Here is a 60,948-nt window from a genome sequence, read left to right as displayed (position 1 = left end):
ATTCATTAACTGGCATTTTGAGGAAAAACAGGGAGCCCTCTGCTACATCAGGCAGCACTTCTTTTAGCTTATATAAATTTGGGTAGCTCTTTATGGTCTGTTTTTGGCTACAGGAGGTTGACACATACGGATTTTGGAGAAGCAAAGTACTGGGATCAATGTGTGTGAGACAATACACTCACTCAAAACAAGCCAAAAAAGGCTCCAAGCTTTCAGGCCCTCTTTATCCATTTAAACAAAAACATTTTTTAAAAAAAAGTTACCTTGCCAGTTCCAAAAGCAACAGATTCCCATCTTATTCTAAGAATGTTCAGAACAAAATAATTTACACATGCAATTTGGTTTGGCAATCTTTATATCCACAATACATAATCATGCACAAAAATCAAGTGATGCATATATATATTTACAAAGTGAATTGCACTTAACTGAACACATTAACCATGAGTAAAAGTAAGTGAAAGGAACCTCTTCTCAGTTGCATAAAGGTCCAGTGTTACAGCCCACAAAGCCGGATCGACTACACTCTACCAAAAAGAAGAGGATAGTGTAAATAACTGTAATGAAGCAGCCTTGGAGATCACAATATTTTTCTAGAAATAGCCCACTGCTCATCATTCTGAACTACAAAATTCTACATTACAGTCCTGTTAAGGTTCTCTTCTAGAAACCATGAGAGTCCAAGCTCAGCCCTTACGGGCTGTAGATCAGTTCAGGACAATTTCAGCCTTCACTCCAAATTGCCTCTTTAAAAAGAGCAGGTCCTTAGTGTGGGTTCCTTTATTGTTAGGAAGGGGGGAAAAAAGGCCTCAGTAGGTGCCTATGAAACACTGAATTAGGTCTGTATTTGTCTACTGAGATCAAAATGTCTAAGGAAAGTATTCTTCCTTTATGCTCAGAATGGAGACTCTCCTATCACAGAGAACAGACGGACACACTTTCACACCACTGACAGATCAAGGCCATGACTGCATTCTGTGCCCACAGGGCTAGCCCACAAATCAAAATATTACTGGCCAAACAGAGAAGCAGATTCTCAAAGCAAGCTGGCTTCTTTCAATGAGTGACCTGTTCAAATAGCAAAGGCACAGACCTGTCCTCAAAATCAAGATGGCAGCCTAACAATTCCAATTGAAAGGGCAGTTGTCTTGCAGTGTGAAGATCTCTCTTGATTCATATTTCCCACTTTGATCTTTTTTAAAATGGACAAATATACTCAGTCTTTTCCCACAGGCTGGGGGTTCTGTAGAGGGAGGTGACTATACGTGGTGCCCCGATATAGCTCTGATGAGCTGTGGGGGGAGGAAAGAGGAAATCATATTCCTTTCCCCTTTGCAAACACTTCTACAGCAGACACACAGAGTCCTTTTAACAAAGGGATTCAACAATTACAGCAGACAGCCATTGTGAAGTTTTGCAATAACAATTTTAGTGATTTAAAACTTTCCACTGGACCACAGTTGCTTGCTTTGCACATCAGAGGTGAACTCCAGAAAGACAGGCTGAATATCTTTCACTGAACTCAGTCATGTAGGCAGTTACTGAGACTTCCCCATCTGAGACAGAAACGACTGAGATTTAACAATAGAGACCCCTGCTCAGAATAGGATGAGCCAATGTAATGAGGTTCTACTGTGCATGTGTTCAGTAACGAACACCCAATGTTTGTCAGTTTTGGTCTTTTGCCTCCTCTCCAAAACAGCTTCAATAGACAGTGATTAGCTAGTTATTTAACTAGTAAAAGATGCTGCTATCATGGCCCCATCCAAGGCAGAAATAAATTTAAAGTCAGCAGGGAGCTTCAAAGTGGAGACAACGACCAGACCATCCACACCAGATGGTGGAAGACATTTTTAAAGTTAGCTTTAACTAACTTTAGAAAGCTAACACCGTTTGTTTGCAGTGTCTGGGTGAAGCAGGAGCTTGGGGAACAAGCTTTGTGAAGATTTAACTTTAACTCCCACAGAACCGGTTTGCTTCCTTGAGCAGACAGACAGCTTTCTGTAAAAAAAAGTTTTAATTTAGGAGACAAATTTTGCTTTCAGTGACATGCAAATGCCCCCATTGGAGACAAGTAACTAAGGGCAGAAGTGTACCCCTTCTTGTTTTTCCTTGCACTACAACTTTGGGATATGGAGCTAATGAGGTTATGCCAGGGACTCCTATGAAATTATGCTGCAGCTAAGATGAGCTCAATTTTTTCATGTCAAGAAAGTGCACACTACTGCACAGATTATTGGAAGATTTGTTCTAGCTACTCCAGGTCTGACTATCAGAAAGTTTCCTTTGAATTCCTTCGTCCAGCTCCCCTCTGCATGGGCTCCAACAGCAGGCACCTGTAATGCTTTCTAATCACTCTACCTTTCAGAAGCGTATGGGATTGGCATGGGGGAAGAATCAAGGTATTTTAGATTACAAGGTAACCCCATTAAGGTTTCCTATCTGTGCATGGGAAGACATTTAAGAGTGAATAAGACTTAAGACTACAGTAAGTGCCCTTTCTCTAGTGCTAATGGCCTCTGGCATACCTTAGGCAAAATCATCTCATCCTCACAGGAGGGGGAAGAGTTTTGTGCTCTGCTGACTTTGCAAACAATTGCAGAACAGGCTCTGGGAAACAGTCCAGACCTAGTCTAACGAAGCAACCAACCACTGCAGACAAAAACTTCATGTCACGTATGGGCTGGAGTGCAGCCAGAAAACTAAGGGTAGGTCGACACTGCCCATGTTACAGCATGGCCGCGGCAGCGCTGTGACGCGGGCAGTGTAGTCCCACTTTATCACCAGGGGAGAGCACAACTAAGCAGCTCATGATGCCAGGACCTCTTAGGGCAGGTGGAAGTAGCATAGGATCTCTTCTGTAAGCAAGAGAGTCGGTTGTACCTGAGCCCTGGACAAGCATGGTTTATTAGGGCTTTGAGCCAAATCCTAGAGCTCTGCACGAATCCCAGGAGTAAAATGTTTCTATTCCAGAGCCTAGGAATGTAACCAATTATGACACCTACTGCTTCTCTCAACTCTTCTCAAACTAGCCAGAAAAACCCTCACCAGCTAACAAGAGGAGAGGAAGGTGAAGTTCATCTTTAGAAACAAAGGCTTTGCAGGGTAATCACAGTATTAGTAAATTACCCTGAACTAAGGCCTCTTAACAGCACAATTCTTCCTCATGCCATCGTAAGTACTCAGGGACTGCTCCCTACTCCTTTACGTAAAGCGTTCTGTTGATAGAGCTCTTAAAAAAAAAAAAAAAAGAGAGAGAGAGAATCCAGCTCCAAGAGCGGCTGCCTGGAATATTTTCAAACCTTTGTGAGAATATTTAAATATATTATGCATGATGTGCTTCCCCCGCCAGCCTCCAAATACTAACTGCAAGTCACACAATGGCTCAGACACACCAGAAGGGTTCCAGTTCAGGCTTGCTAGGAATCCTGTTCTCAGAAGGTTATTAGTGATAGTGTCATGTGCTGAGAGTGCTTCCAGCACTGGGAGTTTGCTGGGACAGCACCATCAATTCCCAGGAGGGATAAATACCTTCACCATGAGATGGGGATCATTCACCTAGAGCATAATCCCACAGCCTGAAATGAACCCTAGCCAGTGACTGCAGTGAATGTGCTAGAAAACAGGTTAAATTTAAAGAATTTATGTTAAACTATAAAGTACTGAGACCATGTGATTGCTTCGTTTAAAACTCTGGCCTTCTATTTGTAAAATTCAATGCATTTGGCTGGACATCTTATAAAGAAAAGCCATCAGAGTTAACTGCCCTTAATTTTATTACATAACCAGATACAAAACAGTTGAGACTGGAATGTCAACTCCACCCCCACCCCCCAACCCCAAGCACACAATGTAGTTTCAGATTCACTTTGTAACATAAAAAGCTCAACAACTCACTGACATGCAAGGTAGGATTTGTCAAGTGAGGCATGGACTCAGAATTTGGAAGCAAGTTGCTTTAGCTAGCCTCCCAAGAACAGCTGTTGCTCCCAACGCCTCATTTTGATCATTTCACCTGGGATTCTCTTTCAACACAACACTGGTTACTGCAAAGACGTAACAGTATTAGAGCTGGTGAACCCTTCCCCACCGAGGATTTTCACAAGCTTGCAAGCGACTGACAAGTTTTGATAAAATTATTCCCATTCAACAAGTTTTAGAGTTGTTAGCCCTGCTGATGACAGATAATCAGTCATAGGATGCGAGTTACAGTCATTTGGAAATTACAACCTGCAATTCAGAAAACAGGCTAAGAGTGAAGTAGCAGGACTGTGTGTATTATGTGGAATTTTATACAGTTTAGTAGAGGTCAAAAAAAATTAAGCACAAGGTCAACAGTGACAGATAATGGAAAGAAAATCCAAGATGCTACAGTTCTGCATAAGTTTTACAAAATGTATAAAGTATTGCGTTTCTCTACAACAACCAAAAAACCTTACAAGTGCAGGTATGTACATGACATGAAAATATTGCTTTACTCTCACTCAAATGGATTTAAGGATAGACCTAGTGAGAAAGCAGCATGCAAAAAAATTCTGGGACTAGAGAGGATTTCTCCTCCAGACACTGATCTACAGTATAAAATGAACCTAGTTCTATAGCTTGCAAAAAGATCTTAAAATTAATATGCTGGCACTTACTGTACATTAATGTTAATTAACAAAGCCAAGAATAAATATTAAGCCACTCCATACTGCCTGCAGAGAGCTGAACAGGCATCCATCATGGCAAATAATGCATTGCAGACATACTTCATTGATCCCAAATAAAACAGATTAAGAGAAGAGAAGATTTCCCAGGCAGGAAACAGTAAACTGCACAGCCAGACTAACTCTGCATTCAGGGGAATTACATAATAAGTAAGGTTTTATCAACACCACTTATGTGTGCAGCCCCTAAAAACCTCACTGAGATGCTTCATCTGGACAGAAACAGAATGTTTGGTAGAATAGATATTTTCTTTTAATTTCTCCCCCATGTTTACAGAAACATATGGGGCTTTGAAAAAGTCTGACTAAGAGATAAAATGAAAATCTAAATGTAGTTATTTCTTCAGCCGTTCTAACCAAGTCCCCATGCCTCCTCTCCCACACAAAAATAAAAATATACATTTGAGGAGAGTGCTTCACAGGATAACATCCAGCAGCAGATGTTCCACAACAAATATGTCTACCAGATCAGTGCCTACATTTCAAGCCCAAAAGTCATCACATTCAAAAGGGAATTTCAGAGGCAGGAGAATGTTAGCCCTACAATTAAAGCTCTAAGATGAAAGACGGGGTTTGGGGAGGGGTGTGGAGAAGAGGAACACAGGGAGTCATTGAATCACAAGAATATTTGAAAGAAGCCCACACAAGTTTCTAACTGAAGCACAGATGACGTGAGGGGCACAGACAGCATCTACAGGTCACAGGTTCTGACAGCACTGGAGTTTGTTGGATTTCTGTCCATCGGTGGTTGGCGGGACACTGATATCAACTACATTGTTGCCAGGAGACTCATCGTGTGCAGATCGATCTGCAATCTGCTTCTGTGACACGATGCGGTAGATTTCTGTAGATGAGAACAGACTCATTAGTGAGAGCCTAGACTTAAAACACATTTGCTCCAACAAGGTATTTGCACATTCCACAGAAAAGACACTGTAGAATGTAGTACTGAAGAGTTTCAAGGGTAATCTAGTTTGACCAGCCCTGGTACTTACCCACAGCAGACCCTTTTGGCTCAAAAGGAGGCTGTTTGCCTTGCCATAACAAGGTTTATACAGTGTTATCTAGCTAATCTCAAATCTCTTCTAGTTTAGTCAAATTCTGGTTTTGCTTAATCTAATGCAGGGCAGAATATTAATACCCACTGACACCTCTGAAAGCCATTATTTTTGAAGAGTACTTTGCATTTGTCCTTATTGAATTTCATGCTATGTAGTTCAGACCATTTCTCCAGATCATTTTGAATTATAATCTTGTCCTCCCAGCACTTGCAAGGCCTCCCACCTTGGTATCGTTCACAAACTTTATATATGTACTCTCTAAGCCAGAGGTTCTCGAACTGTGGTCTGCAGGCCACCAGTGGTCCACGAGCTCCATTCAGGTGGTCTGCGGATAGTTCCCTTTAAGGTCCGTGCCTGTTAATTAAGGGGTTTTTTTATATAGCACTTTTATCCAAAGAGCTTTACAAATAGTTCGCTAACGGTTCAAAATACATTTGGAAAGATCATTAAGTGGTCCGCTGAGACCCTCAGCAATTTCAAGTGGTCCGTGAAAAAAAAAAAAAAAAAAAGTTTGAGAACCATTGCTCTATGCAGTTATCTAAATCACTGAAAAGTGATTGAACAGAACCAGACCCAGAACTGATCCCTGCGTCGTAACAAATCATTCAAGTAAAAAGGCCTTTTAAAATCAAATTTCATTTCACTCCTTGTGCCAGTTGCCTACCATGGTGGGCAGACAAAGAAGGGGTGTCTGCTTGGAAGTCAGTGTTCACTGCCCACCATTCTGTTCAGAGGGCCAGCAACCTCCAAGTAACAGCCGCAGCACAGAGGAAGTGCCTCCAGGCTGCTGACTGTCTGCTAGATGGCTCTGGCTGCTTCCTCTGTGCTGGCTGCTGTTGTTGCCATCTGCAACCCACTCTCACTCCACTTGGGCAGCAGACAGCACCCTGAGCAGTGGGATTCAGGCAGCAGCAGCCGTTTGGAGCACGCAGCCAGAGCCAGCAAGTGGACAGTCAGCAGTGATCATGGCCCAGCCACAGGGACAGAGGTGCTGACTGGAGATGCAGAAAAGGACAGAGCTGGGAGAACAAGAGCAAAGGGTTGGGGAAGCCAAGCAGAGGGTCTGGGAGCAGGGCAGCAGGAGTGTTCTCACCTTGATGCAGAGGAAGACTGGCATTGTGTGCCCTCCTCCTTGCTGGGAGGGGATCCACGTTTGGTGTCTGTTTCAGATGGGTCCCCCAGACATAAAAGGATCTTGAGAGGCTAATTCTCTCCCAGGACAAAGACAGCCTGCAGGATGTTTTGTGTGTTCCTTTGTTTTGTTGTATGTAGCCTATCCTCCACTCCCCCATAAAGAAAGCAGTGATGACCATAAACTACAGGGAGCTCAAGCCCTAACAGATAGTTCCCTATCCACAAGAGAAGGCAGGGCTGAGACAGCAAGAGCAAGGGCAAGGCTAAGCTGGAGGCTGCCCCACTCCTCCTTTTAAATGGGTCTCTGCAGCCCTGTATGACAGCATGTACAGTGCTAGTGTGGATGGATTTTCTTTTTTCTTTCATGTTTGAATTAAAAAACATTGAAAGATTCAATTAAATTCAGATTAAATTTAAAGACAGTGGTGTATGTATGCATTGGCACACTCAGTGTCTTTCTATCATCTTCTATATAAAATGGTGAGCCCAAGAAAACATCACATGCCCGAGTTCAAGCAAAATCCAAATCCAGCCCTTAGTGTCCCAATTTAAAATAAAATAATAAAAAACACAACAAGAACCTCTCTGTTCATCAGTATCCATCAGCAGCAATTGCAAGGGCACAAATCCCTTCCAGGTCATCTTGGCATTACAAACCAGCAAAAAGGCTTCGGAAGTTAACTGCTGTCCTTAACAGTCTGTCTCCACTGTACCCATCATCACGTAAGACTCAAGTCTTCTATCCAGCTGGTAGGTGCCTTTCCTATCAAGCAAAGCCAGCAAGGAGTACTTGTGGCACCTTATAGACTAACACATTTGCCCAAATAAATTCGTTAGTCTCTAAGGTGCCACAAGTACTCCTTGTTGTTTTTGCTGATATAGACTAACATGGCTACCACTTTGAAACCTTTCCTACAGAGGTTCTCATTAGCTTTTCCCCATGTAAAACCCTTTAGTGTGTCGTACTGCAGACATGCAAGCCAAAAAGCAAAGCCATACCTGTGAGGATGTTCTTGAAGGCTTCTTCTACATTTGTGGAATCCAGGGCAGAAGTTTCAATAAAAGATAAGTTATTTTTTTCTGTAAAAAGGAACAGATCATTCAGTTAAAGACTTTAGCAGCACTTTTGAATTACAGCCCTTAGCTTCGACTTCTTGGTTTAGACGGCCCGGACCCCAGTCTTGTTTTCTGTGAGAGAGGGGAGACTCCACTACTTGCTCAAATGGATTTGGCACCTCGTTTTATTTAGCTATAGTCCTATTAGCAGTAGCAATCCGCCAAGTCGGAGCACATCTCCCTCCTTTTAATCGCTCTTCTGCCAAGCAACAGGGTCCCCTGCCCTGCCCTGCCCGCTATTATTCCTCTGCAGTCGCCAACAGCCGTTTGACACGACCAGTGTGATGCAGCTCCCAGCAACACAGAAGTGCCTCTGAGCAATAGCACAGGCACAGGTCACGTAGATGAGTAACTGCAGGATTCACCCTCCCTCCACTCCCAGAGGGACTGACTTGGAAAAAGCAGGACTTCTGTGATCCCACATCCAATAATTCCCTGGAGACAGCACACTAGAAAGGGCAGGAAACAATGAAACAAGAGTGCCCAGGGATGGCAGGTTTGTATAATTTTTGGTAGTACCCAGAATGGGTCCAAGTGACCCTCCCCCCCGCCCCCGCTACCTGCCTAAGGCTCTGGGAGGGAGTTTGGGTGTGGGAAGGGTGTAGGAGGGGGTTTAGGGTGCAGGCTCTGGGCTGGGACAGAAGGTTGGGATGCAGGGCTGCAGATGAGTTTGGGGTACAGCAGGCAGGCTGTCCCTGGGCTGGGAGGGCCAGAGAGGACTCACCTGCAGGGGGAAAAGGGGGGCTGCCATGTGCCTCCTCCTCCTGCAGGCGCAGCAGCCGCCTGAGCCTGCCTCCAGCACCGCTCCCTTGTAGCTGGCAGCGGCAGGCGAGGGAGCACAGCACGGAGTGGCGGGGCAGCTGCCTGCTGCCCGGGGCAGCTGCCTGCTGCCCGGGGTGGGCAGGTACGCTTGGGGAGGCATGTAGGGGCAGCAGGCGGGGCTGGGGGAGAGACCCGGCCCCTAACATTGGTGGAGCCGGCCCCTGAATTTGTTGGAGCCCAGGCACCACGGACCCACACAACTCGCCACCCCTGGGACTGCCTTCCCTCCACAGAGGTCATGTACTACTGCCACCATCAATGTTTAAATGCTACACATACGATGCTGCAGTACTGCCTGCCAAAATGTGAGACCTTAGATTCGAAGTCTGCATTGCAGACCCCGCCCCATCATTAACTATGATCGAACAGCTGAGGTAGAAGCTGCAGCCTCTCATTCCATATCGCTTTCAGTAGCGCATGCAGGGGAAAGACCCATTTTGTCTCTTGAGATTTGTGACTTGTTCAGTTACATTGTGTTAGCCAACACCAAGGCAGGGAGGGTTTTAAACCATTTCCACAGCCAAAGGTAAAGCTCTGTTCAACCCAAATGTTTCACTCTTTAGTGAATGTAATACTCAGAGAAAGTTTAGTTTTTTGGTGTTTTATGTTCTTCTTTATTCATCCCCCAAGATCCTCTGACACTGGTTTTTACATCAGCAACATTTTTCATCCTGATCTTTGTTACTCTTCCCAGACGGACAAGAGTCTTCAGATATCAGGCAGCCCAGGGACAGGATCATCACTGGTTTGCAAGACATCTTCCTAGCTCTGGGTCTCAAAAGAGTTTAATCAAACACTGTTGTTCAACCTTTAAGAGCACTTTTTCCATTGGCTTTTTTTTTAAAATATCACATCACCCCTTAAGTCAGAACTTCCAAATGGAAGGCTGCCCCTTGTCTGAGATGGAGTACTTGAGTCTGCTGCACACCATGTGCTGAAGTTAAAACACTGCTTAACAGATAAAACACACACAGTCCACAAACCTGCAAAAGCCCGGGCCTCATCAGTGGGCACAGCTCTCAGATGGCGCAGGTCACTTTTATTTCCCACCAGCATGATGACAATGTTGTTGTCTGCATGATCCCGGAGCTCCTTTAACCAGCGCTCGACATTCTCGTAGGTGAGATGTTTGGCAATGTCATAGACAAGGAGGGCCCCAACAGCACCACGGTAATAGCTGAAACCATAAAGAATACACTGCGTTAAACGGAATTCAGCTCAGGGATCTACAGAGAAACATTTCAGTTAGTTTTTCTATTTTAATGTTTATTTTCAAAAAAGGGCACTAAGGGTTTGTTTTCTTCTTTAAAAAGAGAAAAGCGAGTTTCAACTTTAAAAATGGGATTTTCAGAAAACTGAAATGTATTTAACAAAACGCTGAAGATCTGGAGACTGTTTTAAGCAGGACATATTAGCAGCATAAAGGGAAACTCACTATCGTTTCAAAGAATAAGAAACAGGAGACTTCTGTTCAAAAAAGTTTTGCTGAGTTTATGTAATAGAGCTTTCCACATACGTACAGAGAAGGTGGAAGTTGCCATACAAACTGTAAGAAGCTAATTAATTAATATGAGCTATTATCCGCAGGAGAAATTAGCCTCTTACAGTTTGTATGGCAACTTCCACCTTCTCTGTACGTATATATCCTCTTACTATATGTTCCATTCTATGCATCCGATGAAGTGAGCTGTAGCCCACAAAAAACTTATGCTCTAATAAATGTGTTAGTCTCTAAGGTGCCACAAGTCCTCCTGTTCTTTTTGCAGATACAGACGAACAGGGCTGCTACTCTGAAACCATTCTTTTTATAGTGTGTTTGTACTCTGAAAAGCGACTGTAAAAGTAGCATTGTAGTGGTTTTCTACTGCAGTGGTTCTCAGCCAGGGACACGCATACCTCTCATCTAGAGATTTGCATGGTTTTACAACAGGCTACATAAAAAGCATTAGCGAAGTCCGTGCAAATTAAAATTTCATACACAAACAAAATGAGAAAGTAGCAATTTTTCAATAAGTATGCTGTGACACTTTTGTATTTTTAGGTCTGATTTTGTAAGCAAGTAGTTTTTAAGAGAGGTGAAACTTGGAGTATGCAAGACGAATCAGACTCCTGAAAGGGGTACAGTAGTCTGGAAAGGTTGAGAACCACTGCTCTATTGAGCCTCACTGAATGCAGATTAATCCTGGGAGTAGAAAGTAAAACTGGTTTCTTTCCTTCTCATGCATCTCCACCAACAGCAGAAGTGGAGCAGAAGAGAGCTGGTGCCAGGCAATACTCACGCTGAGGTTATGGCACGATATCGTTCCTGCCCTGCAGTGTCCCAGATCTGGGCTTTTATCGTCTTCCCATCCACTTGGATGCTCCTGGTGGCAAATTCCACCCCAATGGTGCTCTTACTCTCAAGATTGAACTCATTGCGAGTGAAGCGTGACAGAAGATTACTCTTCCCTACCCCAGAGTCTCCAATCAACACAACTGGAAGAAATCAAAATTAATCCTTTATCTTGAGATTTGTAGAAGGAATTAATGATAATATTTTATGACTTGGGAAATTTGAACTCATTGCATATGAAATGTGACAGAAGATTACTCTTCCCTACTCCAGAGTCCCCAGTCAACAAAATTTTATCAGGCCACTCACTGCCTGCCCAGATGCGGAGTACAAAACCCCTAAAATAAACAATTATTTGCAGTCCCTTCGGTACAGGTTTCATTCTAAGAAGTTTTTGATCTGTAGGCATAAGCAAGAGCTTCACATAAAGTTAGGCAGAAAGAAAACAGATAGTCACTTACCACTATGAGCAAGATCTGAAAGAAACCCACATTTCATAGTGTAAAACTTGTAATTCAACCAACAGCCAGTTTCTGGTAGGTTACATCATTGTTGATAAATGACCATTTGAAAGTCTCTACCTGAACATGGCAAGGTTCCAACTAAACCTTGTAGAGAAATGGTATAAACCAGGGGTTCTCAACCTGTGGCCCAATCAGCACACAGCTGCAGTCCATGGGACAACCTCAGGGCCATACAGGTCATATTGGCTATGGCCCACATAAAACAAAACACTTACCACAGTGGTAAATAGGTAGTGAACCACTGGTATAAACAGCACTGATGAGATCTTGACTACAAACAAATTATCAATTTTACAAAAATACTTGCAATTAGATGAAAATTAAATGAATGCCAGATCCCAATGCCATTTCCTAACTCTGGGACCAGCCACACTTAACATTCATTACATGTATTTGGATATAAACCCAGTCCTGGCTTGCACCTGTGCTCACACTCTAAGGAGATAAACAGGTCGCTCCTTTACTCTTTGGTCAGTTGCTGAGCTCCCAATACAATCCTCTCTCCCCCAAAACCAACAACAACTTATTTTCTCAGCCAGATCTATCAAACAAGTTTATTTAACAGAACATTGCAGGGACTTAGACATTTTAGGCAGTTGCCTACAATCTCTTTGAGAGATCTTACCATATTAAGTTTATGTATCATTATGGAACAGGGATTATATAGAATTCCATGGGGGAGGGTAACCACATCCCTTTAGGAACTATGAACAGCAGGAGGTAATTAGGCAAATTCCCTCATGTTTTAACACCTCCAGAGTGAGGTACCATGCCCTGGGGAGGCTCCCTTTTATTAGTTCAAACTGGATTCTCCAGAGGCCAACAGACAAAGGAATGACTAAAGAGCCTGATTTTAAACTGACTCAGTCTTTGTTCTGATCCAGCAAAATGAACAGGATCAGACTTGTCCAAGGGGAAAGCCCCAATCCTTAGGGTATGGTTGAAAGGACTGACACCAGCTGGAGCTCTTGGGGAGATGATCTCTGTTAAGCTTATTGGTATCCATTTAAGCTTGTTTATTTTTTTAATGTTCTAATGCGGTTACCTTAAGAATAAATGTACCTGCTTAGAGCTGTGTGGTAACTTTACTGTGGCAATTACACTATTTATAGCCTGAGGAGGTAGCAAAGTGCAGAAACAGGCCTGTTTAGGCAGTCAGCCTTCCTGGAGCAACTCAGTGCGGGGAAGGAACTATGAAGCCTGGAAAAACCCTGGTCAAGAGGGACAAAGACAAAAGGTGTCCATCCAAGAGAGGTAATGACGGAGGAGCCTAGAGTTGAGCTCTTGTGGGACCATGAGGGGGAATTATAGGTACCAGGACTGAGGGATAGCTCAGTGGTTTGAGCATTGGCCTGCTAAACCCAGGGTTGTGAGTTCAATCCTTAAGGGGGCCATTTAGGGATCTGTGGCAAAAAATTGGGGATTGGTCCTGCTTTGAGCAGGGGGTTAGACTAGATGACCTCCTGAGGTCCCTTCTAACCCTGATATTCTATGATTGATTCTATTTTTTTTTTTTTTTTAAATTCCTACTTTAGGGAGTGCACAAGTTAGCAAGCAATAAATAAATGGAAACTCATGGTCAAATCAACAAAAGCCACCCTCACCAATCACAGCAAAAAATATGAGCATCATGCATCCCTTTTCCAAAAGAGGTTACTGAAGTTGAAGAAGGTTCAAAAAGGACAGACAGACGCTATGTGGGACATCCCGTTATTGCAATAACAAGAGTGAATTATAGTGGGTGGGTCCTAGGTTGCCTCACAGACTTCCTCTTCACTAAATGTGGTATTTCTGCCTGATAGCCAGGAGCATACACCATTTCCACACACATTTAAGCAATTATATTGCTTAACATACATTTAAGATTTCTAACAATACAAAAATGGAAAAATTAGGAAACGGGATTTTTTATTTATTAGATTAATTTCTCTACTCATGATCTGTGTCAAGCTGCATTTAGATGGTAATTTAAATTCAATTTAAAAAGCTTTTCATTAGTTAAGTAAATATTTCTGGATACATAAGAAGTTTGAGAACATATTTTGTACTTAATTTATTAAAGGACGTATTATCTGTAGTCAGTGAATTGAACTGATTGTTTCTGGTCCCTGTACCCTTGAAGATTTTAGAACTAAAAATTTTATTTCAAAGTCTTAGACCTCTTTAATTCAGAGACTGGAGGTGGAAAATAAGCTTTCCTGCTTTTACAGCTTTGAATGAACTAGCTGAATGAACTGAAAGAAAGAAAATATTCTTCTGCATGTGCAAACAGAGGCTACTGCTGTGAAAAACTGGTTTACCACTTCAAACTCTAGTCCCAGGTGCTTAACTGTGACTTCCACCAGTTCGGGGATTTGACTTCCTTTAAAAACTTCAGTAGTAAACATGTACTGCTTGAATTATTTCTTATTTAACATATACTATAGGAGGTTTTAGACTTAGCACAGGCTGTTATTTCAAGTTTAAAATTAAACAGATTTGTAAAAAGAAAAAATTTAAATAAATCCAATTTAAACAAATCTAGTTTATTTAAATCAGATTTTAAGCCACCCTAGATAACAGACCCTCCACAAGGAGTGGTGGTTCAGATATTTCTGAAGGCCTGATCTACACAACAGAGAGTTAGTCGACATAAGGCAGCTTACGTTGATCTAGCTCTAGTTGTCTACACTACAATGGCGCTCCTGCCAATACAAGTCGCCCACTACATCAACTTAACTCCACATCCATGCACTTAGGTTGATGTAGTTAGGATGACGCAGTGTCAGCATAGACACTGCGTTACTTACATTCATAGAATCATAGAATATCAGGGTTGGAAGGGACCTCAGGAGGTCACCTAGTCCAAACCCCTGCTCAAAGCAGGACCGATCCCCAATTAAATCATCCCAGCCAGGGCTCTGTCAAGCCTGACCTTAAAAACTTCTAAGGAAGGAGATTCCACCACCTTCCTAGGTAACGCGTTCCTGTGTTTCACCACCCTCCTTGTGAAAAAGCTTTTCCCAATATCCAACCTAAATCTCCCCCACTGCAACTTGAGACCATTACTCCTTGTTCTGTCATCAGCTACCACTGAGAACAGTCTAGATCTTTGGAACCCCCTTTCAGGTAGTTGAAAGCAGCTATCAAATCCCCCCTCATTCTTCTCTTCCATAGACTAAACATCCCCAGTTCCCTCAGCCTCTCCTCATAACTCATGTGTTCCAGTCCCCTAATTATTTTGGTTGCCCTCTGCTTGACTCTCTCCAGTTTTTCCACATCCTTCTTGTAGTGTGGGGCCCAAAACTGGACACAGTACTCCAGATGAGGCCTCACCAGCGTCGAATAGAGGGGGACGATCATGTCCCTTGATCTGCTGGCAATGCCCCTAATTATACATCCCAAAATGCCACTGGCCTTCTTGGCAACAAGGGCATGCTGTTGACTCATATCCAGCTTCTCATCCACTGTAATCCCTAGGTCCTTTTGTGCAGAACTGCTGCCGAGCCATTCGGTCCCTAGTCTGTAGCAGCGCATTGGATTCTTCCGTCCTAAGTGCAGGACTCTGCACTTGTCCTTGTTGAACTTCATCAGATTTCTTTTGGCCCAATCCTCCAATTTATCTAGGTCCCTCTGTATCCTATCCCTACCCTCCAGCGTATTTACTTCTCCTCCCAGTTTAGTGTCATCTGCAAACTTGCAGAGGGTGCAATCCACACCATCCTCCAGATCATTTATGAAGATATTGAACAAAACCGGCCCCAGGACTGACCCTTGGGGCACTCCACTTGATACCAGCTGCCAACTAGACACCGAGCCATTGATCACTATGCCCATTGGCTGACATTGGCATATGGCATATACATTGCCCATTGGCTGACAGCCTGGGGCCCCCTGCCATCTCCCCACAGCCCAGAGTCCTGCTGCCACCTCCTGATGAGGAACTGGGGAGGAATTGGCAGGGTGGAGAGCCCAGGTGATGGCCAGGCTTGGGCTCTCCTTCCCCCAATCCCTTACTGGGAGGTGGGCAGGCTTGTGCTCTTCCCCTCCTGCTTTCCACTCTGGACCGTCAGCCCCAGTGTCGGGGCTCCAGGCTGTCATTGCTCCACACGGTCAGTTTCCTCAGTACAAGCACTCCTGAGGACGACGTTCACCACCAACAGAAGGAGCTAGCGTGGCTCTGAAAAACTGCAGTAATTACTGCAATGGCTGTATGTTGACTTAACTTAGGTTGATTTAATTTTGCAGTGTAGACAAAGCCTGAAGTGGGAAGGACAGGAGGACGAATGCTTTTCCACTTACCTGGACAAAAAGTTACTAGTCTTTGCTCTTACACCAAGAAAGGATTAAGCTAGCAAGAAGTGCCCTCTCCATCTTCTAGAGAAGGCTTATCCCACCAGTAGTCTGGTAAAGAAGTTTGTTGATCCTAAGAGCCTCATTCAAATATTGTTCATAACCCTGCTTTGCACCGCAGAAGCCAAAAAATGAAAAAGGTATTCCAAGATGATATACGTGTATTTAACGTTGTAATACTATAGGTATTTGTCATTTGAGAAATAGAATGTGATCATATAATTATGATAGCCTTTACACATGCAAAAAGGGGCAGAGTTAAAGCTGTGTCCAATCTTAGCTTTGGCATCTCCTAATCCAAGTGCTCAATTGTGACATTAACATTCTATTAGTGTATGTGTGGAATTACAGTTAAGTTCGTGACTAGTTCTTCACTGCAAGTTATTAGGGGCAATACAGGAGTAACTGGGTGAAATTATATGATCTATGTTATATGTGAAATCAGACTATGAAATGATCTAATGGTCTCTTACCTTAAAATTTAAACAAATCAGTGACTGAAAAGCCCTATTTTGAACCCCTTTCCCTGGTTCCTAGCCCACAAAAAACACTGCCAAAACTCAGCACTAATCCACCTGACATTTGCCAAGTACTCCTCTGCCAACTGAGATATTGGAAATTTTAAGGAGGAAGGAGGGAAACAAGACTATACATATACATTTTTAGAATGCCACTTAAAAGTGGTTTTTGCCTAAAAATTCAAAGTTTTATTTAGTTGACGTGAACAAGAACTGATATACTGACTATTTTTTGAAAGCCTGGATAAAAAAACAAAACCAAAAAACCCATAAAGAAAGTTGCACTAATCAGTTTCAAAGCAATTTAAGTGACTTTGTGTATGTAATATCCCCAATAGCTGGGATGCAGAGTAAGAACCAAGGGGTGAGGGAAGTCTTGATAAAGTTATAAAAGCTTTTAAAATGTGTTTAGTTGTGATTATTTTTACTTCATAAACCACAGTAGTCAGACACTGAGTCAGCTTCATGGGGCCCTTGAAGTTTAGTAACTACACAATGGCCAACCTCCCACTGATTCCAAGGGGAGTTACACTCCGGATTGTGGGGGATAAGCAGTCTTAACTTTCCACAGACCATAAATGGAATTTGCCCTATCCCTAGAATGAGATTAACACCCTGATCTAGACATACATGTCAACATTTTTGGTTATCAGATTCATAGACAAATGGAGAAGGGGGTGGGGGAGGAAGGGGTCATTGCATGCAACCCCTGTGACAAGCAAATTCAGGGACCTCCTAAAATCTTAAGTAGTTCCCTAGTCTTGCCATAAATCCTGCTAAGGGGGAGTGGCATTTCACCTGTATCAGGATATTGCGTGTTTTGAATGACATTTTGGTTAGAAATTTGCAGATATCAAGTTTGTTTCTCCAGTCATTACACCCAATTAAATTAAAAATTTCAGTAAGTATTAGTTAGTATTTATACAACTTTTCATCCAAAGGTCTCCAAGTACTTTACAAACATCAATCCTCATAATAACCTTGTGAGTTAAGCAAGAGGAAGCAGCAAGACAAAGGTTGAAGTGACTTACTCAAAGGTCAGACATCATGTCAAAGTCAGACATGAGTTTAGAATTCAAGAGGTTCCTAGCATCAGGAACAATTCAGTAGACAATCAGCAGAGCTTCCCGGTGGAGTTAAATGAAAAAAATGGTTTTGGATGTGGTGTGAAGCTTTTTTTTTTTTTTTTTTTTTAAATAAATGAAACATGAAATAAATAGGGCAAAACTCAGATTGTAAAAACTCTTTAGAGTAGGGACAGTCTGTCCTGTGTTTCTACAGGGCCTCGCACAACGGGAACCTAGTCTATGACGGGAGTTCTAGGTGTTGCAATAAATAAAATTATACATCACTTTCAAATGCTCCTACGTTGGAATACACCAAACCACAACAACATTAATGGGCTCTAAAGGTACTAAAAAAGTTGCACTGATCTAACGAGATAGATTTTTAATTTCGTTAAACCAGTGCAAATCCCTAATGTAAGTGCACTTAAAATCAGTTTAACCCAATCTTAAGTCAACCAAACTTGCATCTTCAACTACACTGCTGCTTACCTCTTTCCTGTACTTCCTTTTCTCTAACTACACTGTGCCATCAGTTTATTTTGTGTGTTTACAGAGCACCAATTACTACAAGTACCAAACATAGTACAGTAAGTTGGCAAAAGAAAGAAGGGGGACAAATGGTAAACTAGTTGCTGAAATAGTCTGTTCCCAGGTCATTAAAGGCATTTAAAAAAAAAATCTAGGAAGATGACCCTGAACTGGACAGAGTTAAGGGTGTAGAAGTGATGTACTTTTCCTCTCTCTCACACACACACACCCCCAAGTTCATCCCACCCAGAAGGCAAGCTGCTGTGTGCTGGACAAGTTAGAACTTCAGATTGGCCTTTAAGTGCACAGTGTAGAGGGAACTGTTGTGCGTTAGTCTAGAAGTAATGAATTAACGTATTATTGTTGCTAGGTCCTCATCCCAGAGAAATGGTTGAAGTCTTCTGCCTATCTGGAGGTGCAACATACATTATTAACACTACCTAGTTCACAAAAAGAGTCAAGTCTCATGCTCAATTCCAGATAACTGAAGCGCCAATGGCAAAGTTCAGCCAGTAAGAACCAAAAATAAGCAGACATCCTGACTTTAAAAATACACATCTCCTAGCAGAGCTAGAGCAGTAAAGATGGAAGACCAGATTAAAAAAAATTGAGCACAAAGACAAAAGTTGATTTTCTTACAGTTGTGCAGCTTAAATTGACACTAGTTGACATTAAAAATTGACACTTATGACATGGTCATGGAATATCTCTCAGATAGTAGAGGACTTCAGGAAACTCAGAAGCATGTTGAAGACAAGCATCCAAGCAATCTTCTCTGAGATCCTTCCTGTCCCATGAACAAGACAGACAGAAGACTGAGGAAGTGAACCACTGGATAGGTAAGTGGTGTACGATGGAGGGTTTTGGTTTTGCAGAACATTGGTCCACCTTCTATGGGGAGAAGGGACTATACAGTCTGGATGACCTCTGCCTCAGTAGAAAGGGGATCAATCTTCTTGGGGACAAGCTGGCTTGAGTAGTCAGGAGGGGGCTAAGCTAATAAAAGGGAAGGATAAAGAGAGGGAAGATATGAGCACTCAGCAAAAAAATTAATCAAGGAACCAAAAGGGCATGGAGACATTCACTAGCCTCGAACTGCCTATGCACCAATGCTAGGTGTCTGGGTAACAAGAACTGGAATTGCTCATTTATGCACATAAATTCAATCTAGTTGGTATTACTGAAGCCCAGTGAAATGATTTGCACAATGGAACATCAACACCAATTATTATAACCTAGTCAGGAAGGATCAAGTGGGCAAAAGGGGAGAGGGAGGGGCACTGTCAAAAACGGCATTACCTGTTTCAGAGTCACTGATAACTCTGAAGAAAATGATCCTTAATGCTTACAGATCGATGTTTTTATAGATTAAGCACAAGATGGGCTATTAGTTGGTGTCTTGTACAGACCATCACATCACACTAGGGAACATGATGACTACTTCCTTATATAGCTATCTATAATGTGCAGAAAAAAGTGCTGTGTGATCATGGGGGGGACTTTAATTGCAGTGACGTATGCTGGAGGTCTCGTGCTGCCAGTATTATATCATCCTTGGAATTTGTACAAATTATAGATGACAGTCTCCTAACTCAAGAAGTGTTGCAACCAATCAGAAGAACGTGTATGATAATTGGGAATCATTTAAGAGCAGCTTACTTGATGCCCAAAAAGCCACAATTGAAGAAGGCGGCTCTGCTGCTTAGAGGGGAAGTGAAGGCATATATATATATATTATATATGGAAAAAAGGGGCGGTTGATAGTAATGAACATAAATCAGAAGTTAGGAATTGTAGAAAATTAATAAGAGATGCAAAGGAGCACAAGGGGAAATCTCTGGCCAGCAGAGTTAAGGACAATAAGGAGGAGTTTTCTAACTATACGAGGAACAAAAAAAAGATACCGATGTGAGGATCTGGTCCATTACCAGAATGAAATGGTGGAATCATCAGAAATAATGCAGAAAAAGTTCAATATTTCAGTTCTGTATTTGGAGAAAATACAGATTAACACTTTTTATTCCACTGAAGTGTACAACAAACAGCAGCTACTAAAGTTAAACTTATCAGCAGTATGCATCCAATGAAGTGAGCTGTAGCTCACGAAAGCTTATGCTCAAATAAATTTGTTAGTCTCTATTGTGCCACAAGTACTCCTTTTCTTTTTGCGAATACAGACTAACACGGCTGCTACTCTGAAAAAAGATCTCAAAGTGTAACTGAGAATCATCATTAAGAGGGTATGTTTCCAGTGGGGACAAACAGGGAGTGGTTCTTGGCCCTGCGCTAGTTAACATTTGTAGTATTGACCTGGAAGAAAACAAAACCATCACTCAAATCTGCAGATGACAAAATGGGGGGGGAGGGGAGGAGAGTAGTACATAAAGAGGACTGGTCACGGATTCAGAGTGAACTAGGTTGCTTGGCAACCTAGGCACGAGCAAACAAAATGCATTTTAACTAAGACTGTCAAATAATTGCAGTTAACTCATGCGATGAACTCAAATTAATCACAATTAATCACAGTTTTAATCGCACTGTTAAACAGTAGAATACCAATTGAAATTTAAATATTTTGGATGTTTTTCTACATTGTCATAAATATATTGTATTCTGTGTTGTAACTGAAATCAAAGTGTATACTATTTTTGATTAAACATTTGCACTGTAAAAATGATAAACAAAAGACAGTATTTTTCAATTCACCTCATACAAGTACCATAGTGCAATCTTTGTCACGAAAGTGCAACTTACAAATGTAGATTTTTTTTGTTACATAACTGCACTCAAAAAACAAAAAAAATGTAGAACTTCAGTGCCTACAAGTCCACTCAGTCCTACATCTTGTTCAGCCAATCACTAAGACAAACAAGTTTGTTTACATTTACGGGAGATAATACTACCTGCTGCATATTTATAATGTCATGTGAAAGTGGGAACAGGTGTTCACATGGCACTTTTGTAGCCATCATTGCAAGGTATTTATGTGCCAGATATGCTAAACATTCATATGCTCCTTCATGCTTCAATGACCATTCTAGAGGACATGCTTCCATGCTGATGACGCTCGTTAAAAAAAATAAATGTGTTAATTAAATTTGAGACTGAACTCCTTGGGGGAGAATTGTATGTCTCCTGCTCTGTGATTTACCCACATTGTGCCATATATTTCATGTTATAGCAGACTCAGATGATGACCCAGCACATGTTGTTTGCTTTAAGAACACTTTCACTGCAGATGTGACAAAATGCAAAGAAGGTACCAATGCGATATTTCTAAAGATAGCTACAGCACTCAAGGTTTAAGAATCTGAAATGCCTTCCAAAATCTGAGAGGGACGAAGTGTGGAGCATGTTTTCAGAAGTCTTAAAAGAGCAACACTCTGAAGCGGAAACTACAGAACCCAAACCACCAAAAAAGAAAATCAACCTTCTGCTGGTGGCATCTGACTCAGATAATGAAAATAAGCATGCCTCAGTCCACACTGCTTTGCATCATTATCGAGCAGAACTGTCAACAGCATGGACACATGACCTTCTGGAATGGGGGTCGAAGCATGAAGGGACATATGAATCTTTAGTGCATCTAGCATGTAAATGTCTTGCAAGGCTGCCATGGGAATGCCTGTTCTCACTTTCAGGTGACATTGTAAACAAGAAGCAGGCAGCAGTATCTCCTGCAAATGTAAACAAACTTGGTTTGTCTGAGCTAGGGGTTGGCAACTTTTCAAAGAAGAAGAGCCATTTTTTTTGTTTTTGTCTTTGACCAAAATATTTCAAGATCCGACAAAGGGGTATTCACTCACGAAAGCTTATGCTCCAATACGTCTGTTAGTCTATAAGGTGCCACAGACTCTTTGCCGCTATCACACCCAAAGCTACTTGTAAAGTTAGAATTTATCAACTAATAATAATTGAACATATTAAAGTTATTACTACTCGCCAATACTTTTAATGCAACTAGAATCTAGGTTAAGGATCGGCAACCTTTGGCACACAGCCTGCCAGGGTAAGCCCCTGGTGGGCCAGGCCGGTTTGTTTACCTGCCACGTCTGCAGGTTTGGCAGATCGCGGCTCCCACTGGCCGCGGATCATCACTCCAAGCCAACAGGGGCTGTAGGAAGCAGTTCAGGATGTGCTGGCTGCCGTTTCCTGCAGCCCCCATTGGCCTGGAACGGCCAGTGGGAGCCACGGTCGGCCGAACCTGCAGATGCAGCAGATAAACAAACCGGCCCGACCCGCCGGGGCTTACCCTGGCAGGCCACGTGCCAAAGATTGCCGATCCCCAATCTAGAGGCTTCAGCGAGGACTGTACCAGACTGCCCACAGCCTGCGTATGTAGCCATGGTGTTAAACCATGCTGGGTCCATGCTGTTGCATCTTTACCGATATCTTTAGCCAGGGTAGCTAGAGTAAAGCTAGCAGAGCTGCAATCACGCTTCTGATTGCAATGCAGGCACACCCCCTGCATTTGCACAGCACCTAGCACAATGAAGACCTGATCTCAGTTGGGGACTACTGATGTTCATGACATACAAATAAGTTTGAACCTATCACTCCTGCAAATACTTGCATTCAGATTTGGGTTTGTTCAAATACATTTGCTACAGGGCCTGAAGCGACCTGGCAGTCCCTCAAATGAGGCTCTGAATAAGGCCAGTATCCTGGCAGGGGGTCACAGTAATGCGATGTCACTATACCATGTGTGTGCTCCCTGAGGGCTGAGTGGTCTCTGCATTTCTGAATCATGGGGTGCCAGGAGCATTGCGTACCTGAGACAGCACAGTAACTACATCCGTGCTGCAGTGCTTATGTGAACCTCACCCTGGCTTTGTATCAGACTCCGAATCCCTTGCATGCAAACCTCCCACCACCTCTTCTGCTGGGTGCCAGTCTTCCTGGATTACAAAGCAGGGGATGTGAGGGAACCAGCCAATGGGAGCTGCAGGGGTGTTGCCTGCAGGCACGGGCAGTGCACGGAGACCCGCTGCCCCCATTCCCACCAAGGCGTGCTCAGAGATGTGCCAGCAGCCAGCTACTTCCAGGAACAGCATGGGGCCAGGGCAGTCAGGCAGCCTGCCTGCCAAGCCCAGCTGCACTTCCAGACGGGAGCCACCTGTGGTAAACACCTCCTGGCCAGACCCCCCACTTCACACGACCTCAAAAAATGGCTGCCCACAAGGGGGCAGCCAAAGAGCCCCATACAGCTCCAGAGCCATAAGTTGACGACCCCTGGTCTGAGCAATTGACTGTACAAGAAGTAGGAGTGAGGGACTTGTAGTCTCTGAAGTTTTTTATTGTTTTATTTTTGAGTGCAGGTTTTTTTTGGTACATAACTCTACATTTGTAAGTTCAACTTTAATGATAAAAAGATTCCATTACAGTACTTTTATTAGCTGAATTAACATACTATTTCTTCTCTTTTTTACAGTGCAAATATTTATAATAAAAAATATAAAGTGAGCACTGTACACTTTGTACTCTGTGTTGTAACTGAAATCAATATTTTAAATAGTAGAAAACATCCAAAAATACTTAATAAATGGCATTCTATTACTATTTAACAGCACAATTAATTGTTATTAATTTTTTTAATAGCTTGATAGCCGTAGTTTTAAAATGGTTAAATGTCATCTATATATTCAGGAACAAAGAACGTAGGCCATACTTACAGGATGGGGGACTATCTGGGAAGCAGTGATTCTGAGAAAGATTTGGGGGTGGGCTTCCAGTGCGATGCCGTGACCAAAACAACTAATGCAATCTTGGGATGCATAAACAGGGGAATCCAGAGATGTTATTTTACCTCTATCGCTGGCACTGGTGCAACCACTACTGGAATACTGCGTTCAGTTCTGGTGCACACAATTCAAGGAGGATGTTGATAAACTGGAGCAGGTTTAGAGCCACTAGAATGAGTAAAGGATTTGAAAACAAGCCTTATAGTGACAAACTAAATAGACTGAGCTTTTTGAGGCTAACCAATCATTGGCCATGAGAAGGTCCATTTTGGTCAACTTCACAGTCACAGGATTTAGTAATTTTAGAATAGTAACTTTCATGATTTCAGCTATTTAAATCTGAAATTTCACAGTGTGTAATTGTAGGGGTCCCGACCCAAAAAGGAGTTGGGGGGTACAAGTTTAGAGAGAGGGGGGTGTCGCAGTACCGCTACCCTTACTTCTGCGCTGCTGCTGGTGGCGGTGCTGCCTTCAGAGCTGGGCAGCTGGAGAGCGGTGGCTGCTGGCCGGGATCCCAGTTCTGAAGGCAGCACCATGGTCCAGCAGGAGCACAGAAATAAGGATGGCGCGGTATGGTATTATCACCCTTACTTCTGTGCTTCTGCCTGCAGAGCTGGGCCCTCAGTCAGCAGCTGCCACTCTCCAGCCGCCCAGCTCTGAAGGCAGAAGCGCAAAAGTAAGGACGGCATAATAGGGTATTGCCACCCTTATTTCTTCAGAGCTGGGTGGCTGGAGAGCAATGGCTGTTGGCCATGCCCAACTCTGAAGGCAGCACCCTACCATCAGCAACGCAGAAGTAAGGGTGGCAATACCACAACCCCCCCCTAAAAATAACCTTATGACCCTCCTGCAACTCCCTTTTGGGATAGGGCCCCCAATTTGAGAAACATCGATCTCCCCGTGAAATCTACATAGTATAGGGTAAAAGCACACAGAAGACCCGATTTCAGAATGGGAGATCAGATTTCATGGTCAGTGACACGTTTTTCATGGCCATGAATTTGATAGGGCCCTAGTAATCACAGAATAGAATAATCAAGGGTTGCAAGGGACCTCAGGTGGTCATCTAGTCCAACCCCCTGCTCAAAGCAGAACCCATCCCCATCTAAATCATCCCAGCCAGGGCTTTGTCAAGCCTGACCTTAAAAACCTCTAAGGAAGGAAATTCCACCACCTCCCCAGGTAACCCATTCCAGTGCTTCACCACCCTCCTAGTGAAAAAGGTTTTCCTAATATTCAACCTAAACCTCCCCCACAGCAACTTGAGACCATTACTCCTTGTTCTGTCATCTGCTACCACTGAGAACAGTCTAGATCCATCCTCTTTGGAACCCCCTTTCAGGTAGTTGAAAGCAGCTATCAAATCCCCCCTCATTCTTCTCTTCTGCAGACTAAATAATCCCAGTTCCCTCAGCTTCTCCTCATAAGTCATGTGCTCCAGCCCCCTAATCATTTTTGTTGCCCTCCACTGAACTCTTTCCAGTTTGTCCACATCCTTTCTGTAGTGGGGGGGGGGGGGGGGGGAGAGACCAAAACTGGACACAGTACTCCAGATGAGGCCTCACCAATGCCGAATGGAGCAAAATGATCACATCCCTCGATCTGCTGGCAATGCTCCTATTTATACAGCCCAAAATGCCGTTAGCCTTCTTGGCAACAAGGGCACACTGTTGACTCATATTCAGCTTCTCGTCCACCATAACCTCTAGGTCCTTTTCTGCAGAACTGCTGCCTAGCCATTCGGTCCCTAGTCTGTAGTGGTGCATGGGATTCTTCCATCCTAAGTGCAGGACTCTGCACTTGTCCTTGTTGAACCTCATCAGATTTCTTTTGGCCCAATCCTCTCATTTGTCTAGGTCCCTCTGTATCCTATCCCTACCCTCCAGCGTATCTACCTCTCCTCCCAGTTTAGTGTCACCTGCAAGATAATACAGAAATTCAGACTAGACGATCACAGTGATCCCTTCTGGCTTTGGAATCCATCAATAAATTTTGTTAGCATCTTTCAATTTTTTGCCTGTGGTATTTTGAACTCTCTAAACAATATCAGAGCACATTTCCCATTAGGGCTTGCAGAAATAAAGCTTGTTGCACAAAGATTTGGCATCCCTATATGTTAAATTATTTGTATTATTTAAAGTGGTTTATTATGAATAAACCTACCTTTACTACTACTGCTCCTACTACTAAAGCTTCAGTTATACTGGTCATAATTCCAAAAAAGCTAGAGGCAAATATTTCTCTAGCTCTAGATACCGTTTCTTAACAAAGGTCAGCAATTTTTCCTTCCTGCAGCCTGCAAAATTTTTATTTAAAAGTGAACTTTTTCTGTAACAATTGATTTTCTTGTTAGAAGACAACTGACAGAGTTTGCAGTTTTCAGGTACAGTGAATCACCTCAAAGACCATTTAGGGGATATTATGAAACATTGAAGGACAACTATTAATGTATTTGACTCTAAACAGACCAATGAACCCACCTGCTATATCTTCCATTTATAACTCAAAGCAAAAGGTTTCTGCTTTTTAAAAAAGCCCACACTGCAAGCTAATTTGCTAATAGAAAAATCCAAACTGTTTCAGCTTTGTGTATTATTCACCAACGAGAGACTTATTTCAAAGTCCTTCACTGGCAATTTTAATTCTGTTCTGCCACATGCAGACATCAGCTTGTTCTTCCCCAGCTAGAGCATAACAGACAAAGCTAGAGCAGTGCTGACAGTGGACAAAGTTTCATTTTCATTTTCCATAAAAAAACAGATTTGACCAAAGATGCACAACATGACACTAAAGTTTATTATACAGATATACTCTAAGAAAGTCTAGTCCTCCAGAGCAGCTTTCTGACCATAACCACACTTTCACCCTCCAAGTACAAAAACAACAAATTACCTGAGGACAGATTTCAGCCATCTCTTTCCATATCTACTACAGTCATTAAAAAACAGCCACATCCACATACACAAGATGGCCAATTCTTTTGTGTGAGGGAACACCAAAACGGTGAGCTGGCTGTAGCAACAGTTCATGCTCAAGTTTCTCAGCCATTTTCAAATTCTGAACAGTTGGTTTATGCAGTAATTTCACATAAAACATTGCTGTTTTTCTCTTGGCCACTAGAGAGATCATCAGGGTGGTGAAGAGAGAAAAGCCCAATTTAAAATTCTTCCACGGCTAATGATTTTTCTTAAAGCTGCTGAATACCATTTTTGCTAACAGAAAAAGCTACTGAAGTCAAGATTTTACAAAGGAAGTTCTAGAGCAGTAAATATTTGAACAGTTGAAGAGTGAGATTCTGAAGTTTAAAGAAAAAAAGAGTCCTTGTGGCATCTTAGAAACTAAAATTTATTTGGGCATAAGCTTTCGTGGGCTAGAACCCACTTCATTGGACTCATGGCTTGAAAAATACAGTACACAGGTATAAATATACAGCATATGAAAAGATGGGAGTTGTCTTACCAAGTGGGGGGTCAGGGCTAACGAGACCAATTCAGTTAGGGTGGATGTGGCCCATTTCCAACAGTTGACAAGAAGTGGTGAATATCAACAGAGGGGAAATTATTTTTTGTAGTGACCCAGCCACACCATCAGGGGCTTGTTCACCTGCACATCTACCAATGTGATATGTGCCAACAATGCCCCTCTGCCATGTATATTGGCCAAACTGGACAGTCTCTACACAAAAGAATAAATGGACACAAATCAGACGTCAAGAATTATAACATTCAAAAACCAGTTGGAGAACACTTCAATCTCCCTGGACACTCAACAACAGACTTAAAAGTGGCAATTCTTCAACAAAAAGAAAAATTTCAAAAACAGATTTCAACAAGAAACTGCAGAATTAGTTTGCAAACTTGACACCATCAAATTAGGCCTGAATAAGGACTAGGAAAATAATTTCCCCTCTGTTGATATTCACCCCTTCTTGTCAACTGTTGGGAATGGGCCACATCTACCCTAACTGAATTGGTCTCGTTAGCACTGACCCCTCAACTTGGTAAGACAACTCATCTTTTCATATGCTGTATATTTATAACTGCATACTGTATTTTTCATATCATGCATCCGATTAAGTGGTTTATGGCCCCCGAGAGCTTATGCCCAAATAAATTTATTAGTCTCTAAGGTGCCACAAGGACTCCTCGTTGTTTTTGCTGATACAGACTAACACAGCTACCCCTCTGAAACCTGAAGTTTTTGAGCCTCATTAGGTCTACTAAGAGCCACTCCAATATGTGAGTTGGGAGGATTATTAGTACGTATCTTTCGTTAGCAAATTGTATCTGTAAAACTAAAATTAGAGTTAAATCATATCATAAAGATGCACCAGAAGATAAATATCAGGTCCCTTTCAGAGAAAGTGGTTAGCATATTCTTTCTCCTTGACAGAGAGTAAAATTAAAAAATCCTTCCTGAAATACAATCATCTCCTTCCTGCTCAGATCACCGAATATATGGCTGCTGGAACAGTGGTAGAAAAACTCAAAAAGCCAGTGCACAGATAAAAATAAGGGCAAGTAAGAAGACCAGTAAAAAATTCACTCAGACACCAATAATTTCTTCAGTGCCTGCACAACTCCCTGATATACTCCCTGATATATCCAAGCAAGTGGAGATAGTGGGTAAGACCAACTTCAGTCTTATTACTTTTGGGGACACAGCTTGGGCAGCAGCCCCATCTCTTTCCAGGTCAGAATCATGAGCCACTATAGGATTCCTTCTCTGGTATCAGTGATCCCATAGCTAGAAGGGGAACAGCACAACAGATTTTTTTACTGCTGGGCCAAGAGATAAATTAATAATAAAAAAATATCTAAGCAACATCAGTGCGTTTCCAGCACCACATGGCACATAGAAGACATGGTCCCCCCCCTAAGGAATTTAGACGCGCAGCCACATAGAACAGGGTTCCCCCTCACTAAACAGTGTTAGAAAGTACTTTACAATAGAAATACAAAAGCACAGTCCCTCCCTGAAAATTTAAAGTCTAATTTAAGTTCAGATATTTCTAAACAGTGTAGATTTTTTTTAAACAAGATCCATGTAATGTTGTGTACTTTCATCTACTTAATCGAATTATTATTGAGGGGGAAAAGAATAAGACAGCTGTCAAGCTTTAAAGTCTTAGGATACTGAGCCATTTGGAAAGCTGATGAGATTTAGTACCAAACATGGCAGCTTAGCATAATTTGGAAGTCAATCAATTGTGCTTTAAAGGAGGCAGGGAAGAAGAAAGTTTTTCCAACTATTTGGCAGCTCTTAAAATGAGTGGGTCATATAGTGCAATATATATTAACTTTAATGTAAAGTAAGAGACACAGTAAACTGCTGCTAATGGAAAAAACTCATTTTTTCCCCGGCAAGCCAAATATATATGCATGGCCACCAATGAAAAGAACAAGTGCTTGTCTATATAGCAAGTTCCAGCATGGCAAGCCCGTGTGTGAATCTACAGCACACTAGCTTGCCGCACACTAAGTCACTGTGAGGACACTTTTCAGAGTAGCAGCTGTGTTAGTCTGTATTCGCAAAAAGAAAAGGAGTACTTGTGGCACCTTAGAGATTAACAAATTTATTTGAGCATAAGCTTTCATGAGCTACAGATGAAGTGGGCTGTAGCTCATGAAAGCTTATGCTCAAATAGATTTGTTAATCTCTAAGGTACCACAAGTACTCCTTTTCTTTTTGTGAGGACACTGTTACAGCATAGAGAGAGTCCTGGATTACCACTAGGAGTACTGCTATTTGCAACCGTCCTACAATACACATCAACTTCAAATCCTCAGGAAGATTTTCACCAGAGAAAACACACACATCCTACTCCAGTTCCAAAAATCAACTACACACCTAGATGTCATCAACCCTCAGCTTGTTCTCCTAGAATATCACACTGTTCCAACTCAACTGGTGGAAGCAATAGTGAGAGTGCTATTGTTGCCAGTGTCACAGACCAGCTCGGAGCTGGGGCCAGCAGTCAGTCTGCACTAGTGCAATCATCATTGCTACTGCCAGCGAAGATGTGACAATGAGATATTTGTGTTAACAGACACACACCCTTAAAACTCCAGAGCATCCACCACCAATATTTTTGGATGAGAGCACAAAGCCATTTCAGCTCTCTAAAGAGAAATCCCTAATCCTAAAAACTTCTGCAGATGTTCAGCAACCGGCTTCAAAGAATTTTATGAAGTTAATTTATTAATTTCATGCTGGGATTAAATATCTACTGAGCAATCCCAATTTAAAGCTGTCCAGTAGTTAGAAAGTTGCAGTTCTATTGGGATAGCAATAGAGTAATTTCTGCTTATTATAGCAACTCTCCAGTTAAGGTGGAGAAGAGTTTTCTATTCTAACCTCCATGTTCACTTAGCAATTTTTGAGCAACATTTGAGCTGAAGTTTCTTGTGCTTGGTCTCAACCCAAAGCTAGTTTTTTGGAAAAATTAAACTTATGCTAACCTGTTGTTTCTAAGGCTATGTCTACACTGGCAATTGAAAGACAAAAGTTTTGTTGTTCAGAGGTGTTAACGCCTCCCACCCCCGGAAAGACAAGCGCCAGTGTGAACAGTGCGATGTTGGCAGGAGCATTCTTTGGGGGCGGAAGTTTTTTGTTGGCAGGAGAGCCGACAAACAGCGGCTACACTGCCCAACTTTTAGCGGCAGGGATGCAGCAAGCAACGTAGCCATGTCGCTAAAAGCTGTGTAGTGTAGACGGAGCCCTACGTAGCCAAGCATTACACTCACATTTTTAAGTGCTTAAAAACCGAAAAACACACAGAGCCTAAGAACAGAAAAAATTGCGTTCACACCTTTTTCCTCTACTTCCAAACGCTCAGCTAGGAGCATGGTCTTCACCACATTAAAAAAACTGGGTTTTCGAAGGTGCTTAGAAAACCCTTCGGGAGGGACACAGGGGCTCTGTGCATCAAGCCCGGGCCGCCACCAGCCCCCCGACTATTGCAAGCCAAAGCGGACACGCTCTGGCCACCCCCGGCAGCGGGGGAGGAAGAGACGGGCCGCGGGGCAGGGGATGGACAAGCGCTCGACAGACCCATTCGACCTGCGCCGAGCGCCCGGCCCGGCTCGCAGCGCCCACGGCCTGCGGCAGATCCCACACGCGCCCCCCCCCCCGGCTGCCAAGCCCGGGGGGCTCCGGCTCTCGGCCCGCGATACGCCGCCCCTGGAGCGCCGCAGGCCCCGCTGCCCGCCCCCCTCAGAACATGCCCCGCGGCCCCGACCCGCTGCCCGGCGGCCATCGCGGGCAGCGAGCCCAGGCAGCGGGCGGAAGGGGCCGCTCCCGGGCCTGCCGCCAGGGCGAGGGCGAGGGCGGGGGCGGGGGCGGCGCGGAGGGGGGCCCAAGGCGGGGGCGGCCGCGGCACGGGGCAGCGCCCCCCGCCCGCGGTACCTTTGAAGAGATAGTCGTACTCGTCGTCCCGGGTGCCCATGGCGATGGCGGCGGGGCCGGTCCTCTGGCTGCCAGGCACCGACTCGGTGCGGTGCGGGTGGGGAGAACCGCTCCCGCCGCCGCCTATCAGCGGCCGCCAAGGACGCCGGAGGGCGGGCACGGCGCGAGCTCCGCAGATATCACCCAATGGGAGATTGCGTCCTGAGGATCGACAGGCCGCCGAACCAATCATTTCAGGCCGGGGCGGAGCCTAGCTGAGCAGGGCAGGAGCGCTGTGGTGTGAGGGGAGCCCTGCGTCGGCCCTGCTGCAGCCCCCGCCCCGAGCCGGCAGCGGCCCCCGCGCCACCGGGACACGGCCTGTGGCCACTGCCCGCTGCGGGCCGGGCCGGGCCATTACAGAGGGATCGGTCGTTGCCTTACGTCATGTGCTGAGCCCGCAGGAGCGCTGCAGCGGGGCCCTCGCAGCCGGCACCGACCGCCCAGCCCACCCCGGGCAGGCCCCGAGGGCACCCGGCTGGTCCCCCCCCGGCAGTGCTGAGAGGACACGCGGCCCCCACCCCCACCCCGGGCAGGCCCCGAGGGAACCCGGCTGGTCCCCCCCCTGCCCCGGCAGTGCTGAGAGGACACGCGGCCCCCACCCCCACCCCGGGCAGGCCCCGAGGGCACCCGGCTGGTCCCCCCCCCCCCCGGCAGTGCTGAGAGGACACGCGGCCCCCGCCCCCACCCCGGGCAGGCCCCGAGGGCACCCGGCTGGTCCCCCCCCCGCAGTGCTGAGAGGACACGCGGCCCCCACCCCCACCCCGGGCAGGCCCCGAGGGCACCCGGCTGGTCCCCCCCCCGCAGTGCTGAGAGGACACGCGGCCCCCACCCCCACCCCGGGCAGGCCCCGAGGGCACCCAGCTGGTCCCCCCCTTCCCCGGCAGTGTTGAGAGGACACACGGCCCCCACCCCGGGCAGGCCCCGAGGGCACCCGGCTGGTCCCCCCCCGCCCCGGCAGTGCTGAGAGGACACGCGGCCCCCACCCCCACCCCGGGCAGGCCCCGAGGGCACCCGGCTGGTCCCCCCCCCGCAGTGCTGAGAGGACACGCGGCCCCAACCCCCACCCCGGGCAGGCCCCGAGGGCAGCTGGCTGGTATCAATTCTGCCCAACCCCATCCTGGCCAGGCCCTGCTTGGCTCCCAACTCCGGCAAGAAACGAGTGGGTGCTCAGCACCCACCAGCAGCCCCCGATCAGCTCCTCCTCCCCCCACCCCCGCCAGCGCCTCCCACACACTGGCGATCAGCTGTTCAGCAGTGTGCAGGAGGTGCTGGGGAGGAGGCGGGGGGAGCTCAGGGGAGGGGATTGGGGGTCAAATACTCCCCAGCAGCTTAGAAAGACTGCACCTCTGGCATGAGCATGGGTTCTCTGACTCATGGGGCTCCCTTTTCAGATTTAGTGACTAAGCCCAATAAAAGAACGTCAGAGTTCCCTTATGGCTCAGGGAGTTCCAGGGGCAGATTCCCTACAAAGAGCTAATCCAAAAGGAGATCTCCCCCAAAGCACTCTTCCACCGAGATTTTGTGGCCCAGTGTGGTTCCCACCAAAGCTCCTTTGGCACCAAAGTGGCACACTGAGGAACCATCACAATTGTCACTGATGAAGCTGCGTTCGCTCAGGGGCTCTTCCTTCTTGATGTCACATTTGGCATCACCAAAAGCTTTTATGGTACTGCTACATTAGGCACTGCAACCCCAGCAGTTTGGGATGACACTACTCAAAGAGACCATAGCCCCATGTAGACTGTCTACTCCACAGCACCAGATGGCATCAGAGTTTTACAGTACTGTCAGATATGCTTATATTGCAGGAGCCTGAATCACCTCTGTTGTCTACATCAGTTTCTCTGCTGGTGCCAAAACATTCAGCAGCCATAGCACTGCCTACCTCAGTGACTCTACGTACCACACCAAGATCGTAAGTGGTGTTGTCAGAGCTGACATACTCTTCCTCAGTGGCCTGAGATGACAGTCACAACTCGGAGAGGTTGCAGCACATGTACTTCCCTAGAGCTTCTCCTGCCTCCTCTTCAGTGCCTTACAAATGGTCTAGAGACTTTTCTGGAGACAGGCACTGGGAAACCCATCAATCAGGTCACGGAATGTGGATCGCAATACCTTGGCCACTGGTCCATAACTCTCAATGCCAGTGTGGTTGTACTGGGGACCCTGGTCAGCAAAAAAGAGGAATAATTAACCTCAGACCCTGTGTACCTAAGACACTTCCATACACAGTCTTGGCCACCCTGGCTGCTCTGGAACCTTCACCAAATCAGCCTTCACCTGTTCCTGAGGAGGTACCAAAAGAGGTTGCACCTATTGCTGCTGACATTAACCTCATTCTCCCCTGACAAGGCCATTGTCCTTCCAGCACTCCCCAAATTCAAAGGGATGACTTAAAGGGGTTCAGGACCTACTTAGGAGAATCACAACAGCCTTACAGATCCCCATAGAAGAGATCCAGGAGGCCAATCCACAAATTAATGGACATTCTACATGGACCCAGCAAACACCACCCACAGCAGCACTAACTTCCTGCAAGGTGAACAAAAAGTACCAAGTCCTCCCTAATGGAGCTGAATTCTTCTATACAAACCTTATGCCATCTTTACTGGTCATGACGTCTACACACGAGAAGTCACAGCAAAACCAAGACACACCAAAAGTCTGAGTACCAATATGAATTGATTTATTTGACCATAAGTCGTATTCCTCAGCAAGACTATAATTTTGGGTACAAACTATCATGCTCTAATGGCCAGATATGACTTCCAAGTCTTCAAAAAGTTGGCAGCCTTTACAGACAGACTTCCACCAGAAGCCAGAGAAGAGTTCTTCTCTTTAATCAACAAAGACCAATTCATGGCAAAGTCCAGTCTCCAGACTTCTCTGGATGCTGCAGACAGTGCCTCCTGATCAGTGGCCATAGTGGTGGTCATGAGGACACCTCATGGTTGAAAGGCTCTGGCTTCCCTTGGGATTTACAATCCACCATTGAGGACATACCATTCAAAGGTGCAGAGTTCTTTAGCTCAAGAAGAGATGAGGCTCTTCACACCTTGCAGAGGAGGATCTCTGTGATTTCTGTCTACACTTTGGTCCCTAAAATGAAGCATTTTAGACAGCAATCTCATGCTCTGCCACCCTTCTTCCACTAGAGGTCTACAGAGCCTCCTAAAAGGGACATTTTCATTGACACAGGCAGCCACACTCAGCAACCCACCCAGCATCACAGAAACATTAATTTTGGTGGGACTGTTGAGAGATATGAGCCCACCTCTTCAGATCTAGAACTGATCCTATCTTTTGGGAATCACCTAACCCTCTTCAGGGACATGTGGTCCTCTCTCAACACAGACCAGGGGTTTATGGACATGATATCAGGCTACACCACCTGGTTTCTCACTGCGCCTACCTCCAAAGCCCCTTACCCTTCCTTTTCCAGGGACTCTTCTCACAAGGATCTTTTATAACAGGAGGTCCTCTCACTCCTCTCTTTTGGAATGATAGAAAAGGTCCCACCCCAATACTGGGGGAAAGGGTTCTACAGCAAATACTTATCCCAAATAAGAAAGGGGGATGGTAACCCATCTTGGACTTAAGAAAGCTGAACTCAATCATACACAACTTGAAGTTCAGAACGGTCACCCTCACTGTGACACTGCACCACATATTCTTCACAGTGATATTATTATGATATAATTTTGATGCATTTTGTACAAGATGGGGCATGTAAGATGTGTGACAAAGTTCCTGCTCTACCTTGGTGGGTCTTGCGCTTATTGGTGGATTTGCTCGCCTTGGAGCTTCACGGCAGCCCTCAGCTTGGCCGTTTTTCTGAACCCACAGTCCAGGTCGACAACTCCTGTGTCTGACCAGGAGTTGGGAGGATTTGGGGTGGAATCCGGACCCGCCCTCTACTCAGGGTTCCAGCCCAGGGCCCTGTGGAATGCAGCTGTCTAGACTGCCTCCTGGAACAGCTGTGCGACAGCTACAACTCCCTGGGCTACATCCCCATGGCCTCCTCCCAACACCTTCTTTATCCTCACCACAGGACCTTCCTCCTGGTGTCTGATAATGCTTGTACACCTCAGTCCTCCAACAGTCTGCGTTCTCACTCTCAGCTCCTAGTGCCTCTTGCTCCCAGCTCCTCACACGCACACTACAAACTGAAGTGAGCTCCTTTTTAAAACCCAGGTGCCCTGATTAGCCTTCCTTAATTGATTCTATCAGCTTCTTGATTGGCTGCAAGTGTTCTAATCAGCCTGTCTTAATTGTCTCCAGAAGGAAAAGGGACCTACTTAGCCTGCTCTCCTGCTGCTGCTCTCTGGCCTGGGCTTTCCTTGACTTTTGCCCCTGCTTTCAGCTTCCCCACCCCGAGTGGACCAGTCGCTCTCCCCCCCTTTCTTTTCCTTTTGTTGTTTTTTTTTCTTTCTCCGCTGTTGCTAGAGTGCTGGCCGGCTGCCGGCCGGCTGTTAGCCCCCCCCCCACCCCCCCCCACCTGCCCTCAGAAGCTGCTGCCGCTCCAGCTGAACCCCCCCGGGGGCGGCCTGCCGGCCCGCTTCCCCAAAGGGGGGGAGTGGAAGGACCCAGACCCAGCCGCTTGTTGTTTGTTTGTGGACCCGTCTTTGGTTGAAAGGAGTCTTATCACTTGCTCCGGCATTTCTGGAATGCAAAAAAGAAAATGCGGAACAGACAGAGAAACAGCTGTCTATCAGAGGAACACCGTCCGGGGAACTTGCAAATCGCTGTGGAGGGGGCCCAAGACTGAGTAACTTTCAAACTGTGCTCTCGTGTGGGGGGAGGCCTTGACTGTGTCGTGACTGTGTTTGTAGGGACACAGGGGGTGTGGCACGGAGCTGCCCCCTGATCCATCTGTATCTTCCCAACCTCCACACTACCATCTTCACAACTGCCTCCTCCACCGTCATTGCTGGCTGTTTAACGTCTACCTCTGGACTTAGCTGCTCACCCTGATTCCACCGTGTGGGCCAGAAACACCAGCCAACCAAACAGGACTCTCTGGACAAGCGTATGGTGGTTCATGTGTACCCCCGAACTGCCCATCCCACAGCCTGTCCCTTTTTACCTGACCCCAACGCTTGTTAACCACCTGCCACCGCCCCCACTGGGGCATCGGCAATACCTCCGCCGCTGACATGCTCACCGCCTCCCCAGACTCTAGGGGAGCCCCCCAGCCGGCGGGAAAGGCCAGGGCAAGAAGAAGGGGAAGGGCCCCACTAAAACCACCAGGCCCTCCGTGGCAGGGGCCACCCCCACTGCTGTGGCCCCATCACCGACCACAGCATCCCTCCCCACTGCCCCCTTCACCAGCTCTGTGGGTGTCCCTCCCTCACCCTCCAGGACGTATGCCCGGGCGGCAGCAGCCCCCCTACCTGCCGCCTCATCATCTATCCCGCCCACCGCCTCCGCCACCATCAACAGCAGCCGGGGCCCCTTCCCCACCATGACAAGGAAGCACAGTGTCCGATGCCTCCTGGTGCCCACCTCACCCCACGTGGAGACCTACGTGTGGGCTTTGGCGAGGGTGGTGGGGCCCTCAGCCATTGTGGCGGCCTCCAAAATGTATGGGAAGGTCGTCTTCTTCTTAGCATCGGAGGCTGCCGCCCAGGAGGCAGTGGAAAGGGGCCTGGCGGTGGGGCGGGTGTTTGTCCCCTTAGAGCTGCTAGAGGACCTGGGCCTTCGCCTGGTCCTGACCTTTGTCCCTCCTTTTCTCCCCAGTGCTGCCCTGTTACCCGCCCTTTCCACCCTGGGGAAACCTGTTTCTGTCATCAGCCCTCTCCCGTTAGGCTGCAAGGACCCCACCCTCCGTCACATCTTTTCCTTCCGCCAGCAAGTGCAGCTTCTACTGCCGTCGGTGGCGATTGACGGAGAGGCACTCGAGGGCTCCTTCCTAGTCCCCCACCGGGGGGCCTGTTACCGGGTGCTACCTCTGCCGGGCGTCAGGGCATGTCCGGAGGAACTGCCCCTTAGCCCGGCAAGGAGGGGCATCTGGGATCCCCGAGACCCGGCAGGACATCGGCCCGTCATTGCCGACGCCCCTGGCTGCCCGATACCCGAACCCGCCCCCCCCCCCTTCAGACCACCACTTCTCCTGTTCAGGCCCAAGGGGCACCTCCCCTACAACGCCCAGATGAGCGGGAGAGCCGTGCCCTCGCTGCTGACAATCTGGAGGGGCCTATGGAGGAGGGTGTGGCAGAGATACCACCAGGCATGGGAGAGAGCCTGCCCCAGGGAGAGTCGTCCCTCCCTTATGCTGCCCCACCGTTCCCCCCCCAAGTCCCTGAGCCACCGCCTTTATCCCCTGAAACGACCCCTGCTAACCAGCCCCCAGATGATGCCATGGAGGGCTGGGCCCTAGTCTAGGGGAAGCGAGGCAAGCGGAAGGCTTGAGCTCCACCTCATCTACCCGAGCCGGAAGACCAGGAAGGGGGGCACCGATGCCGAATCTTCCGCTTTGCCCACGAGTGCATCCCATCCACCGGTGTCAGCCGGGAAAGACGTGGTAGCACCGGAAGGTAGTGTCTCCCCTCCACGGGAGACCCTCCCCTCCGAGACCCTCGAGGAAGCCCCTTCTGTCCTGACACTACCCAAAGCCCCCGTGAACCCCGAGGCAACCGTCGTGGCGGGTGCCAGCGGGGAGAACCCTGGGGCGATGGAAAGTGTCCTCTCCTCCATGTTCGAGGAGATCAAGGCCCTAGATCTGACCCCAGTTGCCCAGGGGGAGGGTGACCTTTTGCCAGCAAACCTCAATTTGGGCGACCTCACTCCACCCCTCTTTTCCCCATGCTCCCTCCCCCTAACTGCTGCTTCTGCTCCCACCTCCGAGGAGCCCCTGGACTCCTCCACCGACCTGACCACTGATGGCACCCCGCTGACAACCACCGAGCCTGCTCAGGTGACAGCCGGCACCACGCGGCAGGGAGACGAGTCACCAGGGGCACCCCCCATTGGTTTGGAGCAATCGATTTCCTTCTTGGGTGGGGGCCCAACAGAAGATAATCCACCTCCTGATGCTGTGGCCGCTAAATCCACCATAGAGCCCGCGCCCGGTATCACTGAGAGCTCCCTCCCCACCCCCTTAACCCTTGAGTCTGATTCGGAGGTGCCACCATCCAGCTGCTTGCCTCCCGAAACCCAGAACCTCACCCCTGCTCCTGCCCCTACCCCTATCCAATTTAACTCCTGCAATGTCATTGCTGCCCCTGGGGCTGTCTCCTTCCCTTTCCCAATTGATGACCCCCAGGGAACGGCCTTTGTGTTCTCCTGCTCTGTCCCATTAGGAGCTGCTATCTTCCCTCCACCGCCCACTATTGCCCCAGAGCTTGAGGCGGGCCTAGAAACACCAGCCCATCAGGCACCCCGTCGGGGGTCCGCACCCTGCTTGTCCATTTTAGTGGACCACGGGGCTGCACCAAGGGCCCCGCCGGGGAACAACCAGGAAACCATAACCCTACCCCCCCATGAGCTGCGAGGAGAGCTGCGGAAGTTTTTAGAGGATGTCCGTGGCTCCCGCAGCATTGCTCTCCAGCGATGGGGGGATTTTTTTCAAATCCTCCGGGCCACAAGGGCCCTCATGGGGGAAGATAAAGGGACAGGGAAGCAGGATGCAACGGCCTCCTGGGGGTCTGCGTCTTCCGCGACCAATTACTCACCTACGGGATGGGTCAGGGACGGTTGCGCGGCCTGCTGGGGGATGCGAGCGTCCCCGCCAGTGAGGATCCCCCCTGCCCCCCCCATGACACCTCTCACCATCGCAACATTGAACACCCGGGGTTGTTCCCATCTCGCTCCTCAGCACGGACAACAAAATCGTAGTGAAAGCAATCTCACTGCGGCTAGGGTCTGTGCTGGCGGACATGATCCACCCAGACCAGACCTACACCATCCCGGACCGCAGTATCTTTGATAACCTATTTCTGGTTCGGGACCTTTTGGAACTCGGGAGTAGAGATGATCTGTCGTTCGCCCTCCTGTCCCTAGATCAGGAGAAGGCGTTCGATAGGGTGGACCAAGGGTACCTCCTGAGCACTCTTCAGGCATTTGGCTTCAGACCCCAGTTTGTGGGTTTTCTCCAGGTGCTGTACACTTCCGCAGAGTGTCTGGTTAAGCTCAACTGGACCCTGACCGAACCGGTCAGCTTTGGGTGAGGAGTACAGCAGGGGTGCCCCTTCTTGGGCCAACTGTACGCTCTGGCGATCGAATCCTTCCTCTGTCTGCTCCACAGGAGGTTGACAGGGTTGGTGCTGCTGGAGCCGGAGCTGCAGCTGGTCCTGTCGGCGTACACTGGTGACGTGCTCCTCGTGATCCAGGACCCCGGCGACTTGGTGCGGGTGGAGGCTTGCCAGGCCATCTATTCGGCAGCCTCCTCCGCCCGGGTCAACTGGTCAAGAGCTCTGGCTTGGCGGTAGGAGACTGGCGGCAGGTGAGCTCCCTCCCACCCACGCTTCAGACAATCCGGTGGAGCACGGGTCCGCTGCTCTACCTCGGCGTTTTCCTTTCTGCCATGCATCCCTCTCTGCTGGAAAACTGGGAAAATGTAGAGGGCGGGGTGATAGAGCAGCTCCGGAAATGGACGGGACTACTCTGATGTCTCTCCCTCTGAGGGAGAGCGCTGCTGCTTAATCAACTAGTCCTGTCCATGCTCTGGTACCGGCTCAACACCCTGGTCCCGGTCCTGGGTTTCCTGACCAACCTCCAGACATCAATTCTGCGGTTCTTTTGGTCAGGAACACACTGGGCCCCTGTAGGGATTCTTCATCTACCCCTGAAGGAAGGAGGACAGGACCTGAAGTGTCTGCACACTCAGGTCCTTGTCTTCCGCCTCCAGGCCCTACAGAGGCTCCTCTATGGTGCAGGCAGTTTGGCGTGGAGCACACTGGCGCACGCCATCCTGCGCCGCATCCGAGGGCTCTGATATGACCGGCAGCTCTTTTATCTCTGTCCGGGAGGTCTTCCGCGAGACCTCTCGGGGCTGCCGGTCTTCTACCAGGACCTCCTCCGGACTTGGAAACTGTTTTTAACGACCAGGTCCGTGGCAGCCACTGAGGGGGTATATCTCCTCGCGGAGCCGCTGCTACACAACCCCAGCTCCGTGTGCAGGTGGCGGAGTCCCGCTTGGTGCGCCAGAGCTTGATCCTGGCAGAAGTCACAAGAGTCGGAGACCTCCTGGACTACGACCGGGGAGACTGGCTGGATCCCCTGACGCTCACCTGGCGCATGGGGCTCTCCAGACCTCACATCCCCCGGCGCGTACTTCAGTAGGCGAAGGCCGCTTTGCCGCCTGCTGCTCGAGCTTACCTCGACCGGGTCTTGCTCAAGGGCACGCCCCGCCCACCCTCTACCCCAGGCCGGCCAGACCTTTTAATTGGACCCCTGCCCCGCAGACCCAATCGACCCCCTCACCCCTTCACTGCGAGCCGGCTGCATGAACTGCAGCCGGTACGCTTCCAAACCACGCCAAGGAAACATCTATACACGCTTGTGCTCCACACCCTTCACGCCCTCACCCTAGTGTCCCGCCCCGAAACAAAGTGGCGAGACCTTCTGCCACCTTTGGAGGGTGAGCAACCCCAGTGGGCCAGCCTATATTCCACCTTGGTTCCGAGGCCCGTCGGAGACATCAGTTGGCGGCTCCTTCATGGAGCTGTGAGCATGGGCACATACTTGGCGCGGTTCACCCCCGTCCCAGATACTTGTCCCTTTTGTGGTGTGAGGAAAACCCTGGCGCATGTATATTTGGAGTGTGCCAGGCTGCAGCCCCTGTTCCAGCTCCTCACAAATCTCCTGTTATGTTTTTGGTTGCATTTTTCCCCTCACCTTTTTATTTATGCACTCCCCATCTGTAGCCTCACAAAGTCGCAGGATCTCCTAGTTAACCTCCTCCTGGCCCTGGCTAAAATGGCCATCTATAAAACCAGAGAGAGGAGGTTGGCTGATGCAGTTTCCTGTGACTGTGGGGCCATTTTCCGATCCTCAGTCCGTTCATGTATCTGGGCAGTGTTCCTCTGGGCGGCGTCCACTGACTCCCTTGATGCTTTTGAGGAGCGGTGGGCACTGTCCGAGGTTCTCTGCTCGGTGTCCCCATCCGGGTCCCTTTGTCTGACCCTTTGATTGGGGGAGAGAGTAAGGGACCCCAGCCCCAGCCATTGCTGCTGCGGACACCACCACCTTAGAGGGGTCCTTTCACATGTGGGTGCACGTCGTCCCCCCCGGATTGTCCACCCCACAGCCTGCCCCTCTTGTTGGGTGCTTTCAGAGGAGGGAATTGTTGGTGACACTCGGGCGTGGCGCCAGGTAACTCAAAGGGGTGGAAGACCACTTGAGTCGATGAAGCCCCCTCGCTCTGGGCCACCAGGTAACTCGGAAGGGTGGAAGACCACGAGAGTCGAGGAAGCCCCCCGCTCTGGGCCCAGGCAAGCTTGAACACTTCCCTCCCCTGAAGCTAATGAGAAAACAATTGTGATTGGTTGCAATGTTACACATTGCATATGCTGCTGTTTTTACTTTGTAAGTGTGTTATGCAAATAAAAAAACATCTTTTGATTCAAACAAAAAAAAATTACTCTCCTATAGCCATCTGGCCCGACCCTGTCACAGATGTCATCAGAAAAGTTATGATTTGCTGAATATTATTATCCTATTTGTATGCATGTATCATTTTTGTATCTAAAGTTATAAATATTAACTATGTATCTGTATTTAAAATGTAGTTACTCTGGGTGAAACCCACAACTAGTCTTTCAGGTACAACAGTGAAGAGGCCAAATAGTGCTGTTGGCCCATCAGCAAAGACAATGGATCCTGGAAGAACTTAACCTTCCTGTAAACATTCCAGACAGCCTGTAAATAATGGCTGCTATGACTCAGCAAGGTATGCAAAGGCATGTGACCAGGCCGCATGACTCTGGATTCTATCTTGGGGTGTCTGTATTTTTCCACACACTGATCTGGGAGCTGGTTTTGGAACAAAGGGCTCCTGCCATATGCTAAAGCGATATAAGGCAGGGAGTGACATCATCTGTTGTTCTTCACTCCCCACACAAGAAAACTCCTGGAAACACCTGAGGAACACAGATCGAACTGGGGGAAGTGCTGGATCCAGGCTAAAGGGATTTCTAGCCTGTGTATGAAAACCTGGGGATCCCAAGCTGCAAAGCAAATGCAGCTTGTCTCTTAAGAATCTACAAGCCTGCTTGTACCATCTCTCAGGGTGAGAAACTGCTAATTCATATCCAATCTATCTGGTACGTTAAGCTCAGTTTGCATTTTTGTTTATTTGCTGGGTAATCTGCTTTGATCTGTTTGCTATCCTTTATAATCACCTAAAATCTATCTTTTATAGTTAATAAAGTTGTTTTATGTTTTAATTTAAACCCACTGTGCCTTTAAGTGAAGTGTCTTGGGGAAAATCTCAACTTGGTTTAACACAGGCTTGTTGCATTTCCACTCCACATTGAGAGGGAGGTGAACTGGATAATAAATTCATACTGGTTGGAGTTTGGACCAGGGCAGGATGGTACTAAGTTTCTGGGGTCCTTGGTTGGGAAGCTGATGGTTATTTTGGCTGTAGCCTCTCTATTGTTGGTTTATGCCGTGGGTGATCAGAGAGGCTGCATGTAACTGCAGCTGGGTGTGCCCCTACCCATGTGAATGCTGGAGGAAGTGTAGGACCTGGAGTGAGTCTACAGCTTGTCACAGCTACACAGTGTGAGAGGGAATCCAGGTTAGTGTGTCAGAGGGCTCAGTGGTACTCCAGTTCCAGGTGGCACCCTCGGTGGAACCCATTACACTCACCTCCATAATTCCTACTCTGCATCCAGGGGATTGGTTAACATCTCTTGATATTCAGGAGGTGTGCTTCCACATAGCAATAATACTATCACACAGGAAGTACATGAGATTCACAATAGGACACAAATACTACCAATATTGATTAAAAAAAAGCAAAAGAGGCAAAAAGGCATCCTTTAAAAAGTGGAATTTAAATCCTAGTGAGGAAAATAGAAAGGAGCATAAAGACTGACAAATGAAGTGTAAAATACAATTAGGAAGGCTAAAAAAGAATTTGAGGAAAGACTCAAAAAGTAATAGCAAGTTTTTTTAAAAGTACATCAGAAGCAGGAAGCCTGCTAAACAACCAGTGGGGCCACTGGGTGATAGAGATGCTAAAGGAGCACTCAAGGATGATAAGACCATTGCGGAGAAACTAAATGAATTATTTGCATCAGTCTTCATGGCTGAGGATGTGAGGAAGATTCCCAAACCTGAGCCATCTTTTTAGGTGACAGATCTGAGGAACTGTCTCAGATTGAGGTATCATTAGAGGAGGTTTTGGAACAAATTGATAAATTAAACAGCAGTAAGGCACCAGGACCAGATGATATTCACCCAAGAGTTCTGAAGGAACTCAAATGTGAAATTACAGAACTACTAACTGTAGTAGCATTTATATCAGCTTCTGTACCTGATGACTGGAGGATAGCTAATGTGACACCAATTTTTAAAAAGGGCTCCAGAGGTGATCCCGGCAATTACAGGCCTGTAAGCCTGACTTCAGCACCGTGCAAACTGGTTGAAACTATAATAAAGAACAATATTGTCAGACATATAGTTGAACATAATTTGTTGAGGAAGAGTCAACATGGTTTTAGTCAAGGGAAATCATACCTCACCAATCTACTAGAATTCTTTGAGAGGGTCAACAAGCATGTGGACCAAGGGGATCCAGTGGATATTGTGTACTTAGATTTTCAGAAAGCCTTTGACAAGGTCCCTCACCAAAGGCTCTTACTCAAAATAAGCTGCCACGGGATAAGAGGGAAGGTGCACTCATGGATTGGTAACTGGTTAAAAGATAGGAAACAAAGGGTAGGTATAAACAGTTTTCAGAATGGAGAGAGGTAAATAGTGGTGTCCCCCAGGGGTCTGTTCTGGGACCAGTCCTATTCAACATATTCATAAATGATCTGGAAAAAGGGGTAAACAGTGCGGTGACAAAATTTGCAGATGACATAAAATTACTAAAGATTGTTAAGACCCAGGCAGACTGCAAAGAGCTACAGAAGGATCTCTCAAAGCTGGGTGACTGGGCAACAAAATGGCAGATGAAATTTAATGTTGATAAATGCAAAGTAATGCACATTGGAAAGCATAATCCCAACTATACATATAAAATGATTGAGTCTAAATTAGCTGTTACCACTCAAGAAAGAGATCTTGGAGTCATTGTGGATAGTTCTCTGAAAACATCCACTCAATGTGCAGCGGCAGTCAACAAGGTGAACAGAATGCTGGGTATAATTAAGCAAGGGATAGATAATAGGACAGAAAATACCATATTTCAGAGTAGCAGCCGTGTTAGTCTGTATTTGCAAAAAGAAAAGGAGGACTTGTGGCACCTTAGAGACTAAGAAATTTATTTGAGCATAAGCTTTCGTGAGCTACAGCTCACGAAAGTGTATGCTCAAATAAATTTGTTAATCTCTAAGGTGCCACAAGAACTCCTTTTTTTAGAAAATATTGTGTTGCCTCTATATAAATCCATGGTACACCCACATTTGGAATACTGTGTGCAGATGTGGTCACTCCATCTCAAAAAAGATAGATTGGAATTGGGAAAGGTTCAGAAAAGGGCAACAAAAATTATTAGGGGTATGGAACGGCTTCCTTATGAGGAGAGATTAATAAAACTGGGATTTTTCAGCTTGGAAAAGAGACGGCTAAGGGGAGATATGATTGAGGTCTATAAAATCATGAGTGGTATAGAGAAAGTAGATAAGGAAGTGTTTACTACTTCTCATAACACAAGAACTTGGGATCACCAAATGAAATTAATAGGCTGCAGGTTTAAAACAAAAGGAAGTATTTCTTCACAAAACTCACAGTCAACCTGTGGAACTCCTTTCTAGAGAATGTTGTGAAGGTCAAGACCATAACAGGATTAAAAAAAGAACTAGATAAATTCATGGAGGAAAGGTCCATCAATGGCTATTAGCCAGGATGGGCAGGAATGGTGTCCATAACCTCTGTTTTCCAGAAGCTGGGAATGAGCTACAGGGGATGGATCACTTGGTGATTACCTGTTCTGTTCATTCTCTCTGGGGCACCTGGCATTGGCCACTGTTGGAAGACAGGGTACTGGGCTAGATGGACCTTTGGTCTGACCCAGTAGGTCCATTCTGATGTTCTTATGAATGTTACCCTTTGGTCTATTGAACACACCAAGAGTATTTACCACAGTGCTAGCAGTCATGGCAGCACATTTAAGAAGGAGGAATATTTTAGTGTATCCTTACCTGGATGTTTGACTGGTACAGAGACAATCTCCTCAACACGTCTCAGAAGCCATTAGTTACACACTCAACTTGTTCCAGAACCTGCATCTGAAAGTCAGTGTTCAAAAGCCTATCTGACTCCCATCCAGAGAATCAAATTCATCGGAGCAATTTTAGATTCAAACAAGTCCATGATTTGACTTCCTCATTTTTGTGTAATTCTCCTTTTTTAAGTTAAATGCCACTGTGGTGGGTGTCTTTGGTATTTTCCCCCCCTACAGGGATGTTAAATTTAATTACATTAAGGTTGCTATTACTGAGTGGTTTCGCTATATTCACCTCTTGGACCAGATCCTGTGCGCCACTTAGGACTAAATCAAGAATTGCCTAGTTCCAGGACCAACTGCTCCAAGAAACAGCCATTAATTGTGTCTAGAAATTTAATCTCTGCATCCCATCCTGAGATGACATGTATCAGGTCAACATGGGGATAGTTGAAATCCTGTTATTATTTGGTTTTCTGTTTTTGTAGCCTCTTTAATCTCCCTAAGCATTTCACAACTGCTGGTCATCATCCCGGTCAGTTGGTTAGTAGTATATTCCTACTGCTATATTCCTATTATTCAAGCATCCAGACACCACAGTGTCTTCACTCATTTCAGACACATGGCTTTGTGTAGCTTCAAGACGTCTCATGGCAGACTATGACTCCAATGCATGCAAGTCTGGCTGAGATTGGTATACACCCATCAAATATCATCTGGATATGGCCAGGATGTATGCCTTCACTAGTTCTGTCAACCTGAAATGGTGGAAGGACTCTACAAAGCCTGCAGAGAAGTTCCCTTTACACCTCTCCTCCCATTCAAAATTAAGAAGACGGGTGCCTCACTTTTGGGACGGAGAGCACAAATAGATGGTATGCAGGTGCAGGCCCGTGGATGCCTTGAGAAGCACAAACACACTTCAGCCTCTTAGACTTCAGAACAGCCCACAAAAGCTTGTGGGTCAGTCTGGGCAGTCTGTACAGATAATGACAGACAATACAATGACCATATTTTACATTGACAAGTGTGTCATAACCATACAGCTAAGGGTAGCCTAGAATTCCTCCTTACCGGTAAGGGGTTAAGAAGCTCAAATGACCTGGGTGGCACCTGACCAAAAGGACCAATGGGGAAAGAAGATACTGTCAAATCTTGGGGAAAGGGGAGGAGGGGAAGGCTTTGTTGTATGTGTTCTCTTGGGAAGCAGAGAAGCATGAGGTCAGAAAACTCCTTCTCCTATAAAAGCCAGGCAAGGCTTGTTAGATTATCTTTTGTTCTGCTTGTGAATTTTTCCTTTGCTGGAGGGAGGGACTTTGAAACTAAGCCTAGAGGAAGTTCTGCTGTGTTTTTGAATCTTTGTTACCCTGTAAAGTTATTTTCCATCCTGATTTTACAGAGGTGATTTTTACTTTTTTTTTTTAATAAAATCCTTCTTTTAAGAACCTGACTGATTTCTCTAAGACCCAGGGGTTTGGGTCTGTGATCACTATGTAATCAATTGGTTAGGATATTATTCTCAAGCCTCCCCAGGAAAGGGGATGTAAGGGCTTGGGGGGATATTTTGGGGGAATAGGAACTCCAAGTGGTCCTTTCCCTGATTCTTTGTTAAATCACTTGTTGGTGGCAGCGTACCCTCCAAGGGCAAAGAATTTGTGCCTTGGGGAAGTTTTAACCTAAGCTGGTAGAAATAAGTTTAGGGGGTCTTTCATGCAGGTCCCCACATCTGTATCCTAGAGTTCAGAGTGCGGAGGGAACCCTGACAAAGTGGATGGGCAAAATCCTCCCCTTTCTGTCAAGAAGCAGTCAGGCTCTGGATCTGGTGCATCAAGCACCAGATCTCACTCTCTGCGGTACTCTTACCTTGTCTGCAAAACAGCATAGCAGACCATTTGAGCAGACGCTTTTCTTCAGACCACAAGTGGGAAATCAAAGACTCCATCCTCCAGAATGTCTTTTTGGACAGAGATTATTCTTGAGTGGACCTGTTTGCAACACAAAACAACAAGATCTTCTGTTCTGGGGGGGCGTGAGCCCAGGTGCCCTGTCTGATGCCTTCCTAATCTTGTAGACATGGGGTCTACTGTACATCTATCCACAGGTCCCATTGCTTCCCAGAGAGCTCTGCAAAATCAGACAGGATGCATTTTGATAGCTTCAGTGAGGCTGAAACAATGGGGAGTCCTTGTGGCACCTTAGAGACTAACACATTTATTTGGGCATATGCTTTCGTGGGCTAAAACCCACTTCATCAGATGCATGGAGTGAAAAATACAGTAGTTAGGTATAAATACACAGCACATGAAAAGATGAGAGTTTCCTTACCAAGTGCAGGGGTCAGGGCTAAAGAGGACAATTCAATTAGGGTGGATGTGGCCCATTTCCAACAGTTGACCAGAAGGGGTGAATATAGAGGGGAAATTACTTTTTGTAGTGCTAATGAGGCCAATTCAATCATTGTAGATGTGGCCCATTCTCAACAGTTGACAAGGAAGTGTGAGTATCAACAGAGGGAAAATTATTTTTTATAGTGACCCAGCCATTCCCAGTCTTTATTCAGGCCTAATTTGATGGTGTCAAGTTTGCAAATTAATTCCAGTTCTGCAGTTTCTTGTTGAAGGCTGTTTTTGAAGTTTTTCTTTTTGTTGAAGAATGGCCACTTTTAAGTCTGTTATTGAGTGTCCAGGGAGACTGAAGTGCTCTCCTATTGTTTTTTGAATGTTACAATTCCTGATGTCAGATTTGTGTCCATTTATTGTTTTGCGTAGAGACTGTCCGGTTTGGCCAATGTACATGGCAGAGGGGCATTGCTGGCGCATGATGGCAGAGATCACATTGGTGGATGTGCAGGTGAACGAGCCCCTGATGCTGTGGCTGAACATGTTTTCTCTTATCTTCTACAGTTTCCTACCCCTCACATTTTCCCACTCTGCTAACCCCTATTCCCTGGGCACTTGTGCCCGTGGCAGCTTACAGCAGTCTACTGCATGGTAGTGTGCTGGGGTGTTCACCCCACATTAGCCTAGGAAGTGTTAATGAGGCTGAGAAGGGGCCAATTAAATGGATAGGCCACACCTGAGGGGAATTAGGTGGCCTAAGTAACCCCAGCTGAGAAGGAACAGGCATGGCTGGTATAAAGCCAGGAAGCTGGCAGCAGAAAAGGCTGTAGTGAGGGAGCCAGCATCCACTCTTAGGATGTTAAAGAGGGGAGGAAGGAAACCCAGAGCGAGAACAGAAACCCCCAGGGAACCTGGGCCCTAGGGAAGGGTTTATCCAGAAGGGGGGGAAAAGGCTCAGTGAAATGGCATCAAGGTGGGACACTGCAGACCTTGGCTGCTGATTAGAGGGTCCCTGAGCTGGAACCTGGAGAAGAGACAGGCCCAGATTTCCCTACCAGCCATTGGGGAAGTGACACAGTCTAGACAGTCAGGAAGAAGACTGCCATTTTGGATGGAGAGACTTTGATAACCCCCAGAAGGGGAGAGCACACAGTCTCCTGCACAGAGGGCCAAGTCACGAAGAGAGAGCACCCTGAGTCACAGAGAGAGAGAGATGGGTGTCAGTGCACAGGAACGAGTGACAGAAGGGGGCATAGGACCTGGAAGGAACTAATCCCCAGAGCAGCCAGGAGGTGCCCTAGCAGTGAGTGAACTCTGTGACAGGTAGCACCAGGCTATTGTCCATGCTTTGACTGGGAAAACTAAGCAGCCATGGATTGGGGTCCCTAATGAGCGTAGAGGATGTGGCTCAGTCACAGGATGGTGCAGAAGAGGTCGGGTAGCTGTAGAGGAAGAGCCGTCTGAGGATGACTCATGGCAGGGAGTTCTTCTTTTCTGGGAGAGATGCTGCTGCTAACATGATGCAGTCACTCCTGTGCAGAAAGATGGGCATGAAGGTCATGGGAGGGGAGCCCAGGACATGGAAGAGAAAGATAATAGGAGGGACTCAGCATTAACAGTATAGATGTACTCCAGGGATTGTCTTCTTCTCAGAGAACACATGCTGCCTTTTTCCAGAATAATATTTTCCTGATGACCCTTTGACTTTAGTAATTGATAAGCTGGGGGGCCTTAGGCAGAGAACGTGGGAATACAAGCCTCAGTATTTGGTGATTGGCCGACAGCATAGAACACAGCCCACCAATGGTGCCACTGAGCATGTCACCATCTGATCAAGGAGGAGTGATGTACAAAAAGGCGTGGTGCTTAGGGAGGTGTACGTATGGCTTTTGCCTCCCTCTTACACCTCAACAAGGCTCTCTCCGTTCCAGTGAGTTACCTTCCTTCAGGAATCCCTTCTCCTTCCTGCAGAGATCTCCTCAGATGTGGTCAGAGGAGCAGTCTCACAGGAGTACCAGGAAGGAGAGCAGCCATTGCTGCTTCTCACAGATAGGTGGGGATGGCTCCTTGAATGAATGCTTTGCTGTCAAGATGGACACTACTCTGCTCTTGGAAAACCAGTAAGTGATGAAAGAAAAGGAGTACTTGTGGCACCTTAGAGACTCACCAATTTATTTGAGCAGAAGCTTTTGTGAGCTACAGCCCACTTCATCGGATGCATGCTGTGGAAAGTGTAGAAGATCTTTTTATATACACACAAAGCATGAAAAATGGAATCAATGTTCTAGTAGAGTTAAACTTAGTTTAGGGCACCAATTAAGAATGGTTTTCAAGTGAGTGAGTTTCAAAGTAAGTGATGCATGCTTTGTCCAGCTGTGTACATGACCTGATTCACACCGATGTGTGCATGAAGGTAATGGACCAGATAGTCAGCTGCAGCTGAGGAGCAGGCAACGCAACTCTGGAGCGGGAGATACAAAGCGGGTTGTGATCTAGGCTGGTTTCTTGGTGTAAATTAGAGCTGTCTGAAGGTTACTTTGATTTGTGCCAGCTGCCAATGTCTTCAAAGAGATCACATGGCAACCAGGGATCAGCAGAGTGTAGAGGTATCCTGGCCACACAGCCTTTGCTCTGGCTACATGTTCTCAGGGCCAGAGACAGATTAAGGTTTCATGGGGCCCCCTCCCCACCTGTTCCGACTGCGGCCCTGCCCCGGTTCCGCCCCTTCTGCCTGTGGCCCTGCCCACAGCCCCACCCCTTTCTGCCCTTTCCTCAGGGATATTGCCCCTGTTCCACCCAGGGTCCCCTCCATTTGGCTCCCCCCCCGCAGCCCCCAGGACCAGAGATGCTCTGTCCCCATGCCACAGCCCCAGGTCCGTAGCAGGGCATGAGAGCTCCTCCAGTCCCAGGGCTGCAGCAGGGGTCCAGCTCCTGGGCTCCCCTCACCATTCCCCGTGCTTCTGTGGGGGACCAGGGTTGGGGCACTGGGGCTTCTCTCGCCCTGCCTCCGCCCGCACTTCTGCTGGGGATGGGGGGGCTGGGAAGCTGGAGGGGGGGTTCCCCCATCCTGTGACTTCTGCCGGAGGCGGGGTTGGGGGCTTCCCACGACATGCCCCCTCCCCCCCCGGTGTTGCTACCGAGGAGGGCTTCCTCTGCCCACCCACCCGGCAGCCAGGGCTCCAGGCTTCTGCTGCTGGCGGCAGACTTTTTCCAGAGCCCTGCGGTTGGCCGGGGCCCCTGGGCACAGGCCCCAGCGGCCCAGTGGCTCTGCCACTGCTCGGGGCTCCACTTGAGTGGTTTTCCTGTGGCTGACCATGCTGGCTTTGGGGACATATTGCATCACTGGCGTCGTGTAAAACAGCCACAGAACAGCGCAGGATCTGGGCTGCTCTACAGCTCAGGGAGTGCTGCATTCACAGAAAGAACAGGAGGACTTGTGGCACCTTAGAGACTAACACATTTATTTGAGCATGAGCTTTTGTGGGCTACAGCTCACTTCATCGGATGCACAGAATGGAACGTATAGGAAGATGTGTGTGTATATATATATATATATATACATACAGATGACATGAAAAGGTGGAGTAAGAGGCTAATTAATTAAGATGAGCTATTATCAGCAGGAGAAAAAAGCTTTTGTAGTGACAATCAAGATGGCCCATTTAGACAGTTGACAAGAAGCTGTGAGGGTACTTAACATGGGGAAATAGATTCAATATGTCTAATAACCCAGCCATTGAATCAAGTACTCCTGTTCTTTTTGCAGATACAGACTAACACCTGGATTCACAGGTAGCTCACAATTTTAGTGTGGGGATGTACGGTCTGCAGCTGTGTGTGTTCTTTGCCCAGTGTCCTGCAAGCTTTTTCTTAACCATTGCCAGTGCAGGGTGGAAGGAAACAAGAGAGAAGAGACCGGGGGGATTTGCTGTGGGTGAAGAACAGGTGTTGAGGAAATGCCAACTTCCAAGAACAACTCTGATGGGGACTCAAAAATCCTAAAGTCAGGCTTGCTAGCCAGGAGTATCACCACCTGCTTGTTAATCTTCTCACTGTGGACCTCCGTACAACCTCTGTGTCAGCACGAGCCCCGGGGAAGGGCTGCCGTGTGAAGGAAGCGACAGTTCTGTAAATAACAAATGACTGTTTGGCGTGAAGGTGAAGCCAATGGGAGGAAGTGTCTGGCACCTCCATCCCAGGGACTCAGAAGCTGCAAGGTGAGGAGGCATTTTGTTAATGGGAGATGTAAAAGTAGTCAGCTGGACTGAGACACAAGTGGGGTACCATTTAAGAGGGAAATAAGGAAACACAATGATGAATTCACCCATTTGCTGTACATCTGCCTCCCCTCCCCAAGGACCAAGCAAACATAGCCCCTAACAGCACTTCTTCCCTCTCATATCCTGTCTAAACTGGGAGAAGAAACCTCCTGCCCTCAAACATGATTTTTGAGGATGGATCTAGCAGTTTAGTTCCTGTCATAGTTTCAGGGTAACTGCACCCGTATTTCGCTCTCTGTGGAGCCTCAAGGGCACCTACCTAAGGTTTCTGGCCCCCAGCTGTTATTTCTCTTGGGTGGAGACCTGTGTGTCTCTCTCTCCCTTCTGATCAGTGTTTTAAGGCTGCCCATCTTCCTGCCTTACACTGTGATATCCCCAGCAAGCCAGCATGCCTAAAGGTAGCACCTGCGCTTTGCTCTCTCTCCAAAGGCGATGAACAGTGTATTGCCAGCAGGTACAAGGTACCTCCCAGCTCTGTCTGAGCAAGCACATGGAGTCCTAAGGTAAAAGCATTGCAAAGGAAACATAAAAACAATAGAACCATAGAAGATCCGGGTTGGAAGAGACCTCAGGAGGTCATCTAGTTCAAGCCCCTGCTCAAAGCAGGACTAAAACCAACTAAATCATCCCAGCCTGGGCTTTGTCAAGCCAGGCCTTAAAAATCTCTAAGGATGGAGATTCCACCACCTCCCTCGATAACCCATTCCAGTGCTTCACCACCCTCCCAGTGAAAAAGTTTTTCCTAATCTCCAAACTAAACCTCCCCCACTGCAACTTGAGACCATTACTCCTTCTGTCATCTGCTACCACTGAGAACAGTCTAGATCCATCCTCTTTGGAACCCCCTTTCACGTAGTTGAAAGTTCCTATATGCATGCTTAGAGCTTACCAGAAGTCACCCATCACAGGGCCCTGGTAGGCCAAAATCTTATGGGGCCCCCTTGGGCAGAAGATCCTGTCTGTTAGCTGTACTAGCAAGAAGACCCTGAGTCAGTTTAAATGCCATTTATTTAAGCCTAAAGCCCTTTCTTTGTTTTCCTAGTGTCTGGAAGCCTAGCTTGAACTAGTATATGGAAACCTCTGCGGTGGGTGATACTGCTCTGGAGGGGCTTAAAACATGAGTGATTCACCCCGCCAGTGTCACACTTGATCTGTCTGTGACCACTGCCTCGAGGCCAGCCTATTGACTCCAGCCAGCCTTGACTCTGAGGGCCACAGAGTTCTTGGCCTGCACAGTTTGTATTATTAGCCCCACATCACTCCCATCTACCCACCTCTCACTGCACCCCTCAGGACTCATTGAGGCTTCTGTCCCTGAGGACTCTGTATGGTCACCTCCCCTTGTGACATGCTCCACCTCTCTAGCATAGAACAGCCCATGCATTGCTCTACAACCAGGGGCCATGTAGACACCTGAACCAAACTCATGGCAGGGGCGTGAAGGAGAACTGATTTTCAGCTACACCCTATTACTCATTTTAAAGCCTGGATCTAGATTCTGTTACCACCTTTAAATTCTTGGGGGGTTTTGAAGCACAGCTGTCAGTCAGATGAACACTTCTCTATCCAAGGCAGAGAACCTATTCTGAGGGAAGAGTAGTTTGTTCACAGGTGGGGGGGTGGGAAAACAAGCCACTCTTTCCAGCAAGGCTGCGGAGCTTTGTGCCCCACGGGGGAAGCGGTTCACTAGAATTCAGAACACTCTCGTGCTGCATGACTTGCGCTGCAGTCCTTAGATGGAAGCTGCTACATAAATGCTTTCTTAAATTAATTGTTATAAGGCCACAGCATCAGATATCAACTTGGTGCTGCCCTGTTTCCTGGGAAGGGGGCATTTCATATCCATGGTTGTGAATATTTGGAATATCAGGAATATTTGAAATGGCCCGTTCCTCAGTAGCACTGCATGTAGTGTCTTTCTCTCATCACCAGAGGGAGCCCTCATCTTTCATTTGGACTTGAAGATCAAACTAAAATCAGAATTCAAAGTGTGCATTGGAAAATAGATGAGGGATTCAGAGGGAATTCTAGTTAAGAGTCCAGGTACTTCCCCTTCCTTGTTAATGTATGTCACAATAGTGGAATTTCCCAGAGAACGATCCGCACCTGGCTGGGAAGGCCCAGTAACACACTTAATTTGTGATTAGTCTCTGCCTTGGGGGGTCTCATCCCTCACAGCAAGAGGTGGAATTGCACCATAGGGTAGATCAGGACCAAGGAATAAGTGAGAACAGCAGATAGTTCTCCAGCTGGTCAGGGTCAGCTCTTTTAGCTAGCTTGCAAGCGTCCCAGTGCTAGTCTTTTGTGAAAGGTTGGACTGTCTGCTAGCTTTGCTCTTTTGGCTGGAGTCTTGCAGAAAGCCAGTTTCTGCACATTAGGGCCCCTGTGCCAGGCAGTAGCTCACAACGGGAACGATTTCTGGCTGGTGCTGGAAATAAAGGTTGAGTATCACTGGAGAGTAAAGCTGGAAAATTTATTCCAACTGCCACAAAATGAAAATCCAGAAATGAACAGAAAATCCTTTCACTGCTCTTTATTCGTAGGAGCATCTTACTTCAGTGAACATAGCACAGAGGGTCTCTAACGTCTTCACACACCCTGGGACTAATTTAGTTTTGAATGAAACCAACACCATCCGCCCCCCCCCCGTATCTATCCACCAACGTATTATTTCAGAACACAAGGGGGCGTGGATATGTTGCATGAGCACTTCCAGGCCAGTAGAGAACTTCAAGCAGCAATTCCGGTGCAGAGTCCAAGCATTTGTTGACTTAAGAGTTTATTCTTTTAACTAGAGACTGGATGCCTGAGACACCAAGTGACGGAGAATCCAACACAGCTCTTGAAAAGCTGCTCCACTGGAAGCAACGTTCAAGTTTGACCATTTCAATTTGTCTAGCTTCAGCTTCTGGCCATTTGATCTTATTTTTCCATTGGCTGCTAGAAGAAACAGCCCTCTGATATGAGAGATCTCCTCCCTGCATAGGTGATTATGGGGGATTGCATTGGCACGTCATGTTCTCTCCAATAAGCTAAACAGATTGAGCTTCCTTAGTTTTACTAAGACCTGTTTTCCAGACCTTGTCATTCTCGTAGCTTTTCTGAGCCCTCCCCAGTTTTGCCAGACGTCCTTTAACATGTGAACACCAGAACTGACCTAGCATAGTTGGGACCAAGAGGTGAGTCCCTTACATAGCAGTGCACCAGGTGGCCTCCCTCACCTCCTTAGTAGTCCTAGAGCAGAACTCTGAACACATGTGCGAGATTGATCAGGTTGGTGGGTTTTATTGAACGACAACATCTGCAGAAAGTCAGATTTTAGTATAAAAAGGTTAAGAGCTGAAAACAGACAAACTACTCAATTTTTTTCAAACCCAACATTTATAAATTAGACCACACTGTTATTAACGCTGCATTTAAATACAGAAGCAAATTAAACAGAAAATTCATTAAAAAGATCCAGCATTCTACAAATGACTATTTACAGTATTCAGCAGCTAAGAGCTCTAGCAAGTCAGTCAATATGACTCAAATAGGGCAGGATACTTGGGAACACCCAAGAGGGAAACTTGGCCTGTAACAGTTTTTCAGTGATCACCACTTTACCCAGGGTCTCCCCAAAGATCAGACGCACCCCACCACACCTGCTCCCCGCCTCTAAGATACGCTGGGAAATCCTCAAATCCAGTTGCTAAAGATACCAGAATAATCTGTGCAGTGTTTAGGGGCAGACACCACGTGCGATTGATGCTGCTCCCAGCATCTTGAGTGAACTCTACTGGACCTCACCTTTCAGAGAGAGTGTTTCAATTTCAGGTCACAGCCAGGGGACAGGGTCTAGTCCACACTGGGATTTTGGAATCTTTCAAGAAACTAAACCTCCAGGATAAGGTGAAGGAAGAGATGCACAGCCCTCGCTGGGAATTCAGGGTGGAGAGGCGGGGTTGGGCCCATGCCCAAGGGCAGACTGTCCCTCATGCCACTCTAGCAGCTGTTCTAGCTGACTCGGAGCAGCACTGGTAGGCTCTCTCTGAAGCTCAGGATTCACAGAGCCAAAACAGACATCTATGATCTAGTCTGGTCTCCTGGTAACAGGCGATTGGGGGAATTACTGGGTGAAATCCTGAAACTGTTCTTCCCAGGTGGGGAGGCCAGGAAGGAGGAGTTGCATGTAATCTTTGAGGATGAAGAAAGCTAGATGGGCCTCAGTCCCTGCTCCTCAAGAGGGGCCCCCGGAACCCTCCCCTTGGAGGAAAACAGTCAAATGGGGTTTAAGTAACTGAGGAGAGAGGGGGGCAGCTGGGCAGAGGTCATGAGAAGCAAGGTGTCAGACATGAGTTATATTTGCTGCTGCGTGTAACTGACCTGCCATGGCTGGAGGTGGGGCAGAAGAGGAGGGTCTCTAGTCAGCTGTTCTGGGGGGAATGGGATGGGTTTTGGCAGCAGCACTTGACCACGGCTCCAAACCTCAGAGCCCAGCAGGGAGCTATCCTAGAAGAAAAGCCTGACAGTGTTAGCAGCCTCTTGGCTCATGGGGGCTTTGTGAACCTCCTCCAGTTGGAAATCCCTGTGAGAGGAGAGGAGTAAGGTGGCACATGGGCCCAGAGTACAGCTGTTCTATCTAGGTTATAAGAGGACCCTATTCACCTCACCTCTCCCCAGCTTCAGTGCTGGGACCAAGCGAGCCCCTTGAAAGCACAGTGGCTTTAACAGCAAAGGTAACTTGCTGATCAACTAAGACTTAGGACAAAGCTTTGTACATCATTGACTCGGACAGCAGCAGCACTGGTCTGTGACTGCTCCCCCAGCTTGTGCATTCCACAGTAACCCTTCTCCCTGTTCAGGGCTACTCGCCCATTCTGGGAGCTCCCATCCTTTGAGTTCATTGGACCCCGGTAACACTAAGTGGTTATACCTACAGGAAGAGCCTGTTGCTGCATTGCTCCATGCTAGACTCTGCCAGCTAAAGAGCTGCTAATGTGAGGAAAGGTTCCTCTCTGAACTGTCACTGAGGGTTGCATTTCTGGTTTCTGTAAACACCAAGTTACAGAGCTGCAAATCTGCACTCCTTTTAGTCTTTCAAGTGGCAGTTAGGTTAGGATTGTTCCAGCTCTGTGGGTTGAATTTTCAGGGTGGTAGATTTCAGCGGGTAATACCTCCCTTTCCATGTCTTCCAGAAGATGCCCTGTTTCCGCTCATGCCTCTGGCGGGGGATGGAGCGGAAGTACTTTCCGTTGAGGTTAGCATGGCCACAGGTGCTGAACCACCAGCCTCCTAGAAGGAAGGAAGAGGCAGATTTCAGCCAATGGGAATTCTCACAGCTAAAAAGTCCCATAACAGGACAAGAAAATCACCCCAGATTCAGAGCTATTGCTTCACCCTCCCTTCGAAGCACAGTCTGCCCCTGCTGAGCTTTGGAAAGTTAAGAGACCTGAAGTGTGTACATGACATGTGTTTCAGAGGGTCCCATGCTCCCGGGAACTCCAACACTACTTCCAGGTCTGAAGGAGATCAAGCCATGCAGGCAGCTAGGCCTGCATGGCCATCAAAGAGGCCAGATTAATGCAAATACTTTATAGCCCCATACCAGTCATACGGAGCCCTAGGTGGTAGGGCAGATCCATTGATGCAATAGGACACGTTATTAGTTCCGTTTTGCAGTTAGGGAATGCAGGCTGAATTGCAGCAACTTGCCCAGTGACACCCAGCATGGAGGGAGGAGGGGGGCGTATGTGCAGGCAGGGCCGATTCTAGGATTTTTGCGGCCCCAAGCAAAAAAATTTTTGGCCACCCCAGCTTTTTTTTGGCGTCCACCCGCCCCTGGCTCCGCCCCTTCCCCAAATCCCTGGCCCCGCCTCCTCCCCCGGGCATGCCACATTCCCCCCTCCCCAACCCCCTGCCCTAGCTCACCTCTGCTCCGCCCGCTCCCCTGAACACGTGGCAGCTCTGCTTCTCCCCCATCCCTCTCAGGCGAGGGAGAGGCAGCGTGTTCAGGGGAATAGGTGGAACGGAGGTGAGCAAGGGTCGGGATGGGAGTGCAGGAAGTAACCGGGGGGAGAGCGGGGGGTGTGGCCCCAGGAGACAGGAGCAGACTCCTGGATGGATAGGGTAGGTGCGTTACACCGCTAGCAGAGCTAGCCTTGTGGGAAATGCCACCGTTTTGGTTCACACGGGTCGTCTGTTTCATCTGTATTCAGGTTAAAGTTCAAACAAGCCAAACATTCAGACATAGGTGAATTCGCGTGTTAAGTCCACGAACTGGCCTCCTCCTTTGCTTGGATAGTTTGAGTCACTGGGAACAAGCTGGGCCAAGTTATGACTTTGTAACAGAACCTGGAACCATGAGAACGTCACCTGGTTTCAGGTTTGATTAGAGTTGCTCGCCCAGCTCCCTCTGTGGAGCTCATGGTCCCATCCCCATGGAGGAGGAGGATGGCGAGGCAGGCGACAAGGTCAGAGTCAAAATACCCAAATGGCCGTTTCTCACCAGTGCCATCTGCCCCAAGCTGTCGAAAGCAGAGTTCAGTTCACATTGCGCCGAAACAAGGAGGGTCTTACACTGGAAAAGGAGAGCTAGGCTTCAAGCAGCTTGGGGCAGATGGAGGAAGACCTACCCACCAAGAGAAAGAATCATAGAATATCAAGGTTGGAAGGGACCTCAGGAGGTCATCTAGTCCAACCCCTGCTCAAAGCAGGGCCAGACCAAGTACTGTCCCCCCCACCCTCCTTTTTCGGCCCCAGATCCCTAAATGGCCCCCTCAAGGATTGAACTCACAACCCTGACTTTAACAGGCCACTGCTCAAACCACTGAGCTATCCCCCCCCCACAAAAGACTCTTGCTTAGGAACATAGCACCTTGCCTTTGCCAGTACTAACCTGACAGGTGCTTGGCACAATTAGTGTCAGCTTTGAAATCATTGTCCTGATCTCGAGTGGAGAAGGGCAGCTGTCTGAAGTCCCCAAGAGCATTTTCCAGCTCTCCTGACACAGGTCCAAGGAGACTGAGTGTGTAGGCGGTGTTCTCTCCACCCAGGCTGAATAGGAACTGAATAAGCTGAGAGTTTCCTTCCCAGTCTTGCAGCTCAATTGAAAGATTGTACCTTCCCTCTTGGACAATGTGGTATATTTTCTCCAGGCCCAACCAGAAATCACCTGAAACAAGGAACTTTGCATGAGTTGGCATCACACACAAGCGCTATGCAAATCAAGGAAGATGTTAGCATGCAGCGCTAGAATCACTCCAGATTCTCTGGTGTCCACAATGTGCCTAGGAGGTCAGTGGGTGCATGCACCCTTGTGTGGTGAACTTCATAGACTATCAGGGTTGGAAGGGACCTCAGGAGGTTCTAGTCCAACCCCCTGCTCAAAGCAGGACCTTCCCCAACTAAACCATCCCAGCCAGGGCTTTGTCAAGCCTGATCTTAAAAACTTCCAAGGAAGGAGATTCCACCACCTCCCTAGGTAACGCATTCCAGTGTTTCACCACCCTCCTAGTGAAAAAGTTTTTCCTAATATCCAACCTAAACTTCCCCCACTGCAACTTGAGACCATTGCTCCTCGTTCTGTCATCAGCTCCCACTGAGAACAGTCTAGATCCATCCTCTTTGGAACCCCCTTTCAGGTAGTTGAAAGCAGCTATCAAATCCCCCCTCATTCTTCTCTTCTGCAGACTAAACAATCCCAGTTCCCTCAGCCTCTCCTCATAAGTCATGTGTTCCAGTCCCCTAATCATTTTTGTTGCCCTTCGCTGGACTCTTTCCAATTTTTCCATATCCTTCTTGTAGTGTGGGGCCCAAAACTGGACACAGTTCTCCAGATGAGGCCTCACCAATGTCGAATAGAGGGGAACGATCACGTCCCTCGATCTGCTGGCAATGCCCCTACATATACATCCCAAAATGCCATTGGCTTTCTTGGCAACAAGGGCACACTGTTGACTCATATCCAGCTTCTCGTCCACTGTAACCCCTAGGCTGCCTAGCCATTCGGTTCCTAGTCTGTAGCGGTGCATTGGATTCTTCCGTCCTAAGTGCAGGACTCTGCACTTGTCCTTGTTGAACCTCATCAGATTTCTTTTGACCCAATCCTCCAATTTTGGCCCAACTTCCTCAATCCCTTCTCAGCCAGCTGTGCCCACTCGTCCAGCTGGGTATTCTGCTGGGTGAAGATCTTTGGTCCATCTCTGGGAGGGCGGGGTAGCGTGGGCATGGAATTTGCTTGCTGATCTGGAAAAGCTAAAATAAAAAGAATAAAAGTCTTCCATCATCTGCTTACCGCTAAGGTCTCCAAAGCCATTCCTGTAGGCTTCCCAAAGCTGGTCGAAGTCCATGGAGCCATCCAGACGCCTCTGAATCACCGTCCAGCCACCTTCTGCGGATGGAAGAGATTGTTCATTTATTTCAGTTCTGTTATTTCCAAGAACAGTTTGCAGAACCCAGAATGGCCCAGGGTGCTCCCCTCACTTACCAGCAGTCATGTCACAGTAGACTTTGAAAGGCTGAGATCCAAAGGGCTGGATCTGAAACACACCACTGCTTCTCTCCCCTGCCAGGAAGAGCTGCTGGCAATCCAGCGGGAGCTCTGCAAAAAGACAGAGGGGGAATTTAGAAGAAGCTGTCTCAGCATGCTGCTCTCAAACAGTTTTGTTCACACCACAATCC

At 47.1% G+C, this 60,948-nt stretch overlaps 2 protein-coding genes across 2 annotated transcripts in view; both read right to left on the bottom strand.

The window, feature by feature from the left end:
• Nucleotides 1-337: 337 nt before the first annotated feature.
• Nucleotides 338-31,685, bottom strand: RAB11B (RAB11B, member RAS oncogene family). Its single transcript, XM_077841814.1, is given in 5 exon segments — nucleotides 338-5,553; nucleotides 7,904-7,984; nucleotides 9,826-10,019; nucleotides 11,122-11,317; nucleotides 31,292-31,685. Coding segments are annotated over 5 exon segments (1,011 nt in total). The 3' UTR covers nucleotides 338-5,407.
• A 25,697-nt stretch (nucleotides 31,686-57,382) lies between these two features.
• The window catches only part of ANGPTL4 (angiopoietin like 4), a 12,541-nt gene continuing 8,975 nt past the window's right edge, over nucleotides 57,383-60,948 (bottom strand). Inside the window, exons 4-7 of the mRNA XM_077805455.1 lie at nucleotides 60,755-60,868; nucleotides 60,563-60,658; nucleotides 59,165-59,440; nucleotides 57,383-57,561 (exon numbers count right to left, since the gene is read on the bottom strand). Of these exons, the coding sequence (XP_077661581.1) occupies nucleotides 57,383-57,561; nucleotides 59,165-59,440; nucleotides 60,563-60,658; nucleotides 60,755-60,868 (665 nt within the window). The remainder of the gene's footprint in view (nucleotides 57,562-59,164; nucleotides 59,441-60,562; nucleotides 60,659-60,754; nucleotides 60,869-60,948) is intronic.

The sequence above is a fragment of the Eretmochelys imbricata genome, chromosome 25, assembly GCF_965152235.1.
Source record: "Eretmochelys imbricata isolate rEreImb1 chromosome 25, rEreImb1.hap1, whole genome shotgun sequence".
Taxonomy (NCBI): Eukaryota; Metazoa; Chordata; order Testudines; family Cheloniidae; genus Eretmochelys; species Eretmochelys imbricata.
The sequence above is the reverse complement of the archived record's forward strand: the minus strand, read 5'-3'. Positions and strand labels throughout refer to the sequence as shown.